Source organism: Bombus bifarius, unplaced genomic scaffold (genome assembly GCF_011952205.1).
Source record: "Bombus bifarius isolate JDL3187 unplaced genomic scaffold, Bbif_JDL3187 scf7180000008006, whole genome shotgun sequence".
Lineage (NCBI taxonomy): Eukaryota > Metazoa > Arthropoda > Insecta > Hymenoptera > Apidae > Bombus > Bombus bifarius.
The window spans coordinates 1,522,880-1,580,442 of NW_022884384.1; the positions used below are offsets into that span (position 1 = coordinate 1,522,880).

Consider the following 57,563-nt stretch of genomic DNA (forward strand, 5'->3'; position numbering starts at 1 on the left):
TGTTATAAGACTGATGCAAGTTTCTGCTGAGAAGTAGAAATAAATTCACCCTTTGACCTATTCATTTCTGGAAGCGTGGATATTAAATAATTAACGAAATACGAGTTATTATGCATAAATTTAAAAAAAAATCAAAAAGAAATAAAAAAAAACATGAAATCTTCTGATCAAATATATATTTAATTACACATACGGAATAATACAATTATCAATATTAATGTTATAAATAATAATACTAAGAGATACTAAACGCTAATTCTGAATATATACGTTCAAAATACGTATATAAAATAAAACTTACATACATTGTCAAGCTACACGCGTAGCGTAACAGTTTCGCTAATTATTTCTTATTTTCGTTCTCTCAACGTCTTAATCAACGATCAAGCTATTATTGATAAATTGCTATTTTCATGAAACGACATTAGCAATACACTTAGGTAGGTTTTAATACAAGGTCTCGATGTGAAAGTAGATCTGTAACGCAGTACCATAGGCTATAACCATCCAAGCAGTTAGGTATGCTTCTATACTGTCGAAGAATTTCTCAATGTTATTGATATTATCGTAGGATGACTCAGACTCTATCACGTATGCTTGGTAGTTATTATGTAAACTGCAGTATATCGAAGTAAGTAACAATAAATGAAGATGAAGTATATAATAAATAGATATTTTTAAAGGCGCTCCGAAATTATTACATAAAGTGCAACGAATCGTAATGGTTAAAATAAAATAATATATAAAATATAACAATACAATAAAATAATACGAAAGTAATAAATTAGAAACCATTGTGTAATAAATTGGAGGAAAATTTAAATTTCTTAGATTTTCATTCATCGTCAATTTTCAATGAAATTTTCGGACCATAAAACATACGGGTTGATAACGGAATACCTTTTCCTCGATTCAACAGAAATCTAAACACAAATATTGTAAAACCTCCGGAATATCCCAGATATCGAGTCAAGAACGTAATTCACAACACATACGTACGTGCATCAGGATGTTGGAGTGGCGCGAGCGCTTTATCTCGGATTTTCCGTTTCCATCTGAATGAGTCAATGCTGTTTCGTGTGAAATTCCAGAGGACATTTTTGCGCGATACGTGGAAGGGAAAAGCAGTGGAAGTAGAAGTGGAAGTGAACGAGACACGATTCCGTATATGCCATTGACGTAGTTTTAAAATTAACCAGCTACCTCTGTTTCATTAACGTCCTGGTTTGATGAAAGATACTAGTAATTATCCTAATTCGGGGAAACAGTTCGTTGACAAGCAGCTACTCGATCCAATGTACATTCTGAAGCTACAGGTTTTCTCCTATTCGGACAACTTGTTGATCGTCGACACATTTTACGTCTTACACAATCTGGGTCAAGAGTAGCTCTAAAATAATTTTGTCTTAGGTTGATCGTGAATTCGTTATGAATTGATTTAATTCTGTAATTAATTTTAAAGAAATATGCGAAGAAAATCATGACTGGATTAAAATAGGAAAATTTAAGTAATTTTTATATTTGATTTGGTCGCAAAAGTTTTTCTGGCATAAATTTCATTGCGAGAGAAGGAGGAATTCAAGAAATTTTTGTATATATGTAACACTTAAAAATCGTATCTTTATGCACCTATATATATATATATCATTAGCTTACAATTAATATTTTGATAATTATTATTTTTGGACGCTTTGATATTTGACATTACATAATTAGCTGTTAGATTTATTACGGCTGTGTTCAAATATCAATTTGCAGATTTTTCATTAATAATCTTGCTTTTTTACTTGAGTGTCAAATCATGTGTTCATTATACCGCAGCTTCCACATTTTATATTACATATTCATCTATTAAATCATCGTTTTAATTAATTCCTTTTAGGCGTGGCTTTTCGCAATCTAATTGAACAGTTTTAATAGATAATATAAAATATAATTTCACGTAGGATACAGGTATCGTAAAAGTTGAAACTGCTACGAATAAATAACTGTCGCATATCGAGGAAAACTAAAAATCACGTTGCGACACAATTTTACAAGATATCCGTTTCAACGAAACAGCGCCGACTTTGAAAGTATTAATTCAATTTTCCTGTCTGAATGGCGCCTTGATTTCGAACTTGAAATCAAGTTATAATTCGCCTCGGTACAGCTACCTTTGAGTTTCAAAACGTTATTATGCTATTAGGTCGTACTAAGATACCTTGTCGTTCTATGTATTTCGTTCAGCTTTAGTTCTGATCTTTGATCGTCTTTTCGAAAACTCGCGTGTAAAGGGAAGTACATGAACTATAAATACTTAAAAAATTTGATGATTCAATTTTATAGAGTTTGGTATTTAAAGTGAGAATCTCTAAGTATGTGTTCTGTTTTTGAACGAACTGAAAGTAAGATATTTTTAATAAGCTATTTTTAATAAATATATTCGTGAAAATTAGACAAATAAGAATTTTAAACGGTCCATGAAAGGATAGGCAAATTACAAGGAAACTTAGTATATCCGTATCAGTGTGATAAAAACGAACGAAGATCTTTGAGGAAAGAAAATTTAAAAATGTCATAATGTACTACGAGTCAGTGCCATATTACCAAAATTATCTTTTTATGTGGTTCGGTATTACACACGTAACTTTTCCAAAACACCAAACTACGATTTAGCGACAAACGTATGTCGAGACAATAAGAAAATTAATGAGAGCCATCGCGTCGATTAATGGAACATAAAAACCAATAATAAAATATTCCACCTAACGAATCTTCGCTTTCTAAAATTAACCTTGCACTAAACCAATAAACGTGTACGGCAACGATGATCACTTCACGTACAAAACTCATTGTCAGTCCGATAAAACTCATCGCAGAAAATCCCACTCTCCGTCGACGAAATCCCCGGCGAATGCTTAATAAAATAATTTCAATCTTCGAAAAGTATGATTATACGATTACGAACGAGATGTTCGATTAAATTGTAACAAACTACTGCAACATCCTGAAGCAATCCAACCGGCAATCATCAGTTACAATGGCCCGGTCAGAAATCACTCGACTGGCATCGAACAATTAACGAAGTTGTTAATCCTGACTTCGCGTATCGCCGCACCAACTCTAATCAAACTAGGTAGACTTGACTTATCGATCCCCGGCTTGGTGTCCGGATCGATCGAATCGCCAATTCAGGGACGAAGTACGCGGATCTACCTGCGCAGCTGGTAATCGCGATCAGTCGAAAGGAACCGACAAGCGGCGCGAGTACTTGGTGGGGTGGTACATAAAGCAACACGACGTAGTCGGCAGACGGCAATTTCATCCGAACATTCGTGGACCGTGCAGCTGCTCGAACGAGCTCGCGGATTTCCCCTGACTCGACGCGAACCGAATCCACGTGGATAGTCAACTGTCAAGTGCCCGTACCGCAATCACGTCTCAGCCTGGTATATTGCCCTTTGATTTTTATTAGTATTCGTAGACTGTGAATGTTGGAAATTTATGTTCGTATGCATAGAACCGAAGAGTACATGAAGATACGTTTCAGTTTTTTCATTAGCGTTATCCATATTGTAATATAATTTGTTATTAATTTTGCTATGAGTAATTTATCCGGATTATTATCGATTGTCGTTATAACTTGCAATAATGTTGCAACGAGTGGATATTCTTTGTGTTTCTGTACATTTGAAGGATACAATTGCTACATAAATGGATAAACATTCGCAGTCGCGTTATTTGTTTCGAGGGGAGGAGAGGTGTTTTAGATTCGAAGCGAAAGGAAGAAAGATGGATTAGAAGATTTTTACGCGATAATTTTCAATGCTGTAATTATTTTTACGTTCCATAGAACAATTAAATCTCTGGTGAAAAGTAAGAGCAGCAATTTAAATCGATATATTGGAAATATCATTTGATACTTTCTTGTAAACAGGATGAAAGCAGAAATTCAAGTCAACACGTTCAACTTTATTACGACTAGCCAACTAATTATAATATTCAGTGTAAAATATGCAACATTGAATCGTTTACTTTGATATTTATAGAGAGATAGATAAGAAATCATTTTGATGTAAATAGTATATATATGTAAATTGATTGTGCTTAGAAAAAATTATTATGCAGTGCAACAGAATTCTTACTGAAGCAAATATTATTAATACACGATTGATTACAATTATTAGCATGTACGTAAACAGTGCAATTAAAATAGTCTCGTTCGCCATTAAATGTCAAGAATGCCACGTACAATGTTAAAGTATGTCTTAATTTGCCGTGAGCAATTTGAAGAATCGTCGGTTGTTACTGAGATAACACGATTTTCTTCGCGAGGCAACTTTTTAACAGACGCTAATCGTCCCGAAATAAGAAATATTACGAAATAGAATCACGTTGCTAAAACTCGTAAAAGTTGTTCTATATCTACCGTCAACTTCGTGAGAGATTGACGATCATATTTTCGAAATCTTGTAAAAATCGTTTAGAATGGACTAACATGTTATTTTGCAGCCAACATTTAAAAAATATTCGAACAATGATTTTTTTTTAAACACGTATTTATTATGATCGATATAAACGATAATTTAAAAAAACTTTCATTTAAAAGGTTCGATTTTGGTTTTCATGCCAGTGTACACTATAGATTTATTCAAGTAGTCAAAACTAGATGTGTCAAAAATTGAAAATGTTGAAAATAATAGAGAACATTTTTTAAATTTAAATAAAAATGAAAATAGTGACAGAAGTGGAAATCACGTGAAATCAATTACTACATCATTTGCAAGCTACTATATTCTTGGATAATTTATCATCAAACGCGCGTTACCGCATCTGTTTACGTACACGACAAGTTATTGAACTTGCCATTATCTCTTTATTCTGAATGGCTCATATTTTTTTCAAATTTGTTATGTTTCAACTTTGACAATGTAGTTGTTCGTTTCGTAACATTGTTTATTTCAAGCCTATTATAGTACTGGTTCGTATCTTTTAAGAAATTTCACAACATTATCATTTGCAGCATTCAAGAAGAAACCATTTCAATAGGAATTTTGCTGTACATATTTTCTAATATCTATGATCTAACAAACTATTGATTCTTTTAACGAACTTTTTTGAACGTTTGTAAGATATTTTTTCCTGACTGCACTATATCACAGTCAGTTCGTTAAAATTCATAAGATTCTATTCTTCTACAAGAAAATATAAAACAATACAGTGGAGCATTGCACCATAGAATGTAAAAGAATTTACGCTATTTGAGATCGTTGCGTAAAGATTGACAACATCAGTGGATTTCTCCTTGTGAACATGGTAGAACGAAAAAGATCCACAATAAAACATTTTCTGCAATTCTTTACGTTTGTAATTAATTTAACGAGTCAATTAAGTGACAGATACCAAACTCTTGTATGCTTCTTGACATCCTGAGATACAAGCCGTGAAGTGTAATTTTAATTATTCGTCGTTAACTAGATTACGAATGGCAATAATTGAATTTTTTAAACTTTCTTAAAATCGCTTTAAAGTCAATGACGCTTTAAGTTTACTCCGAAAAATATACGTGCTAAATATCGAAGAATTTCTTGTTTTAAATGGCATCTGCATTGAAAACATGCGAATTTCAATTCCATTTTCAGTTTTTCGACTTGTGTGGAGTGTGCATATTAATAAAAATTTATGAATTTAAATCTATCCAAAACGTCCCGTCGTTACCAAACCGTTGACTTTCACCTGAACAGTGTAAATTGAGATTGGAATTAAAATTAGAGATTGGAAGGTGGAAGAGTTGGGTAATTCTCGTTAGGCAACTTGTAAGAAGAAGTAAAAGCTTGTTTTCTGTACAAGAATATAATAACAACGACCTTGTCCGACCGCGGGAATTGAAGAAACCATAATCGGTCATGGTTGATCTAAACCAAATATTATAAAGGTACGAAATGTTTCAGAGTGTCAGCTGATTTATAAATCTAGGCAATAATTAAATAAAACCGATCTGTCTTTTTCATTTTCTCTCGTGATCAAACTTTAAATTTAAAAAGAAAATTATCACGTATATAAGGTTATAATTGTAAAGTACAATCGAACAAGGATACAATTTCTCGGTTTAACATGCAAAAGACGATGCGTGAACCTCTTGACGTCACAGCCGAACAGGGAAATACCCAGGGGATTCCTGGTTCCTTATCCTTCAAGAATTCCCAATAAAATCTCGATCAGTTCCATCATTCGTATGCCGTGGATTATTAATTTCAATTACGATTCGTCGAAATCTAGACGTTAAGGAAAATTGTTGATTGCGCGTTACACTAATTTGGAAACAAGCATTAGAATAGAACGAACATTATGACATATATATAGGTAAAATTTGCGTTATGATTATTATTGCCTGCTATTCGATTATTATTATTATTATAGCATCATATTAAAATTGGAAAATACAGTCAGGAATGATCATTCTGAAAGTTTGAAGCAAAAATACTTCCTATTCGTTGATTAAAACATTTTTTCAAATTATATGTCTATCGCAAGATTTTTACAACTACCTTGTAGCGAAAGTATGAGTAATAACATTCCAGAAATATACTGATATTTCTTATTTATATCGTTAAGTAATCATTCCATTGCATTATACCTTTTATATATATATCATCTTCGAGTCTTTATAACTTGTCTCGAAGTAGACATTCGATAAATTGATTTAACGATAATATATGACAGTAGCACGTAGACAATTATCTCACTGGAGACAGATAATTGCATAAACGTAATAGCATTATGTGTCTTTTATGGAAATCGTGAAGAATTTATAGATAACCAGGAAAAATACGGAGTAGAAATAGTCTTGCAGGTTGATCAAATGAGTCAAGTCTCTGGGCTGTAGTATTGCGACGATGATCACGTTTTATCGTTACTACTTAGCCTTTTTTATTTCCTCGGAGATCGGTATCGCGTTTAAATCTGCGATTTTCATTATGTCGAACGTATCATGGAGCATGAAAGATCATCCTAAGTATTATTGACATTGCATTGTAAGTAGTTTACACCTTCTACATATGTATATTTTATAGCAACATAAATTACGAGATAGCAAAGACAGAATCTTGTAATTTCGATATTGCACTGTCTCGAAAAATACTATATTACGAAAACAGCTAGTGAAAAACATATTGTAGGATCGGGCCCTGTGATACAAAACAGTGTACAGTGAGTTGCAAAGGGGAAAGGAATCGAACGGAACTTGCCTCACGAAAATGACTCATGGTCATTATTCCTTTGCGAGTCAAGTTGTCCCCGTTCACGTTGATTATTATGAACAGATCAAATCTCTTCCTCTCTTTCTTACCATCCTGCGACGAAACACGTGTCACTGTCTTCCATTGTCTCGATTCTAAAGACCCACATTGAGAAGGCTAGTCATGCCAATTGCCACTTATCGTATCGCATGTACAGAGCTGTCAACCGTTGCAACCTGGCAACTCAGAGATCCGCACCGATTTTAAAAAGTAGTTCCTGATGCAACATAAAGGTTTGTTTATACTAACTAGCAAAATGTTGAAACATTACAGGGTACAGGAAATGGATCCCGACGCGTTCAAGGAGTTCGCCAAGGAAATGGCAGAATATATCACTAATTACCTGGAAAATATCAGGGACAGGTGATTTCTTTGCTCATTTTCGTATCCTGCTTCGTCGTCCTTATTTCTTTTTTAAACCATACTTGCCTTGATTTCGCTGATTAGTAACGTAAGATAATCTTTTGTAATAACGTTGCTTTTTTTAGCTGCAAATTAATCAGAATCGATTATTCCTTCTGTAATTTTATACTCTGCGTACAATTTTTTTCTGAATTTAAATTTCTTCGATTCTAATTTATGATAATCTGGTTTATCCGAGGGATATATAAAAGAAAGATATCGATTATATATTTTTTAACTGCAGTTATTTTAAACAAAACAAAATACAAATACTATTTATTTCAGTTCAACTAATCACGGTGTATTATAGTTTTCATTAGAGATAATGACGCTTAATCGAGATCTATTTAAGCTTAGAAGCTTCTCCTTTGCGCTTGTAAATAAAGTAAAATTTATAGGCGAGTGCTTCCGACGGTAGAACCAGGTTACATGAAACCCCTTTTGCCTTCCGAGGCGCCGCAAAGGCCAGAAAGTTGGAAAGACGTTATGGCAGATATCGAAAAAGTGATAATGCCAGGAGTAAGTACAAACTGTAATATGATAAACGATATTTTTTACATATAATCATATAATGTATCATTGTTCGCTTTGCAAATGATACAAAACTATAGCGTAGAATATCGCAATAATATTAATTCCCAAATACTAGATAATTTTGGTATAAATTTTTATTGACGCAGAAAATTTGTTCGTCCAGGTTACACACTGGCATAGCCCGAAATTTCACGCGTATTTTCCTACAGCCCAATCGTATCCAGCGATCGTTGCTGACATGCTTAGCGGTGCTATCGCATGCATCGGGTTCACTTGGGTAAGGGTCGACGTTTAATTGAAAAATGTTTCAATTCTTATTTACCTTTCTGATCGTTTTTATTTCCACGTTTCATTTAATCGAAATTCGAATGGAAAAAAGAAAATTTCTGGTGTTTATTCAAATGCAACAAACCTCTCTGTCGCAGATTGCAAGTCCTGCTTGTACCGAGTTGGAGGTAATAATGTTGGATTGGCTAGGAAAAATGTTAGATCTGCCCAAAGAATTTTTAGCCTGCAGCGGTGGAAAGGGTGGTGGTGTCATTCAGGTAAATTTATCCAAAAAACTCGTTTAGTGAAATAACTGGCATTCCTAAGATAAGGATGTTTATACAAATTTATATTTCTATGAACAGAGATGAGAAAGTGAGAGCTAAACAGAAATTTATTTCACACGCTAGATATCGTAATCAGTAGCATATTTTAGATATTTCGTACGTTTGAAACTTTCACCTTCGAACGCATAAATATCTATTGATAATTTAGTGATTTAAATCGCGAAATTAATGTGTTTATCATCGTATTATGAAACTCTATAAGTACTTTTAATCTTTCAAGATTCTTTTCAAAATCTAGATAATAAATTTGGTGAGTCAGGAGACTTGGATGTCTTTATTTTGTATATGACACAATTTTGCGGAATATTACGCCTAAAGAATTATCAATTAACGTAAATGCCCTGTGTTAAATTCACCTGTTGCTCATCCGTTGGGCTGCTTATCAAGAATCTTAAGCTTCGTCGCGTCGTCTCGACGAAATCGATCGACACTTCACGAGTAGCTCAGGCATAATTGACAGCTCGTAAATAGTAGTTAATGATCAACTTCGCATTATAGGGAACCGCGAGCGAAGCTACTTTAGTCGCACTTCTCGGCGCCAAGGCTAGAAAAATAAGGCAGGTCAAGGAACAACATCCTGACTGGACGGATAACCAAATTGTAGAAAAACTAGTCGCTTATAGTTCCTGTAAGTAATCGTTTCAAACTATTTGATGCTGGCAGAAGTATCGGTTAAGACATTAATCTAACACGTACCAATCTTATTTATGAAATAATTAAACTTTACACCCGTACCGGAGTAAAATATATTTAAAAAAAAATCCTTTATTTATCTTGCTACAAAGATTGCTTAAATTGCTGAAAATATCAATTTCGATGACAGAATCGTATTCTTTTAATCTTAATATTCTTAATGTCTCGTCTGGCAAAGGTACGAACTTTCGAAGCCATTCTTTAACAACTTCGATCAATTTCACGTAAATAAATTTTCTACCTTTCCGAAAGGTGAAGTCAATATTCCACGCTTTTGTCAAATATTCGAAAAATATAGATGGATAATATCGAAGGAATTAGATCATCGATTAGCCGGATAAAAATTCGAGGTCGCGCACTATCGTGATTTCCTGTAAACAAGATTAACGATGACGTTGGCCGGTGCTCTTTAATATTTGACAAAGGCACGAGAGCCGGGGATGGGATGACAAGCCGAGTACGGGGTTGCGGCACTTCATCAGCCAGCACTTTGTCACCATAGCAACGCGTAATAACCACTCGAGTTACTTCAACCCTGTGCCACCCTTTGCCACCCACGTCTAACCGCCTTCGCTGTTCTGTGCTCCTGTTACTGCGTCTCTTTGTTAGCACGTCGAATCACGTAGAAAGCACGTAGAAAGTTTCGTAAAAGGCGTTCGCTAATTGTTCTCCGTTCTAAGTTATTCTACGCATCGATGACGTGAACAGAGAAGAAAAAGAAATATCACGAATATCCCATGGGATTGCCATTCTTTTGTAGTAATGCTTTTTCTTTTTACATTGATATTCGCTTCGATCAAAGTAGTCGTTATTGGTTATTGTACCGTCGAGATTAAAAATTGCAAAGGGCTTTTGTTTTGGAAAGTTTAAAGCATATTTTGTTCGGCTAATGGATTAACGTTTGAGTGGCAATCACGCTTGGATTGTTTGTATTCAGATGGAATAATTAAAAAAAAATGATGGATGCATTGATTCGGTGTTGAAACAATAGAAAGAGAGAGAAACGTCTCGCAGTTTAACAATAAACTTGGAAATAATAAGTAGAGAATAATTCGAGTGGGAATTGTACAGAATTTAGCATTCCATTCGACGATTTATCAAATTCCTTGTTTCTTTCTTTATATTTGCTTCCTTCGATGAATTAGTTATAAAACTAGATACGAAGTAAATAACTAGATTTATTGCAGATGAAGATAGTGTATTCTATCGCAGTTATTAATTTGTTGCTCAGGTCAAGCTCACAGCTCTGTAGAACGAGCCGGTCTTCTCGGAGGCGTAAAGTTCCGATTGCTAGAAGCCGATTCGAAATATAAACTTCGCGGTGAGACACTGGCAGAGGCCATTCGCAAGGATAAAGAACAAGGACTGATTCCATTCTACGTAAGTTCATTGTATTCGTATGCGAATTCGCACGCATACGATACTAGCGCAGCTTTTCCAGACACATATTATGTACATTCTCCCTAGCAATAACGAAACGATTCCTGTAATCATAAGATAAAATATTTTATTCCAGTTCAAACATTTGTGACAAATTATTGAATGTTTAACACTTTGAAACTTCAACTAAAGGTCTCATTAACGAATATAAAATTTATACTGATCGAATAAAATCGACTTTCGTTTCATTTTTATTTTACAGGCTGTCGCCACTTTGGGAACCACTTGCTCTTGTGCATTCGATCGTGTCGATGAAATGGGTGTGGTCGCAAATCGTGAGAATGTTTGGCTACATGTTGATGCAGCTTATGCTGGTATTTTAAACAATTACACATATAATATATCTAATAAATATTACGAGGCTAGAATTTATTACCTGAACTATTTTCTTCGTTAGGTTCAGCGTTTATTTGCCCGGAATTCCGATATTTAATGAAAGGCACCGAATTGGCAGATTCCTTCAATTTCAATCCACACAAATGGATGTTGGTAAATTTTGATTGTTCGACAATGTGGTTAAAGGATCCGACATACGTTATCAATGCTTTCAATGTGGATCCTCTGTATCTAAAGCACGATATGCAAGGTTCTGCTCCTGACTATAGGGTAAGATAGTTCGTTAATGATAACTACAACTTTTTTCGTTCGTATAAGAGATCATTATCTATCGAATATTACGGAGGCAAGTAAGAAGTTTTGTTGTTATTTCTATACTCAGAGGTAGGATCACGATAATTATTATTTTATTGAATGGATAAATCTATCACACCGTTGTGAGCCGAAATAACCTTAGAAAAACTAGGGATAAAAACAAAAAAGCATCTTAAGCCTATCGATTAAATCTATCGATTGTAACTAGGATTATCTTCTAGTTACTATTTCTTATAACTAACGCATCCGCATATAGATGGCGAGCACGAACTCACGTTGTCATTTTCAGCAAGTTTCTTCACACATACGTAGGAAAAAATACTATTATAAAATTGTCATATAACAACAGTAGAAGACTTGACATTGTATCTCGTTTCTATATTTATCAAATTTGAGAATCGTCGTTCATTTTTGTAAGAAGAATGAATTTATTAATATTTGAAGATTAATATTTTACCTTTTATACAGCATTGGCAGATTCCATTGGGACGAAGATTCAGAGCGTTGAAACTCTGGTTCGTGCTGAGGATTTATGGCGTCGAAAATCTTCAACGATATATCAGAAACCACGTTGCCCAGGCTCATGAATTCGAAGCGCTGGTTCTTTCGGATCCACGATTCGAAATTGTCGCCGAAGTGATATTAGGACTTGTCTGTTTCCGATTAAAGGTAAGAGCAGTCTTTCCATCGTACTATTTTTATCGAATGTCACATTTAATCCTGATACACCTATCATAGGCAGATAATTATTACGGTTCACGATTATACGACGTTGTTTCTATCTACATGATACACATCAGATTCATCGTTGTTCTTTTAATTAGAGTAGTAAACGAATAATATGCAACAAAAATGCAATTTAAACTCCTTAAATATAGGAAAACGCCATTATTCCAAAAGGACATCGTAAAAATGAAAATCAGGGATACGTATCTGGGTTTATTTTAAATATTATTAGTATCACGATTAAATTGTCTAATGTCGTAAAATAATTTTATCTCTATTTTATCAACACACAATATCGTCTTAGAAATCATTTCGAAACACAATTTTCTGATTAACGACAAAAGCCAGTAACAATCCCCAGATTTTCATTGCGAAGCAAAAGAACCAAACGAAAGAATCTCGATTAAATATTCAAAAGTAAAATATACCATTGTAACGACATGTGATATCATTCGCAGGGATCGAATGACATAAACGAGACCTTATTGAAAAAGATCAACGGCGCCGGAAACATTCATTTAGTGCCATCCAAGATAAACGACATGTACTTCCTACGGTTCGCAGTTTGCTCGCGGTACAGCGAAAGCAAAGATATTCAAAACTCTTGGAAAGAGATAAAGCTGAGAGCAGACGAGGTTCTCGAGGAACAATCGGTTTCTAAGTGATGGCGGGCTCAGATAGCTCGTGGTTGTCGGTCCTTGACACCTGCAACCTGCAATCAATCCTAGCTTTTAATCGTTTTTCGTGTTAGCGATCTTGGAAGAACGAATGCATAATCGAGAAACAGGGATTTGTTTAACGTATTTCGCGACTCCACGTATAATTGCTAAACTTTTACAAATGACGAATCAGATAGAAATTGAAGTAAGATCATTAGCATAATATATTCGTATGATAATGATGGAAATATTTCCTTCATATCTTTAATCAATTAACACGATCGGTTACACAGCTCAGTATTCGCTTACGTTTTTATCGCTGAACGACTGTTAAACCTTCCGCGCACGGTTTTTCTCCTTTCGGCGATTCGATTCTTACTTCTCGATTCTCTATTTTGCCGATCCATCTGTTTGTCGCAGATCGGCACAATGACGCGACGTAACGATAGTTACACGCTACAGTGAAACTTCCTCGTCGAGATTTAGACTCGGAGCAGACATTTTACCACGCGACACAGTTGCGGGACTGTTCGAACGACTGAGAAATGGAATTCTTCGGTTTTACGAAAGAAGAATACATACGTATGTTGTTGGAGACGGAATTTCTTAAGCAACGGAATACGTGTTCAATGGTTTCATAAAGTTATCGGTGCTAGGAAAGTCGGAATTTCTTGGGCTTATAGAAATATAAATATACAAAGGTAAATGTGTAAAGATATAAAAGCGCAAAAATACAGACGAATAAAAAGATAGGAGCATAAATCTGGAATATAAGATGAGCGTAAGAAGAAATTCTGAATTGATGTATACAATTTTCTAAACTTCGATTTCCCGCAAATCGGTCGTCTGCACCGAGCCTAAGTCGACTCAGATATTTTTTTCTCTTGCTCTCTTGCCACGGTAAAGACTTGCCGACGGCCAAAGCCGTTACACGCACATGCACTCACACACACAGGCCCCCTTCAATAATATTAATAACCTCGAAATATATTAGACAAGTCCCATATAAGAAACACGCCAAAGATCGTTATTCGACTGTCGTTTCACGTCAGTGAACGCATAATTTGCTGTAAGCGCAATATTAAATGTCGCCTTGTACCAGTTTTCGAACGCATACCTTAGCAATAGCGTTGTGTAGGCCCATTAGATCGCTTTCTTCAAGCAGCAAGACACTGTATACATACGTATGTACCTTTAGCAACGCGTTACGCAATTGCTGGCACCGGAGCGTCTTGCAAATATATCTGTTACATTCAGAACTTCTGCCAAGTATTTAAAAAAAGCCTAGTAAATATCTTAACGTAATTTAAAACATTCTAGTTCGCAAAACTTATTTCTTGTTGGTTTTCATCGGCGATTGTATTAAGTTGTATGAAGTTAAAGTTATTGTATCAAGTTAAAGTGTGTGTGGAGGATCATTAGTCGTTTGGTTTAGATGACGAGGGTACGAGATATTGAAACAGTCAAGGCTAGTAACTGGTAATTGATATTGATTCGTACGACTGACTCACTTGTTTGGCGCGACATTGACTGGCGACATTGTTTTGCGCGGAGTTTATTTATTATTACATTATGTGTGTCCTAACGATGTTGATACTCCGAGGCAAAACAATAACATGGTTGAAATTGTCCTGTAACTCATGTGCCGCTACAAAGTTACATCAAGTTAAAGTTACTGTATTAAGTTAAAGCGTGTAATTACTTAGGAATTATAACATTTGATAGTAAACGATCAACAGAATTTGATCGTTGACACCGAGTGCAATATAAAATAGGAATTATTCCGCACGTTGTTGAATTTAAGTCGTGCTCACCTTATCGACGTTGATTGATTCCTTAAAGGAAATAATATTATCACGATCACCTTTACCTCGTTGATAAAGAAAACAGTTCAATGTTCTACGATTCAATGTTCTTCGATTTATCTGCATCTGAAGAATGTTTTGTGAATATTATGAATGTGGAAAGTAAGATCTTCCTTTATGATATTAATATTTTTCAAGTAATTCAAATATTTTAACAAATTTTGTCATTATTTCCTGTTCGAAACGCCTACGTTGCGTGTATTAAATGTTTGGTAAATATCCTGAGCAAATAAGTCATGGAAAATTGAGTTAGATGTTTCAAGTGTATAAAATATGCAACTACGTAGACATGCTTTAATTTATTTACAAACATAATTTCATGTCCCAGCATGTACGTGACAGATAATGTCACGTAAAGTAATTATCGTAGATCTGTATATTAGACATCAGGCAAGAATATTTATGTATCGGAATATATTGATTTTAGTTGTATAAAATATACAAAGAATTTTATATTTTATTAAATTATTTAAAGATTATGCTATTGAAACGAACGTGTAAATTATACGTTTGTGTTCTATCCTGTCGATCTGATATATATTACTCTTGCATATGATCTACTAATTATTAAATTATATGTACTATATTTACGTTGTAAATAATTTATCAATACGATAGTTATAAGTATACAGTACGTATCTATGTAACATATCTTTGTCTCTTCTACGCAAATCACCTCTATTCCCCGATAATTACTTGCCATAATCGTACTCGAACTACTTTATAATTATACTCGAATTATTTAATAGAACGTTCAATAAGTTTATATATATTATTCTTTACAACTGCAAAACTAGTTACAGAATTTCTAGCATAAATGCAAGAAGCATATCTCAAGAAGTATTACATCTATATTATTCAACAATTATGCATAATATTTATGAAACATATACAATAGGAGCAAAATGTATTTTTATCAGGTTGCACCTATTGTATTAATTGTATTAATGTATTAATTTTTGCACTCATACGAGGATAGTATTAAATGATATGAAATTTGATATACTTCGACTCGAATTGATTTAATGTATTAATTAATTAGTGTGTAAATACTGTAATAGATATAATGGCGTACCAATTTGTTTCACGACACTTATCTCTTGAAGATAATTACGGATTAATTATTAAGCGATTACGATCATTATTTATTTATGTTTAACAATTAAGCGTTGTAGTTTATTTCAGGTATGCTATACTTTAATTGTTCGTCGTTAGATTGCGGATATTTGTATGTTCGTTCTAACATCGAGTATAATTATGGCATTCTGAACATAATGTAGTGCTGCAACTGGGACAATAAATAGATCTAGAATTACTTTACACTGTTTGGTCTATCGAGCGAGCAAACGTTCTTAAAAATAATGGAAAGAAGTTTTGAACACTTCCATATGCACTGGTTGATACAACGCACGTAATAAGATTTACTTTTATACACGTTTAACCACAAGCGATAGATCGATGTTGTAAAAGTAATAACGGCAATCAAAAACTGCCTAATTTTTGTTCACAGATTTATATTTCAAAATACATAGTAAAATCTGCAAAATGTTTGTATTTGAGGAATAAATGTGATTAAAAGGATAAATCGTAATTTTGAAAGACGAATATATGTAAGTAAATATTACTGTTATCACTCATGAAGTATAAGAACGTTTTCTCGATGCGATAACACGAATTACTGTTAAACGGGACCAACGGAAAGTAATAAAAGAAAATATATGTACGTACGTACCTGTTACGTCGATATGTAAAAGGTTTGTTTCAAACATTTATTTCCGTTCTTGAGACGCGCAACTCACTGTAATAAATATATAAATGTACTATACTATACATAAATGTTGAAAGTATTTATCGAGATATCATCGTTATAACAATGCCGATTCAATAAACTATACATGTATGTAATTACTAAAATCAAACTCGCCTTCTTCAATTTCTCCAAGTTCTTCGACTTCTTCAATTTATTTCAAGAAACGACTTTCTCAATAGTTGTCTCGCATGCTTGTTTTATATGTTGTCATCGATTTATATGACAATTAATTCTATCTACATGTACATAGATGAATCTTCTGCGTTTACTCTTACGATATGTTCGATATGTTCGAGACACTCGAATATTATTTGCCACCGGAATAATAAACTGACAAGTATTGCCAGTAAAATAAAATCATTGACAAAGATAAAGGGCTATTAGAAATAATTAGAAATAATTAATGACAAGGATCATTTGCTAATATAAGAATTGTAATATTTATTAGAGTGCACTGTATTGCAAAACATTTGATTCCACTGATCTAGCAGGGTAGCAGAAGTTACAAGAATTCAGTATTCCTGTGCTTGTGACAGAAAAATTGAAATCTTACTATAAGAAAGTGAATGAAACGTTAATTTTAATAATATGCTAAAACGTATATTCTGTATTAAGATTAACAGTTTGCGGTATAAGGGTACAGCAGAAATATGCGTTACAACAACCAAAGATATAATTATCAAATGAAAAATGTTTAAACGTATCTTTCAAAAAATTTAACACAACTCTCCGTTTCGTGCTTTGCATAAATAATATAAAATCATCGATGTCTTAGCTTCGTCAAATTTCAAATATAAAAGATTTTATTTGAATGAAATGCGTTGATCGGTGTCATCCTGGACAGAAGACGGGCACGTTTACTATGACGAATACCATTTATGGTAACTTCTTACTTGCACGAAATTATATACGAACTCAGCTGTTATCGGATGTTTTCGTTGGCGGACCACCGAACCGTTTCGTTAATTGAATTATTCTTTCCGCTTCGCGAATTCCGCTCAATCTGGCGCCGTGTACTGTACTGTAATGTCCTGGAATCGTAGCTTCTCCAGCGAATAAAAGAATCGGTGGTATAGGCTCGCAGGTACCTAGAAAACGGTAAAGTAAGTGTTGGAAAAATACATCGTGCGTGCAAAATAAGAACAGACTTCATAGTGGTCAGAACCGCTATAATTAAATTAATTTCAACGTAATGAGAATAATTTCGGAATCTTTAGACGTTTCTCGAACGAATTAACTTTAAAAAATATTCACGACTAGAAATTACGTGTTCGCGTACCTGGCAATGGACTAGCTAAATCACATTGATAACCAACGGTACTGTTCATCCCCATATAACTACATGAACCAGCAAAGTATTGATCCATGCACCATTTGCTTCGGAGAAGATTTGCTGGATAGGGAAGTGTAGGATCACCGGTAAATTGTCGAAGAACTCTTGTTATCGACTCCACGACCTCTTCGTCGGAGCACAATTCCATATCTGCCGCCTCTCGGCCACAAACCCACGCACACAAAACGTGTTGCGAAGTCGATAATTCTTCCACTATTGAGATCCCTAAGATATATCAAAGCATCGATCGGTTATTTAGAAAGAAATTTAAAATAATAATAATAATAAATCTGTAGTTTATCCAATGGCTTAGAAATAATCAAGTGCCAATTTGAATTGAAATTGAAGAAAAAGTAAGAATGGAATTTTATAGGTTATATAGAAAAGATACTTGAAAAGCAAGATACCGATGAAGGTACAAACAGATTTGACTAAAATTAGTAAATTCTAAATTACTATGGTGATATTATTTCGATGGGAAATATTTCTCTCCTACTTTTATACCGATAAATAATATTACTTTCTTGGCTGGATTGGCCAAAGTACGACGAATTCGGCAAATACGCCGAATGTTTTTTAAAGCATACGGCGATTTTATAAATTTATGAAAAGTAATTGAAACTACAAAGGATAATTTGCATCTTTATTCAAGTTCATTCGAAAGATAATAGTCGAAAACGTAAAACTTACTAATCGTATATTTTTTTGCTGTTTCAAGTTTCGCTTTCGATTCACCATAATTTCACAATGAACGAATAACATTCTCGTCAAGTTTCCAAACAACTTGGCAGTGGCACGTTGAAAAACAAGCTTAGCGTACCTTTCACCCAGTCGCATCTGTCAGCGAGTTCATCAGCTGACCAAGCCAGTTTAATGCCTCCCTCCTTCCAAACCCAGAACGGCCTTGCATATTCCAGGAATATTTTATTTACGTATCCGTATCCTAATTTGCAAATAGCTTCGACTTTTTCCGCGGGTAATGCTGGACAGAAAAGTTTATCGTGTTGATGCTTCAAGACACCAAGGGACACTGTGACGATCACGTAATCGGCTGGAAATTCTTCGCCATCGCAACACTTCACCACCGCTCGAGGACACGAATCGCTTATGGCGCCCCATCTAATGCAACTCACTGGCTTGCAGTATCTGATATAAAAATAAATTTCATACAAACGTAAGTTCGGTACCCGAAACGTATCACTCTTGCACAGTAGTTTACCGATTAATAATGCTATTAGTAAATTGATAAATTGCAAGTTATTCTTGCAAGTATTTTTTGACAATAATATTAATAATATTAGTTAGTACTTTGGAAGATGGTTTCGATTTTTGAAAAATGTACAGCGTTTACGTTTATTGCGTGATATTTGTGAATGCCTATTAATATAGTAAAATTTTTGCAAGTATGAACAACATATTAATCTTGAAGAATGTATAGCTTTTTAACAGCGAAGCAACCGATCATATCGTTGCTAATAAATCGACTTTAAAAGTTCATTCGTGTATCTTAAAACTATAAAATAGGTTTTATACGACTAGTTTAATGCATTCAACGTATTCTGATAAGAGCAGTAAATTGATATTGATCAACGAATACTTGTAAGTTTGGGTGAATAATGAACTATAAAGAAACTAATCTGTGTACTGGAAACGTTATGAATAGATTTTGTCACAGAGATGTTTACGATGAGAGTTTACGAATTTCACTCTTGCGGAAGATTCGCGAAGAAAATCGAGTTTCACAGTTAATAAGATGAATTTTGAAATAGACGTCTCTCGCTAATAATAATGACTAATAAATTAACAATTAAAATGAGCTCGAAATTCAGTGCATTTCGAGCTCTGTCAATCACATTTTCGGCAACCTGTCTTAACGCGTTTTGATATCAAATTTAGGAACGATCGATCGATAAATATTTCCAAAAATAATGTCACATTTTTTAATATGAAAATACACCAAGACGCGGAATCGTGTGATAAAAATAACGAGAATCAGATAAATAAAGTATTTTTACAAGGATTTTATCTTCAGAAATAAATAATCCAAGATAGTATTTCCCCCGAAATTTTTACGACGGAGTAATTTTCACAGCGAAGAAATAAACTTCTCCTGCGAAAATGACATTTATGACAATGTTTGTTTCAACCAACTTGAGAGCGCAACTCGGCAAATCTCGTAACAGAGGTGCAAGCACTCCGACGTATCCAAGGGGCACTCTCACGTTACCACCAGGTATCTCGATATAACTTCCAAACTGATCTGCAGAAACCAGCGACAGATCATCTCCGCAGCGACATCTCACGCAGTTTGTCATCCCGTACATCACCCTGGCCGCGTCATATCTGAAATCGCGAGATCACCGATGGTACCGAAGCAGAACGATCGACGATATCGTGTCGTTAAAAACGCAGTGATGTAACGTAACGTTGATTAATTGGAGAATCTTGCGCGCCACGTTTGTATAAATACGAACGTAAATGAACGTGAAATAATCGGCCAAGTGAGTACGTGAGTCGAAAGAATTGCTCGCAATTAAAAGGTCGATGCTTGCAATTAATTCGACATATTCTAATGAAATGGCGTGCCGAACGTTACTTTCATTTCTTAACGAATATTTACTATCGCAAATAACGTTTAATAATTACTGAAAGACCACAACTACTTTTACATCGCTGCTGATAAAGTTTGCAGTTGACCTGGACAACTGTACCGTTGCTCCTCCGGAAAATTGTGCAGCTCCTGCTGAATTCGAACGCCCATAAAATTCAGCAACGTTCCGTGGGTGCGGCCACAACCTAGAGAGAAAAGAGTTGCCGCCTGTTGCTCGATCTGCCGAAACGTATGATAAGCCGTAATGCTGACAGGAAGATCGATAGCGCGGCCATCGCTTGTACAAAAAAGACCACGACTCGGATCAGGCCTGAAGAGCGGTGGCTTCAGAAGACCTTCTTGAGCAGCTAGCGTGAATACAGGATTCGCCACGCACCCTCCTTCGATCCAGGTTGCACCCATCTCGGCCACCACATCACCCAACCAACACGAATGAATTCGACCTCCTGGTCTACAAACAAGATTCGTTATAGGTACCAAGTAATTCGTTTTTAAACGTTTCTTTCAAATTTTGATCTTTTGTTTCTTTCAATGACGAATAAAAGTATCGATGAAAATCAAGTATCCAGAGGTATTTAGAAGTCAGTGACTCGAGATTTATCTCAAAATGTTAATTAATCATTTGAACGAAGCTTCTATCAAAAACATCTCGAAGGCGTAAAAGTATCTTTTGCTACAGAGTTTGACTGCTAAATAAAAAAAAGTGAAATTAATAAAGGGTTTGCGAGAAACTATGGAAATACGTCAACTCGTATGTCTTTATTCGACAAAATTGTATTTTAGATAACAATTATAGGTGTTTGATAATACTCTCGCGCAATTATATTAATTTAATATATTTTAAATACCTATCCGTCGCCTCTAATATCGTGAAATTTTGAAGGCCACATTGCGCCAACCGATGCGCCGCTGAAAGTCCAGCCATTCCTGCACCAATGATAACAACCGTTGGTTCTGGTTTGCATGGATCCAGCATACAGGGGTCCAACTGACACGTTTCGAATCTGGCTAGTTTTGGACATGGTGGTATATCTTTTTCTTTTCCTCCTTTGCTCGATGCAAAGTTTCTACATATGCATAGATCGTACGAATTAATTGATTTTACGTTGGTACATTTCACTGTTTTCTAGAAGTCTGTTACTTAAATTCTTTTCCTAACAATTATCCCTAAGTACGTAAGATATACGTCAGTCATGATTTCATAAACAAATTGTTAGAACACCGTCGTATCTTTCGATCTACCGACCATTTTTCTGCAGTGTAAAATTAATAACTGTCGTTCAATTTAATTAACGATTAAAAAGCATCGATAAAAATACAGAGAAAGAAAGACATTCTAAGTTAAATATCAGATCCCCTGTCTAATCTGACACAGACAGTAGATGGAGCTGTTAAACGTGAATTCCAACCTCGCAGAAACTTTTCTACAAAATCATACGTATCTTTACGACAAATGAAATAAACAGACTTTTTATCAATTACTCGTTGTTTTTGTTAGAAATTATACGCGGAACATGATTAAGAAATCGAAGACACGAGTTTCACACGGTTAAGTGAAGTGACATACGTAGGAATGTCTTTATCTACCTTACTAGAATTGTTCGGAATATTCGAAACGATAATTTAGCCCTCTTAAGTAGCATCTCATTGGACATAAATCGGCGAAATCACTGGATTTGTTCATGAAGACGATGAAAATTAATCTTGATAAAAATTTAGATATAATTAAGGTGAGTTCCTTATTGGCGAACGTTGCTATGAAGAGAGCATATCACACGCGCAAACAAACGATCCTTACCGTCATGATGTTTTACTGTCGAGAATATTCATCAAAGCCAACTATGATAAAGATTTTACTTAGTCATTGAATTACTTTAACTAACGGATCACTGAAATCGTAAGTCATAAATTACATAGCGCATACATCTGATTGGATAAATGGGATAAATCGTTGAAATGAAAAGAGGATGTAGCAGGTATTTAAATTTTCATATGCAAACTTTCTATATTTTTATGCCTAGCATTGTTTATTCGTTTTTGCATTTTAATTATTTTAAGCTATTCAACTTGTTGTAGCTAGGTACGTACGTAATGTTAGCGCAAATATAAATCTATTTATTTATTCATATAGTTGCTTTAATATTGTATCTTATCAGTTGATAAAAAATTCTTGTTATTCGCGTAAATATAAATACAGGGTGGTTGGTAACTGGTGGTACAAGCGGAATGGGGGTGATTCTACGCGAAAAAAGAAGTCGAAAATATAGAACAAACATTTTTTTTTTATTTTTTTTTTTTTTTTTATTTTTCCACCGAGTCAACGATCTACAGTGAGATCCGTTATAACGAGACGCGATAAAGTGCACGCGTACCGAGCGAAAATTCAAAGTCAATTTTCTCGAAAACAAAGCCTCGAACGAAAAATGTTTATTCCATATTTTCGACCTCTTTTTTCTGCTTTATTAATACTGGTCGAGGGAATACCGGAAAATTCAAATTCGTCTTCGTTTGACGGTTGCACGTGGCGGTGAGATTCTTTTGCCCGGAGTTTATTTATTATTACATTATGAATGTCCTAACGATGTTGATACTCCGAGGCAAAACAGCAACATGTTTTGGCTTGTCCTCTAGCTCGTGTGCCGCTATATATTTCTACATAAATGTACATGGCACGCGAGAAGGTTAGAGTCATGCACGGATTTCGAAATACGATACGAAGATTCTAATTTTTGGAATTTAATTTTTTTACCGAAGTTGATCGTTTCGTTATCGCAAAAATATAAATGTTAAGGATCAAAGATAGTTCGTATGGACTTAAAATATTTATTGTCGACGAAGATACATTCTTACGATATAATTCGAGCTTAAATTAAATTACAAATTATATCCTATATTTTTTTTGTATAGTCTATTACCGTAGAATATCTCTGTTGTTGTGGTATATTTATATGATCTAACACTCAAATAATAATTATTTAAAGCTGCGATATATAATTTTCAAAAATCTTGTACTATTCTCTCATTAATTTATTTGAACAAGAATATTTTTTGTTCGGCAGCCTAAATCTGTAAATACATATACTACCATGTAATTTTACTAAAAATCAAGTTTCGTACAAAATGATTCTTTTATTCTTCCTTGACGTTGTCTCTGGTCAAAGAATCTTTTTGCAACACATTGAAGTAACATTATGCAGCACAGCTCTACGATATCTTTTGCGTTTTTGATTCAATGTTCAAACTTTGTATCCTCGACACGATATCGCCTGCCGAATTTTTGAAAGATTCATGTACCTCTCTCTCTACAGCAGGAGTCAATGATTGCAAAATTTCTGTCGCTTGACTCGTAATTTCCTTCCATGCAAACGTGATATCTTCTTCGCGAGAAATACGGGAACCTACCACAAATCGGACGATTAATCTTCCACGGTGCGTCGCAGCAATTACATAAAGCTTCCTCCGTTCTGTTAGGCGATCGATAAGTTCCTTTGTCAACCGATCATCACCCTGAAATAAGAAATATTTTTTAAGTTCGTCATAAAGTATTTTTTTTCAAACTTTTCAATTGAAAATGCATTTTTTTATTTTTTTTTCTTTTTTTTTTTTTATTTTTCCATCGAGACAGCGATCTACAGCGAGATTCGTTATAACGTACCGCACGCGTACCGAGCGAAAATTCAAAATCGATTTTCTCGAAAACAAAGCCCCGAACGAAAAATTGTTATTCTATATTTTCGACTTCTTTTTTCACGTAGAATCACCCCCTTTCCGCTTGTACCACCAGTTACCAAATTGTAAGAAAGTCAATGTGCGATACAAGCGTCTTCATTTTGTCGTACATACCCTCAATCTGAAACAGACTAAAGACATAGACCTCTCTGTCGCTAGTTCAAATCTATCGTCAGATTTAACATAATTTTCAAACATCTCTGCCATTTGTATCATATTTCGTATATATTGCTCGATTCCTTCGCTTCCGTATATACGAAGTACAAACCAGATTTTTAAGGAGCGGAAACGGCGACCCAAAGAAATTTGCCAGTGCTGAAAAATAATTATTAGCGTATTAAATTTTTGTTCAAATCTAAAATAACTTTGAAGCATAAGACATTTTACGATATAACGGAATAAAGTAAATCGATATTTTTAAGAAAAAGCACGTACTCTGTAATCTGGAACTGGTCCTTGTTTATTATGTTCTAAGTAAATTCTTTCTACGTTAAACGTCTCGATAAGTTTCCTAGAATCTTTAACCCTGAAATCATTTTCGATTCTTTTCTGTTATCCAATTATCGTTCGATCTTAATATCGTGAAATAAAAGTATATACGTACCAAAAAAGAGAACAGTCGAAATTAACTAACATCCACTTGTGCGCGTTCACAACAAAGGAATCACTATATTCAACGCCGGACATTAAATATCGATACTCGGGACAAATGAAGGCAGCACCTGTAAAAGAAAAGAAAACAATATATTCGTTCGCAATTAGTCGTAATTCGACGTGTTTGTCAATTTAAATTTTAAATTAAAAAATTTCAATATCCCTATAGTATCCTCATTTTAACAAAAATATACGAACACAGCTACTACAAAGATAATATCTTATAAGAATAGATTTACCTGCGTAAGCTGCGTCGACGTGCAACCACATATTGTATTCCTTACAAATAGGTCCCAATTCGTCGAGTTTATCGAAAGCACATGTACCAGTGGTTCCCAAAGTTGATATCACGCAACACGGTATTAAACCTTTCTCTAAATCCTCTTTGACCGCTTTCAGCAACGTTTCACCACGTAAGACACATTTGTCATCGGTAGGTAAAAGTCTCACAGGAATCGATGCCAATATTCCCCCCTTCTCTATAGACGAGTTCGATTGATCTGTAGAGCAAATTTCAAAAAACGTATAAAAACAATGAAACTTGAATTTACGAATGTGAGTAGATCTTAGAGAGTAGAATTTTCTTATTTAAATGATACCTTCGTACGGTAACTTTCGTATGTCGATTTATTTAACCATTTTATACATGTAATTAGCTTTTTGGCTTCTGGTCAAATAATGATATTATCGACAATACATAGTTTAGACGACAGATAACATTTTAACCTATAAAAACAGGATGTAGAAAAGCAATCGAAGGCTAAATATATTGAGAATATTGATATATTAGAAATTAAATAATTTATATATTTAATATGCACAGATGTAATTATTATAAATCATGGTCGTAATTATAAATCACCTTAAATTATAATTTATAATACTGATTAAAACAAGGAGATTTAGAAAAATAATTAAGAGATTAAAATGGACAACAAGTTTTGCATTATACGATACATACCAGATCCATATGCAACTAATTTGTTCTTGATGATAGCTTCATCCAAATCTGGGTGCAGATGTTTCATACGACGTGTTGTTTGTTCCTTTGCTGTTAACAAAGCTATTAACGTGGTCTCGCTGGCTGATCCCTAATTATTCCACACAAATAAAAATTACTGTATTAACAATAGCCCAAATTACCAACGACATTTTGCACGCAGAATTTCTAATTTTTTATTTACTCGAATGCAATTAAAAAATATACGTGCTTATAATTTCAAGTTACTACTGCATATGAAAATCATGATTTATTTGAAAGATTTTAACTTATTTACTTAGAATAAATTGTATTGCATATATTGTGATTTAAATTTAAATAAATTAATTTAATAACAAATAAATTTGACACGGTTGTAGTACGAATGAATAATAACCTTGAGGTAGAACTAAAACGGTATACTCGTAAAGTAATGTATGAAAATGAAGTTACAATAATTTCTAAAACTTATTTCATTTTGTCAATACTGTTGTACAATTGTTAATTTTCTTAATAATCAATCAGCAGTAGTACACATCGGCTCGTTGGTCTAGGGGTATGATTCTCGCTTAGGGTGCGAGAGGTCCCGGGTTCAAATCCCGGACGAGCCCAATTTTTTTTTAATTAATGCTACGACTATTACAAATTGCTGAAATATATAACAAGATACTGAACAATTTTGTCATCTACAAAATTTTACTCGACCCATCACTTCATCTTCATATAACATCTCCTGTTAAATAAATACTAAGAATAACTCCTTTCACAAAAACTTGAGAAGTGAATTGCAGGTATTTCATACCTAATGATAATATTTTGAACGTTCGAACATACATATTCCTGCATTTTACAACGCATTTTCAAAGACGATCTGCAAGAAAATTTTTAGCAACGGTCTATCCGTTAAGAGAATATCTTTGGCATTTACCATCGTTCAATTTCCTGCAAAAATTGTTATGTTTTTCAATTATAAATGACCCAACATACGTTGGGTACGACAAAAAATTAGTTTACAGACTCATCAATTGTTCCCCTCCACGGAAATCTTTAGTAAAAGGCGAAAGATTTATGCGTGATTTGAAGGGAAACCAGAGTACCGAACCACTCGTTCTGCTGGCAGTTATATTATACCAGTAGCTACTTCACTAGCGAGAAGCCTCTCCCTCTGGCGTCAAGTTCGTGTACTAATTCGCGTTCATTCGTCGAAACGCTATATGCGTTATTGAATAGCATATACCGTTGGTTGACTTATTATTTTAAAATATTTTATATATTTATCTTTTTATATATTCTTATATATTTATTTTTATATTATATGTATATAAAATTTTATACATATATTCTAAATTTAAGTAAATCATCCGATTCGATAATTCGTTCATAATACAGCGTTCAGTCGTATACATAATAATAAATACTACTTCACAAATTAAAATATTATTTACAAATGTTTTATACGAAATAGAAATATTATTGGAACAAGAACGAAAACATGTTTAATGTTTTCCTGTATGAAGAATATTTTTAATATTCTTCTACAGTACCCTTACTTTTTTAGAATTATTTACCTGTATAACACCTCCTCCAAACCCTTCGTTACTGTGCAGAAAGTGTTTTGGTAATCCTAATAATTTTGCCATCCAATTCAATGTTATTACTTCCAGTTCAGTGCACGCAGGAGAAGCTATCCACGATAATCCTATAGAACCAATGGCAGCGCTTAGAATATCAGCTACAATCGAGGGATACGAGTTTCCCGTTGGATAGAATGCGTGGAAGTGTGGTGAATTCCAATGGGTCACCTGTAAAACAAACGATTCATTCAATAAAAAAGTTGTATTAAATATTTATATGATCGGATAACAATTATCGAAGAGAAAACGATAATTCCACAAGTAATGTCAAAGTTTCTTCTGCTTATTATTTATTATTTATTTTTTAATATCAATTCGCGATAAGTAAAATTTGCCAATTTCTCCAGAAATTTGGTAGACTGTATTTTATCTGTTGAAACAGTTTTATGTATGTGTTTCTTAAGATGCGTCACCACCAACTAATGAACCCGTTGACGAACACTGCTCACGAACATGTTACAGCTGTTGGTGGATTCTTCGCGAATATGCTTCTAACGAGTTGAATAGTTTTCGAACGCGAAAAAATAAAATCGTGTCCCTCCGGATAACTCCAAGTACTTAGATTTACTGCACAAGGACCAACGGTAAAAAGTAGACAGTGCAAGCGAGACAAAATAGACTAAGTGAAATAAAACAGTACAGAGTAGAGACATTAAGAATTACAGTAAGAACTCCTACAATTAGTACGAAGGTTAATAGAAATATTCCTCGTACGAACGTCTATAATCCAACTTTATTCCATTCTTTGATCCCAATTAATCTCGATAGGCCAACAGGCCATTTTGTAATGACGTAATAAGAAATATATTTTTCTTATGCCGGTAATTGAATAGCGAGTGAAATTACAAAATTACGAAATCCTTTTCTTTAAGGGAGAGAAAAATTGCAGGTAATAAAATGTCTTACCCCTGGTAAAATATAACGCTCGACGTCTATAAGCACTTGTTGCCAATCTTCCGGTTTCTGTGGAGCTTCTTCCGGTAGCAGTTTAGAAAGATATCCTGGCTCCACATCCGCAAGGACATTTCTATCTCTTATGTTGTCCGTATAATTAGCCACGAAATCGATCATTGCCTTGCCAAAATCGAGGAACTCCTTGCTGTCCATTGTTGGCAAGAATTTACGAAAATTAGGACGTTCGGCTGATTATTTCTGTGTCTGTAAATAAAATAGGTAAATAAATAAGATGTTAAAAGGGATAAAAAGAGCAACGAAAAAAAGTTATTTGATAATGGAAATAGTATGGATAAAAATATTCAAAACATATTCTAAAAATAATTATATAATAAAAAATGATTGTAGACAAATTTAAATTATTTTTCTCGAAGCATATAAAAGATTTGAATCGCATGTGCTGATTTGTCTTACGGCTAAACATTGATATATTTTACTTTCATCTGAACGAATAATCCTTTCTAGCAGAAACTATTTGCACTAACGGATCCGATACGTTCGATGCATTCGCCACATTACCAATGAAACGTAACGCGTACGTTTTCATTTATCAGCACGTCACACACAAAACATTATTTTCTCTCCAAACGAGAAGAGCTAATTTACATTTCAACACATTAACGGTATATTTTTTTATTCCAAGTTAACAGGTACATGTGATTCACAAACTGAAATTCATTAAGGAAATATTCTCCATAACATTTTTATAATAATAAACAGGACACGTCATTACTTAAAACGATAATTAAAACAAAACACAATTATCCGCGATTCTTCACAAAGAACATCAAACTGAAATACATAAAATCCTGAAACTTGTTTGCTTTTGACATTCACAGATTCGAAATGATAATTTGTGAATAAGAAAGCACGAAACAAATACTCACATAACATTAGCACCGAATAACATACGAATCTCAAATTTCAAATCGAGATCGATCTTGATGATCGAATGGAATAACACGTGACTGAAAACTATGACACAGATATCGAATCGAGAATGGTCCACGAGTAACTGACTTTTCTTCAACCGCGCTGGATAACTTTAAATATCCACATATAGAAAACTTTCTCCTGCTTTCTCCATAATTATTCAAAAAAAAAAAAAAAAAAACTTAATCAGCGTGTAACACCAAGGAAACGGAAAAGATTCTATTTCAAGAAGCGTTTCGAAGAAATTCATGAAAGTATCGTAAATGGTTAAACAGATTGTCTAACGAGGTTCTAATGTCACAAATTATAGAATTCCTCGATGTTAACAGGTGACCTGTTAACGACACTTGTTACGCTAAACGCGGAAATCTGATACCATTATGAGCCATTATGCGTAAACAGTTGCATAATTGAAGCACGATTATGTTACAAATTAGATTTATGCAAATTATTTAAAGAAGAAGCTCAATAGTTGAAAAACTATTGATTGTTTATTATATGAAAGAAATGATTCTTTTTCTATTTATTACTTAACACTGTATAGTAACGCATACGCGTATTTGTTAGTTTTTACTGTATCTTCTGTTCTTTTACGTTATCAAGCTATCAATTTACACACAATTTCAGCTTATTACTTTAATTAAATGATCCCTATTATACAACAGTACAGGGAGAAAGTAGAGGCAAAACGATTACAAATGGCGCTGCCTAAGATGGTAATATATGCTCTTCCAGCTCTAATATTTCCACATACACTTTCTAAGATTTACTGCCACATAGTACTTATACAGTTATTGTGTTATACACGTGCGCGGTATTAATTTTCTGATCGCGTAATACGCGCCACGAACATCACATTATACGAACGTCTACTGTATAAAAATGATATAAAAGCATAAATTTAACATAAAAATATCATTACGAAATCATAGTAACATCGTGTTGTTATTTCTATACTCAGAGGTAGGATCACAATAGTTATTATTTTATTGAATGGATAAATCTATCACACCGTTGTGAGCCGAAATAACCTTTATTGCACGCGCTTAGAAAAACTAGGGATAAAAACAAGAAAGCATCTTAAGCCTATCGATTAAATCTATCGATTGTAACTAGGATTATCTTCTAGTTACTATTTCTTATAACTAACGCATCTGCGTATGGGTGGCGAGCACGAACTCACGTTGTCATTTTCAACACGTTGTATGTATGTGAATAAATAATTAGATAGATAAATTCCTAAAATTTATGTAATAATATTGAAAATATGACGCTTTCGATAAAAATTATTTCATTAGTAGAGGCTGCTTAAATTTCTAATTAAAATAATTAATACGATGTACGATAATTCAGAATACACATTACGGGTAGCTCTGTAGAAACGATTTTGGTAGAAAAACAAATTTTAATATGGAAAAGGAGTATTTAACATTTAAAAACAACTGACGTTCTAATTTTGTTCACTGATGAAATATAAGAAATCGTCTCTAAATACTCTTACCTCCTTTTCATAAACAAAAAGAAGCTGTAAAAATTTTAAACATAGAAAGAATGTCCTTGGAATAATCCAGAACACACGGAAGAATATAAAATCAAAGCATCCAAGCATAACGGCCTTCGTTTCATCAAAGAAAATTATATCGGTGGAGAAAGGTGTTAAATAAAAAACGAATAAATAATAATCATTCAGATTGCTGTTATCACATTTTCGAATTTTATATTAGCTGTCTAAACAGTACTTATCTTGTAAATTTGGAAAATATGTTGTATTTCGTATAATTGCTGGTATAATGTTGACGTCATTTTACGTTAAAAAATGATATAATTTGAAACATACGAAACGAGTTACGAAATAATAACAGATGTAACAGATGTAACAGTAACAAAATAATAAAAGAATAACAGATATTCGGCGAAGTAACTAAAACTAATTATTTTCTCACTTTTACGTATCTTCGTAAATTTTAATTCGTTGGCAATTGTAATTTATTAATTTACCATAAAAGATAAGTTCGCATCTCGTTATATTTCTATTTGTACGATTCAATTAATCTTTCCAAGTAGACTTTTATCGCATTCCCTACTTAAAAAATAAGGTATTTAACTATCAACTATTTTTAAATGTTAAAAATTAATCAAAGCGCGCAATTTATGCAATCAATTGACTTACATTTAAGATTCGCTACAGATCGATCACTCCACTATGGTAATGTTTATGATTTACGATAGAATTGAAATAACATCGTATCAACCATCATTTTCTTAATGAATTAATACACAGAACGATCGATAAATCGTACGACTGACCAGTAACGTTCAATAAATCCGTGAATTCATGAACATGAAATTAAGGGTAACAAGATACAAATTGAGTCATTAAATAAAAGTAAGTTTACTTACTTAAAAGCGAAGTTAATTTGCAATTTGGGCGAAGAGAAAGCAGACTTGAAATTTTTAAGACAAGTTTTACCTACGACGAGTATATAGCCCACTGACTGTAATAATAGAGCCATCCCCTTTATATAGCTTCGGCTACCTAAGACCATTTCCCATTTACCGATTATAACGGTGTTTAAATGGCCGGCGTTTCTGTGTATACTATCAACTAAATCGATTTTGAATGCTGCGGCCAACCTTGGTAGATTACGACAATACATAAAAGGCAAAGGCGATTTTTCCATTCATTTCCTGCATATCTTAGATTCTATTTGCATCGCCTTACGTATATAATCGTATGTAATTTTTATGCGAAACAATACCACTCATGATACAACAATAATTAAAATTCAGGATATTTCCATGAGTTTTAACGACATACAGTATGATTTCTGTGGATTTTGTGATGGAGGCACCTGTATATTAACATATAAATTATACATAATTTAATAATAAAATAGCCAAAATAACTTTTGGTTACTTTAGGCAATAATTGAGGATAACATTAAAAGAGACGTGTAAGGTTCGTAATAAATTTGTATTCGTTGCAATATTTCTTTCTTTACATATGCATGATCTTTGCATCATTATAACTGGGCTATAGAAATGAGGGACTTATTTGAACTAGCCTTGTAAGCTATCTTACACGTGTGCAGATAATGGCTAAAAACTTCTAACTGTTACATTTCTAACTAGAACAATTTACAACGTATCTTCGATTACTTCAGGCTGCTGTCGTATTACGTGTTGCTCTTTTTCGTCAACATTTCGTGAATATTACAGACCTGACCAAATGGAATGGAATAAAAAATATCGATAAATTAATAATTTCATATCAACGCTTCAAACTTGGTTATATTTTATAATCCATAACGATATTTACACGTGGATAATATAACACAACGTGTGAATAATGCAATGAATGAAATCAATCTGTTAATCCTGTTTCACAAATAGTCCATTGAGATTTAGCTGCCAACTGACTGGTGCTTCTTTGTCTACATGTATAATCCAGCCAAGGGAAAAGTAAAATTGCTTAAAGTTACTAATGTAACCACAATTAGTACATTTATAATTTAACTTCATATTTTGTTGTGCATTCCACATGAGTTGAACTCTCCATTCATTGACTAAAAAGAATAACGGTTAAGTGGAATATTATACCATTAAATCTGTAATTATCAACCCTATGAGTAATTAAGAAAAGAACAAAAAAAGATTTACCTTGGGCTCGTCCGGGATTTGAACCCGGGACCTCTCGCACCCGAAGCGAGAATCATACCCCTAGACCAACGAGCCGACTTGAAAAATTTTTTTATGTTAATCATTACCAAGCTCTTGATTAAATAAATAAAGTGTAATTATTAACACGTTATTAAAAACAAGAAACATCAAGTCATCGTATTTTCAGAAAGTTTCACTTGTTTGGAAACAACGAAAAGTGAGAATCTTGTGAATGTTTTTGCCTCGTATCTTATATCCCAACCATTTAGCTCGTCGCGTTTGTTTTTCTAGCACCTGGAAGTGTTATCACAGCGAACAACGGAGAATGGTAATTTCTTATTCTTTCATATTCGCCGTTAACTTTTCTGTACATCAGCCGTTCAAATAGCTTAGACTTGTGCATGTTCCGGAAAATTCAAGGAAACCAATGGAACAAGAGCACACAGAGATAGAAATCGACGAGCCGATATCGGCTCGCGTCATTGTTAATCACAGTTGATCGGCGAAAAATTCAGAAGAGTCAGCATAGTCGACTCTGTTCGGGATTTGGAGTGGCCGTCCGTTTATGATTCGGACAGCACCTTTGCCTTTGTTGTTCAAAAGTCCAAACCTTTCCAAGTGATTTCCTATCTCCCAAGTGATACTTAACCTCGTTAAGAGGTTATGATCACCCCAAGTGTCCGATGGGTCAAGTCAAAGGAAATAGTTATAAGGAAAGTTAGTATATAAAGACTAGACTAAGTCTCTGGAAGCAATATCAACAAAATCTTACAATAGTCTTCATCAAAACGTCAAACTCTTCGTGTATACTAAAAGGTGCAAATAAATAACCATACTACCCGGTATATTTAATTTACCTCCACCTTGAGCGTTAATTTCGTTCAAGGTTCGCGATATCAACCGATCGGTTGCAACCTGACTGATCGGCACTTAGTTGAGAATTCGCAACAGACTTCACTTTTTAATAATCGGCAGCATGAGTCGCGCTCGAGTCATCGCTGCTTTTCGTTTCATGTTCCGTGCTCGATTTATGCGCGATCCTGTCGCGATCTCGCTTCACGATTTAATCCGCGTGTAAGTAGGTAGTACTTTGAGTTTTTTATTTTACTGAGAATTACTAATATTCTGCTTAAACTGCGATATTTCATAATTTATTTCATAATATGCACGTATATTATTATTAACGCGTACTTGTTTATCGTTAAAACATAATGTTAACAAGGTTTGTCAAAACAGAAGGTTAAAGCTATTTTCCACCCAATGTTATCATTGTATATATATTTCTATGATATACAGTATTAAGTTAAACTATGAAAATTACGTTTGAATTATGCTTTAACAGTAACCGAATGCAAGTTGACCTATAATTTAGACAACGTAAATGTGGCTTTTCGTTTCATGGAATCCATACTAAGTACGTACATTATTTACTAAGAATTTACTTGCATAACGCCGATAGTTAAGAAACAATGATATGACCATGAATATGTGTGGTGATTGTCACGGCCAACATGTTTAATTGTATCACTACCATGAACCAGAACTGTTTTATGTTTCTTATACAAATTCTAACTTGAACATGTTTTAACAAAAGAAAAAGTTAGCATTCCTTTATCTAGAAACATACAAAAATTAAATTTGATGTGAAATGTAACATTTTTACAGTCCATAATAAACATTTTAATACTATTGCAATAATATTGATTTAGATCGTTCAATATATGCATTTCATGCATTATTATGCGTTTTGTAATGTGAAATAAGTAAAAACTTCATATCATATAAAAATAAACGAATATAAAAATATAAGATAAAAATGTCGTAAAATACCGGGGGCGTAGCTCAGATGGTAGAGCGCTCGCTTAGCATGCGAGAGGTACCGGGATCGATACCCGGCGCCTCCAAATCGGAACATATTTTTTTAAATAAATTTTATAATTTTACATAATAAAATTTAAAATTTTATTTCATCCTTAAATGGTACTATCATTAATTAAATACGAAATAGACGTGAGATTATATGAAATTTCGCATCTCGCATCCTGAAATACCGACCTCGAAAAGGATCAGAGCTTTTATTACGTCCACTACAGTTTACAACGTTACGTTTATTGTAATTAGTTCGTTTGAACGTGCTCCGTTTATCCAAACAAAATCTTAGTTATTGCCATGTTAATGCTCAATTAAACAAACTTCTGGTCATTATGTTCGTTTATCTGAACGTGAACTATTATTATGGTACATTTACACTAGGCGAACGGATGCTCGTTTATAAAAAAATAAAAAATGAAAGTGGAAACGTATATCTGTTCGTGTCTCCACGATATACACGTAAGAAAGTGAGAACGAATGCTTCAAAAGCGCTTCTGTTGTTTCCATTGCAAAGAGTGAGCGAATGATTTCATGGCCTGTTGTAAATGTTTCGTTAATTTTAAACGACAAAAGGAAATCGATGGACGAGGGATCTCGTCCGTGGTTCTATTTGTACTACATGTGAAGATAACTTTTTCTTAACATACGGGCATAATTAAACTTTTTAAGCTTTTTGAACTTAACAACTACAGTTTTCAAATTTTGATTTTTAAACAATAGGAGTACATACACATATACATGTACTCGACAACATGTTATAAATCATAAAGAGCGTAATAAGACCTTTAAATGATCGGTATTACAGGAGATGTGTCACGGTGTTCCGTAAACCACAAATGACTCGAGTTATCGAGTTATCTGTGGAGCTATCGAGACGTGGAATCTTTTCGATAGTGTGTTGAGTGGTTTAACGAAACGTCATAGAGGGCAGAGTAGACGAGAATTGGCGTCTTCTCCCCTTTTATCTTAAAATATTGATAAAATACATAAACGTTATATATTCAAGGTTGGTAATTTTTTAATTTCAGTAGTTATTATTTATCCTTAATTAATAAAATTAGATTACTAAATCGCGTTAGTTTTGGTACAAAATACATAATACATATTGTTTAAAAAATTATTAATCGATAGGTTGACAAATTTATAACCTCATAAAAATAGTATAATTGCTTAAAATTCCAATTTCTTTTAATAATAATATTAATTTATGACTTTTTCAAATGTAATTCATTTTTTGTGGCAAAGACTGTATTCCCTTTATTTCTTTCGTTTGTTGCTATACCCTCGTACATGTTATCGTCCTTCTTAGTTAGTTACTACTTTATATATCGCTATTTCGTGTTGTTCCGCAAAACAACGCGTATAAATAGGCGAAACAAACTTTCCCGCGCAATATGTTTCGCGCCACAGAGTACCGAACTAACAAAGTCGAAAATTTTTTGCGTATATGTAAATCAATATCCATTCTTTCCATATAAAATAGTACGTATTTCTTCTGTAGGGAATTTTAGACTTTAATTTCAACAAATATGTTCTACAAAGGAAATTTATACGAAGATATTTCGATGTAATAGGATTGAATTAAACAGCAAGTTGTTTACGTCATGGTCAACTTTAAATAAATAGAGATTCGAAACCTATCAATCGAATATCATTGACATGGTTGCTTCTGAATAACTTTTTCATCAAAATTTTCAAATACCTAATATAATACCTAGATAATCGAATTACTTTATCTTCTACATTCATCTTGTTTATATCTTATAATTAAATCTTACTACTTCAGGTACATTCGACCTAAACCAAATAGTATTGTACTTTCAATACTATACATATTAATTTCAATGTTTCGTATTCGAAAAATTACAAAATGTCTCATAGGATAATTAGTATTAAGTACAATAGCGTATAGGGATATGGTATCACGGTATGATATTTCCCATGATATATAATCCCTTTTATTACACAAAGATACAGTTGTAACAAATTTTCAGCTTATTATCCGTAGCTGAAATAAGCAGATAGCATAACTAAGAAATTCAATTTGGAATTTGGATTACAAGATTCTCAATGAAATTCGAATGAATTGATAATCGGAAGATTGTACGTGGAAGGTAATTGTTTTGTGGATTACATAAAACTGCTTAACTCATAACCACACGAGAAGAATTTCTATAGCCAATCGGAATACTACAATGAACATTTACCGCACAAGGACTGAACAGTGAAAGCATGCAAAATAACGTAGAATTATTTTAATGAGAATCAGTGTCAGGAAACTGTTTATTAGCGAAAAAGAATCTTAAAAGAATCATAGTTGAGAATTTGTACGAAGAAATTAATACAAACTGAATTATAGAAGATGGAAAGAAAATTTTGTTTTATGATAAATACAAATATGATTTAGGTATTATATATTACATAATATAGGTTAAGAGAATAACGAACACCGTATAACAATATCACTATATATATAAAATTTCAATAGTTAAAAATATCGAAACAAGTTTCCCGGAAATGATTTTCGGCATTCTCATCACTATTCATTATGAAGATATATGTATGTAAATATAGATATAAGGAAGAAGGCGTTGTTGTAGATTGCAGAAAATATATTGCTTTTCAACTTGATAATAAATCATTGTAGCATACACAGGTATCTAACGCAATAGTGATAAGACACAAGAAACGTACAAGCGTTATCGCATCCAGTTTAATCAGCTGTTTTAAGTGGCGAATTCATGGTGAATTGAAGCGATGAAACTGATGAAACCCCTTATGAGCTAATGAGTATCGTATATCTTTCGTATTCGAAAATTATATATAAATAATTCCGCATCCAACAATTGTTATGAAGCACGTTTTGTAGGTTCCTAACCTATAACGAGGATTTTCTTCGGAAGAGATATTGATTTATAATGGCAAAGGAAATAACGATAAATTTTGAAGCCCACGAAGCCTTCGGCGGACCGACAGGCTTCGTGATACCTCTTATAAATCGTTGATTACAAATGATCTGTTCGAACCATTTCTTGCTCGGAGTAGCGAAGACATCGCTTTCCCATAAAATCCGAATTGAAATTAAGTATCGGACGAAGAACAATTTGACGAACTTTCACGAGTGTTACTTAGAATATCGAGTAGTCTGCTAACCAGATATTCATTTCCGAATATCAAATTCTCCAGCTTAGTTCGGGATAAGAAGAACCAAATGGTCTGAAAAATTCTTCCATCTCTGTCGAAAATATTTTATTGTCAAATAAAAAGATCGGTCGCCAAATGTACATTGGTCCATCTAATTTTTCATTTTGTTCTAGTACGTTGGGCTTCTTCTACGAATCTGTCGGAAAAGAGAATAAAGACTACCTTTAGACACCTACAATGTTTTTCATTTCTCTGAAATCTGATCTCGAGCGATATCTTCTTTTCCCATAGCCCGGTTCGATTTGTTAAAGCCCATCGATAGCTCGCGGAGCCATCGTTGTCCAACGGACGTCCGGGATTAATGTTCGGCGGACCGACAGGCTCGCGTGTCGCGTGTCGCGTGTTTGAACGAGCGCGTGAAGAAGCGTGACGAACGATGTATACGTGCGCGGCGTGGCTGCATCATGCGGCCGCGTCTTGCAACAGGCAACAGGCCACGCATGCAGATGAACTCGCGGGCCACGTCGATACTCTAGCAGCAGGGGTTCCGTCGATTGAAAAAGGGACAGCCGATAACAGCGCGAAGGGTAGATGAAATGGGGGTTCGTTTACCCCTGGAAGAGTCACCCTGTCCTCATCGATCCTCATCCTCCGCCTTCTCCACAGGCGTCTCCTCTTTTACTCCCTGCTACACTCCCTCTCTCGCACCATCGCTGCTACACCATCCTCGCGCGTAGCGCCTCATTCTATTTCTACTTCCATCCCTGTTCTCTCCCTACCGTACACTCGACGGTATCGTCTCTGTCTCGCTGCTTCCTCGCCACCGTGCGATACTCTCTCTCGTCCCACCGTTTCTCCGCGTGTCTCTCTGTTGCGCTTGGCCCGGCACTCCCGTTAGCGTCGCGAAGAAATTCACTTTCGCGAAAAAAAAGCCCGCGAAAAATCGATGCTAGCCGCCTATTGGCCGCGTGGCCGGTGGATCGTAGCTGCATTGGCGCTCGCGGCCTCGCAGGCGTGGCTTAAAGATGAGCTCTCGCTATGTCATCGTTTATATTGATCCTATAGTCGGGCAAGCCGGTGTGGAGAACACGAACGGTGCGTGGTGTGTGGCGTGGGTGCGCACACCGACGTCAATCCGCACCAGCACACGCTCATCCCACGCGAGCTGGCCCGTACACGCGCGGCCAAGCACACGTCCAACAGACGCGCGTTCCATTTCCGTTTCCACGCTCACCTGTCCGCGGAACGTCGCGCCACCAACTTATGCCGCGTTTCTACGCACCGAGAAAACAGTTTGACATAGAGGGGGCCGCGCAAGAATGCTCGGCCGTGCCTGTACTCGAAGATCTTTCTTTGAAAGGAACTGCAGGTGTTGCATCACCGACGAACGCGATTTTCGTTTAGAGAAGGCTGCGCGCTTTGAGTTTAAAACGCACTCTCGCGTATACGAACTGGCACGGCTATACGAGACGGTTCGAGTGTTTGTACGCTTAAGAAATATTGTTTTTAAATAGAGCGACGTGCGAAGATAGACTATGAAAGATTGTGTTTATGTTATGCAAGTTTGTTGCATGTACGCGCATAAATATTCATCAATTTCTCCTGTAGTCTACTTTTTGGCGAAGGAAATTCTTTTTACAGAAAGCGTATAATTTATTTTCTTCGCGCTACTAATTTCCAGCACGTTGACGTTCGTTATATTTCAGTCTAAATACGAAAATCGAAGTTTGTGTTTCGTAGTGTTTCATAGATTAATTTGCTTATAGAAGTTGAAAATTTAATACAGATATGGAAAAAGAAACGTTCCAAATTATAGAACCCTTCTTGGAAAATCTGTCACGAGTTCGCCTAATTACCAATCAAATTATTATATATATATATCGAAGTTATTACAAATTCTAGTTTTATTGAAGCATCGTATGCATATGCTTTTATGTGCATATATGTACGTACGTAGATAGCGTGGAAGTAAACCTCGGATAATACTTTCTGTCGATACCTGAATCTTTCATTCACTGGTAAATTATCGAATCGGGGAATTCCGAGGTCTATAGTTGCGAAGAATGCATTGGGGAGTTTGTGATTAATTTATCTACTGGGAACTCTCTTCATTATGAATGGCATATATGTATGTATATTTGGGTTAATGGTGCCAGCTGGTTTGAAGCCAGAATAGTCTTCGAGGTGGGTAGGTGGTAAGAAGTAAAGCTCGAATCTTCATATACATAAGTTCTTCTTCATTTTATATGACAGACAGCTTGCCTTCTCGGTTCTACTGAAACATTTGAATATTAGAAAAACGTAAAAAGTTGGAAAATTCTCTTTCGGCGATATTCAATGAATTTATCTTTCCATCCTTTAATTCGGAATTTTTATCATTTAGATATTATAACAAAGAAGATCATAATGTTTTCCTTTTGTTAGGGAAATAAGGAAATTGGAATACTTTTCTGCAATTAAAACATCGTCTTTCCAATATTTTGATTTGGTCACTTTTAAAGTATGAACTGACAAATATTGTATCATTTTAAATATGTCCATAAACGACACGGTTTACTAGCAAACTAATGGACGTTATAGGTCGTAAAGTTAAAATATAGAGTGCGAAATCTATGTATATCGTTTAAATAAGCGAGGTAACGATATGGTAATGATATTAATAATATATCGTTCGTACAGCATACAGTTATGATGTACCACTATAATCCATACCATTCACATAACTGAATTGCATTAGTAATTTCACTATCAATATTCAAATAATCCTGATGTCAACATAATATGAATAAACTGATCACTAAAACAATCATTTTCTAAATACGAAATGATACAAGAGATAAAAAAAATATGTATATAAGTAGGTACACATAAAGATGAAAGAAAGCAAAACATTAAAGAAATACTAATGTTTACTTAGATGGTTCACATAAACTATCGTTGTTCGTTCAAGATGTAAAATTCAGAGAGGCGTTTTAAACTTCGCAAAGAAATCTGCGCGAGTCAATCAATGACATTATAAGAACGACGTAGCATAACGACACTATTCACGGAAGCAGTACGATCATGATATCTCAAATGAAAATGAGCTAACGTTGTACATCTAATGCCAAGTTGATAGCTGGGTAAGTCGTAATTTTTGTCTTTGACACAAAACTAAAAAAAGATAGAAGCAGTCGATAATGTACAGCTGGTACACGTATCAAACTTGAGATGTGTTGAGTTATACCACTATAATACAAAACAGCGATATACAAAACGTACATCCGGGAAGTGAACTTTGAGATAAATTTTTCAAATTTCTCACTAACGCGAACAAATCGAACGTTTAACCCTTTGCACTTGGCTGTCCCTTCCGAGGGGACATCGTAAATCTGACGAAACGAATCAGATGTGCCAAAGAGGACACAAAGATGTTACCGGTGATTGCATAATACGAAATTACGCAAGCCTAAAATTTTGTTAAAATATACGTTTCCTTGTCGTTTTCCCTTCGCATCGCAAGAAGAGGCAAATAAAGAAATGAAAAATATGCTCAGATATACGTAAGAGAATATTAGCTGGCGGATACGTAAGCCCTCACTGTGGTGTCGTCTCGACGCTTCTTTGTAACAGACGATAGCTATAAAGAGCGGTTCTCTTCCCGAAAATTGGCCATAACTTTTATGCTGTATGCTGTGACGTAATACTTGGTTATCCGAAATGCACAAGCTGGTTACTGTAGCATTATAAAAAGAATAGATTCCGAAGATGATGACAGACAGTGTTGAAAAATCGAACGAAACACATCGGATACAATTTTCTTACTTTCTACTTAAAAAAGAAAAAAAAAAGGAGCGAATATAATTTGGTTTTTCACAAATTTCGTACGAAGTGCGTTCGAGTTGCTGATAGACGATCAAAGAAAAGTCACCGAGTGTCAGAGGAATAAATACAGTGCATAATTAATTTCGAAACTCTAAAAGATAAAGAGACGGGATGGCAAAAGCTGGGTGTGAGTTATATCGTGACCATTTTGATGGATTAATTCGCGAACCGAATGGAAAGCTGCGAAGACTAACATCGACGTGTTGCGTTCGTTTCATATTTTTTTTTTTTTTTTTAAGGGTCAGAGGGCGAGTCGGCGAAAACCTATTACAAAACGACTTACCCAACTGTCTATTGATCTCATGTCTTTGATTATTGTTTCTTAATAATGGCAGTGTTAACGTCGTCTCTTTACTGTAGTCGAATAGCAGGATACCGTATCATTTGCACTCACTGTTTGAGAGTATTCCGAAAACGCATAAATGCTCACAATCCGTCTTAATTAATAGTTTTCGAATGTGTACGAACTTTATTCACTTTTTGAGTTTTAATTAAAAAAAAGGGGGGAACTTAAAATAATAACATTCGGATAGGAATGATCATTCAAAAAATTGTTTGTCTGTTTCTATGATTTTCGATTAATTTTCAAATTATCTATCGATATCGGCTCGATATAGGAAAATCTGGACTAATTCTCGTTTTTGTAGTTTAGTATCGTTTGTTATGGGTCCGATGTATCGACAAAATTATTATAGAATGATGTTTACGAAGCAAAATTTAAATTCCGAAGGAAAGCGTCATAAAATAAATATTTATATATCCGTAATTATCAAACGCATATCTCGTACTATAAAATAAAAATATAAAGAAAAATATAAAAATACAGACATGTAAACATAAACAATATGAGTTAGAATTTAGAATGTAAAACATAATTTACATACAATTAAGAGTTATAAGACATAAATATAAATGTCGTATATTATTTTATATATGACTTGATGAAAAACGTGAATCTATGATTATGATGTACATACGTTACTCTAAAGATGAAGAAAATAGGGAAAAAATTAATTTTCTTATTTTCTTAACGAAAGAAAAGGGATTACAATTTTCTATTAGATATCAGATTCATTTGACAAACGTTAAATCGAGCAAGGAATTGCGAAAGAACGTAAACAAGTTATCCCTGTCAAGTTGCTGCCTTTGAAATGCGTTGGCGTCGCAAGAAGTCCCTTTTGAGGGATCCCGTGCCCTTATGGGGCCCCATACACATCGATTCCCGGCCATGTGTGCCTTAGTCACGGTGGCATATGGCTAAGTCATGAAGCCACTAGGTGGTCCTCAGTATATTACTCTACCTGTCGACATCCCTGCCTTACGGGGGGTTGAGCTCATGGCTATTTGTATGACAACAAGAGCTGGTTTTCGACTGCCCTATGTCAGTCATCGATGACCTACGATTATCGTAAAGCCTATTCTTCCTATTACCTGCGATCTCATTCATTTCCGTTTAATAATCACTCTAAACAAATTATAAACTTATTTTGTCATTGGACATTTAAAGAAACTACAAAGCAATTCTTTGGATAATTAAATCATTTTAAATTTAGAGAGTTAATAGAAATTAGAGGTCAAAAGTGAGAAAGACACGTGTATTTTTTGAAATGTAAATGATCGATTATATCTCTCGATTGAATTTTAAGTTTAACTCTTTTAATTCCAAAGTACGTACAATTATACGCAAAAATAAAAATATTTACAATGTGATTAAATAATCATAATATAGCGATACCAAATGTAGTGTTTCTTTTTTAATTTTGTAATGGAACTTAATGTCGATGTGTACGTTTGTTATATTTATTTATATGTACGTATCAATTACAATTTTCTGTAGTATTATATTTATTATTAAATTTACTTGTTAAATTATATTATATATTATAGTAGAGGAAAAGAAATATCATTAAAGCACTTCTCAACTGGGGGTATAGCTCAGTGGTAGAGCATTCGACTGCAGATCGAGAGGTCCCCGGTTCAAACCCGGGTGCCCCCTTCCTTTATTTTTTTCCTTACATACATTTTAATTTTTCGCAATTAATAATTTTAACTTGATTAGAGTCTTTATTACAATGTTTACTCTGTGTCTTATAAATATTAATCGCGCGCAAATATTATTAGCCAAATGAGTATAATAAAAACGATTGAATGAAAAATAATTTATATATAATGTATTATGTATTATATACGAAATATATAAATAATAATAATAACTAGAAATAAGGTAATCTTTACAGCTTACAACATAATTATATATATATATGTATTCATAAGAGGCGAAAATATAAAGCATGTCTTTGAAACAGCACCAGAGAGTAAACGCGAGGCAATGTATTTTAATGGGATGCGTAACCATAACCACGAGAGAAGGGTCGTCGATCAATCTAGGAGACTTTTAGCCGCACTAGACGAATGTTTGGGGTGAGAACCACCTGCTCCAACGCTAAACGTTAAATCCATAAGATGCTGAAAATATTCGACGAAATCCGTGAAATGCCCGCAGTGCTCCGGATGATCAGGCCAATTGGCCAGTTGCCAAATGAAATGTATATCCGACATAAGTCTGCCCATTTGACCCGTTTGTCGTATTTACGTTCGTACGTTCTCCTATATTGCTTTACATGCTTTTCACTATTACCAGTACTATACATACGTACATATGTATCGATATTCATATAATTCTACGGTATATACATGGTATATAGGTATATAGTACAGTAATATATTATGACGCGTATCTTTAAAATATAGAATAATAATAGAAAAAAAATCTATACACGAGAGATGATAATATACAGTATACAGTCGGCTTATATTGTATTAATTTAACTTTGAAACAGTAATAAATAGTTGGAAAATGTTTCTGTATCTACGATAAATTTAAGTATATCAAAATATACAAACCGCGCATAATGTATAAAAATATATAATGTATTTATTCCATTGAAAATAATACTTGATTCTGTAACATTTTACTTTGCCTTTTGATATTCCTTTCCATTTCTAATCATCTTGCGCGTACGACATTCTGCACGCAGTAGATATCTATAGTACAGAATTTAATATAAAATGTTATCGATATTCCACTCTCAATTCAATAGCAATAATCCAAAAATCAGATTGAACACGATCGAAAATGATTTTAAAGAAGTGTGTTAAATCGTAGGAAGGTTAAAATCGCAGATAAAGACACATCGTTGGTATAGTATATATTTACGTAATTACATTTCCTGGACACTTAAAACTTAAAACGTAGATATATAAACTTCGACATTTTTAACACAGGAAACTTACGTTATATGGTATTTTGTTGCGTACACGATTAGAGATACAAGCAACCAGTGCATAATTTTTCTCTTCCATATTACCTATTCTTATGTGTCTGTTAATTAAAATCCAATATACGTGGTATAATTTTATTTGTTAGGGAATGGATCGCATAAATATGGATTTACGCAAAAATATTTCTTAATACGCTATTTTTTATTCAATGTTGGTTATACAATACGAGTTGTACAGATATCGCGAGTTTCTTAATATTACAACACAACTCGTACAATTCGATAAGTTAAATAATCAGCATGAATGGCTTCGATGAGTGGCGTTAATCTTAGATAAGTAACGTAAATCATTATCACGAACAGTTATCTTACGATCAAAATACTATCGAAACAAATACTTTTAATATAAGAAAAATTTGTTGAACACGTAGAAGATGCAAAATTTCAAGCAGCGTGTTAAACCGAAATCTAAAACTTGTATTTAATTGCACGTGCATATCTTCGCTTCGCTTCGTTTCACTCATCTTCGGAATTTCCGATTGTCAATATCGAGTAAAAGTTTATTCGCAGATCGTTAAATAACAAACGTGTTTTTTCCCAATTTTTCTGATAACGTATGATAAAAAAATATATATTACTTGAAAGCTAGGAATACTCAGAAATAATAATATCTTATCGAGATGCGAAATTTTCGCGATATTTTCAAACTCTATTAACTTACGACTCGTTTGAAGGTGAGCTACTTTATTTCTTCTTTTCGTCGATGTATCTCGGCTATCGTTGCTACGTGTACGCGATTCTGCGTAAGTCAAATGACAGATGGGACCGTGCTAATCCGCCATTATCGTCGTCAATAATCGGCCCTGTGTTGAATACAATTCTATCGATTCACCAGACTTAGGGATCCACCCTGTAACAGAGTTGGTTCACTCGTTCGTGAGCAGTCGCGTGAATCACTGTAGGTCGATCTAGCTGTTCTATATAATCTAACCAGCTATGCGTTGAAAAAGAAGCATCGATTCGTGTAATTTCATGATCAGATATCGCTGGTTGTTTTTAATCGAGTTGCTTGTCGTTCTCATTTCGCTTTAGGCTCTGAACAGCTATGGGACAAGGTAAAATAAATATTTTTCGACGATATTATTCGTGGGCAATGCTTGGAAATTCTAAATCAAGAAGATTATTAAATACAAAGAACAATTATTAATATTTTCGCCTGTATTTATTTGCAAATTCGCAACCCTTATACGGTCGGATAGCAACGTGAAAGACGAATGCAAACAGTGGCTTACCACGTGCGATAGGTTCAAAGAGCAGGATCCTTGCTTCAATCACTGGAAAGGCGGTAACAAAGGGTCTTCGTCCCTAAGGGGTTTCTGCGTTTTGTCCTCGGAGGATTGTCAGTCTCACCCCAGCCAATATTCAAGGTCTAAGCGTTTAAATTATTCATAAACAGTCGAGTGATTTGTAGAATATAACTTACTATTACGTGTTGTAACGTCACCGCTATATTCGATCTCGTTTCGACCACTTAAGATCCAACGTTTCGCCGTGCACTCTAAAAAATAGTTGGAAATGTATCATACTTCTAACGAATCGATTCGAACAATCTTTCCAATCTTATTTCATTTTTTAACCATTTTCTATGCAAAGTAAATTTGATTCTTCGGTTTGTCGATCAGCTTTCTCTAATAGGAGAATGAATGAATAAAAACGTTTATTTCGTGGTAATTTAAAAATTAATAACGCGAGGAAATTTATAATTGCAAAATCAAAAACTACCGTTCAAATCTCCAAAAATGCATCTTGAGAAATCTATCGAATTTCTATGAAAAATTACGTACCGATCATTCCGATTGCTTCGATAGTACTATCGAAGAGAAATTGATCGTGTCGATGAAACCGTTTCTATTCTAACGACGTTACTAACGATCAAAGCTATAATCTCGAACTCTATTCCAAAGAAATATAAAATTGGAAAAGTTTATCTGTAGTGAGATTATTAAAATCAGTAATGATCGACTTCTTAACCTCTCGATATAAGAGAAAATTAGGTTTGTGTCGAGAGAATTATAGACGACGCTAATTTAATTTTCCCTCGTTTCCTTACGGTTCGCGAAAGTCTCTTTGTACAGAGGGAATCCAAGATGGGAACCAATTCAGGATTCTGCTGACCAGAGGTAACGAAAGAGAAAAGTTTCTCGAAAGCAAAAGGAATAAAACGACGTAAAAGTTTGTGGATCGACGTTTCTGAATTGCTGAATGTCAGCGTTGCACAAATACCAATCGTCGTTAAATTTTTACGTAATTTCTATTATACAAACGATCTTCTAATTTCATCGACGTCGAAATTATTTTTCTTAAAAACCTCTTAAAATATACTTTCCATTCCATAAAAAATGTTTAACGACGTTATTAATTAAAATGTCCCTTGGTTCGGCGTGAATCGATACATTGCTCTTTTCTGCTAACCCATTTTTCGCAAGGAGAACCTATATACAGGCTATATATGTGACATTCTATCAGTTAAGCCACCCCACGTTGTCTGCTGATCTAATTTAATTGACACCCTAATAGCGAGCCTGCACGACTGCTAAAGTTCCGGGTACAGTGCTCGAGCGTTCGAGGAGAAGGATGAAAATATAAGGGTGGTTAGCTGGGAGACGCATGGGGCGAAGACAATTGAATTTCATGGGGGTTTGGCCGCTTAACCAGCTAATTGGTTTGTTCATGTTACTGCAAGTACATAACTCATCCTCTATCGGATCGTATTCGAGGTCTGACTACATTCTATATCCTTTATTTATTTTTTTTTTATAATTTCTTTTCTTCGTAATGGAATTAGAAGATATAAAACTCTGATTTTACAGCGGATAGATGCAGTAGAATAATATCTGCAAGAGAATATCCTTCGGCCTACGTTGTAAAGCGTCTTAGCCAAGTTTAAAATTGCACGTACGAAGTAAATTTTTATTGCCAATCTTGAACAACTTTCTGTCCTTTTCTTTCCTAAGGAAATTTTCCATACTCTTAGTAGATTGTTCTTCTACATTTTACAGATCAGACTATCCTACGAAACTTAACATTTATACAGAGACGAAATTCCATATTGTATTCGTAGCGTGATACGTAATGTTTAAATAACTCTTTTTATTTTTGGTAAGTAGACAGATAGTTTAATAGAATATTCTATATATAATCGCATATTACATATATATTCTGGAAATTTCTACATCTTGAAATTTTCCATACATTCACAGTTTAGTAGATAATAAATAAAGCATAGTAATAGAACTTGACATTGTGTTTCGTGATAAATTATCCGAATGTGATCGTATTTCTCGCGGCTAATATTTGTAAGATTTAAGCATAAGTTATAAATACGAAGAGCGAAATATAAATAGAAATTGTAAATTACGCGAATCGGGCTTTACTATGTTTTCGCAGAGAGAAGTACATAAATGAATTGCTCGCCGCTATTCCAGCCAGGCAAGCCACTAAGAAGAGAAAACTGTGCCCCTTTACGGCACTTTCATGAAGTGAATATTTAACTTTACGTCTTGCGGGTTAAAAATGCTGACCCGCCGGCAGAGGTTTAAAAAGTTGGCGAAGTACCGAGATAAAAGATAACGGCTGATAAAACTTGCTCAAAGTTCCGCGACAGACTTTGTGGCACTCGCGTTAGGCACGTCGAAATTACATCGTATTCTTTCAATTAAAAAGTTCTCGTCGCCTTTTTATAAGCAATCATCGACGGTTCCCCCTAAAATTTCCTGTGGCAAATACGCTTTTACAGAAAAGTTGTCGTTTTCATCTACGAACGAAAGAAATTTATCGCTTAAATATAAAATTTAATAAATACATGGTTACTATACAATTACACAGTGAACGGTGTTCTACCAATTAATCGATTTTCGTCGTTTTTTTTTACAACTAACAGTCGGTGGTTTCTTCTCAAATTTCTTACGATTACGTATTTTCATAAAATCATTTTCACCGTCGTATAAAATAATTTCAATTGTTACATGTAAAATATTACATATGCAGATTCTAGTTATATTGCCAATTAATGAAACGTCGATTAATCTTGTTTGAAAATAAATATTTTAGTCGCTTATTACAAAATATTTATATTACGATGTTTGTCATTAATATTTATATACGTGCAAAATTAACCTTCAGAAATATTAATACTTTATGGATTTTCATAGATGGTATTTAATACAACATTGACTCAATTATTTATAGAAAACATTGCGATAATGTATCGTAGATAGATAATACAACAGAGTAGAGTTCGTATCTCGTACACAACGAAATACGACTATTACGAATCATAATTAAAATTAGCATTTAATCGTTATGCATACATAGAAATACGTAATATCTTAAAATGTCTGTTCTTATTAGTCATTTAATAAAATACATTTCCCCCAAAAGATTAGATAGTAAACATATTTGAAATATTTATTTTATATATTACTAAGTACAAAGAAATCTTTGTATTATCGTGTTCTATACCTTTTTAATAGAATAAAAGAATACAAAAAACAAAGTTCCTAACATTGGTTGTTATAGGAACAAGGCCCCGGAGGGATTCGAACCCTCGATCTCCTGTTTACTAGACAGGCGCTTTACCAACTAAGCCACGGCGCCATTGAAACGTGTTGGTATTTTTATAAATTTTATCTCAACGATGAACGATTTGCGAATAAATTTCAATATTTATATTAATTTAGAAATATTACTTGCAAATCGTTAGAAAAGTTCTCGGATAGTAAACACGATTTAAATGCAACTTTCTACCGTTTATTTTCCTTGCAAATTTACGAAAGTGATCAAAGTTGAAGATTTATAGCGTTCAAGTGCCTAACAAAGTATATATCAAAATTATGAAACAAACACATTTGCTCATGCTGAAAATCTTGCAACACGTCACGCTATATCATTTTTTATTTCAACATCGACTACTCGATCGTTAATTAGGATTTACTTAGATAAAACTGAAATACCGTTGGAAGTACCTATATACGTGATTCATTTTGCTTCTGAAACGAATTTTCTACGTTTCTTATTGTTAGCTTGTTTGCGTAGTTTCTTCTTCTTGGAATCTTGCGCAGGAGATATCGATGTATCGAAACTAGAACGTCTGTCACCTTCCTCTTTTTCCTTTATCGTCTGCTTCTCTTGCTGATGCCTCGTACATGTGCCTCCACTTTGCAAAAGAAGAAAAACATTATTGAATAAAATGATAGGAATTTGAAAGTTTATCAGACAATATACGCAAACTCTAACTCGCGTTTACTTGGACTAGCTACGCTTATGCGTTACGCTGGTTAATTGGAAATCTCTTCGTTTCAAGGTCTCTTCGCTCTTTACTTGCAAGAATTAGAATATTTACATATGTAGACGTATGTATAACTTGCAGGGGCTCAATTTACGAACTATCGTTATGAATCGTCATAATTATGCCATATTCTATTTACCATAATATACTATAATATAATATGCAGAAAATTATAAGAAATGTACACGTAAATTGCACAGAAAGCGATATGTACGGTACATAAACACAGCTTTCTATATAATAACTTTCACACTTTTTATATTTTACAATTAACTTTCCAATTATATTTTCACTTACATCTGTCATCCGTTTATTACGTATTAACTTATTTAATTAACCCGCTTCTCATCAAATCCGAGTCTCTTCAAAGTTAAAATCATAATTCACTTTCATCCTTTGATATATCTGTGTATCTACATCGAATCATCCAATAAAGTAATATATAAGTACCAGCAATCTGGTTGTACTTTCTGTTTCTTCAATTTGATTGCCTCTTTTGTGAATAACTAACACGAAGTTGTAATCAAGGTTTCTCGTATCAAAAGATTTCCTCGTGATTGGGTCGAAGGAACAGATTAAACACCTAGCTCGGGGCGAAAGAATATTTTCTCTTCGACGAGAGTTATCTCGCTTACTTCGTTAATTGCTAATATACAATCCGTGAAACTGGATTGGTCGAATTGCGATCCATTAATTTCGCATTAATTCGGTCGTTCATATTGAAAACATCGCGCAAGTATCTGCCTCGAGCTTTTTAATACGTTAAATATTAAGTCGGATTCCCCCCGGAACTCGTTTCATTTGATCCGTGCACCTTAAATCACGTACTTGTTTTGTTCTCGAATTAAAGTTCGACTTCATAGCACGACGACTGTTTCTTTAGTTTCTAACGTTTAATAAACATCTGCAGGATTTTTGCCAGGCTTTGATAATTTCTACTTATATTTCTATAATGTATTATGAATATTAACCTTATTATTAGATACACAGGAAGCCTCGGTTTTAAACCACTTCACCGGTTTATTCTGTGAGCGGAAACAAGCAAAAAATGTTATATAATCATAAGTCCGCAAATGCTCTATAAAAGGGCTATAACAAAAATATGAAACCTAAAGGCAATAGACGAATATTATCGTGAAAGATGGATCGGTCAGGGAAGACACATTGTTTGGCCCGCGAGATCGCCAGATCTTACACTGTTGGATCTTTATCTATGGGGAACGATAAAGGCGACAGTGTCTCGCACAAGAATTGATTCGAGACAAGAACCGACATAAAGGATTCATGGTGCATTCGGTGATCTGAAGCAAAATAACCATGAAACTCGGAGAGTGACAAAATCAATCTGCCAAAGATATGAAACGTGTATTCGAAACGAGGGATGGCATTTTGAAACGTAAAGACCTAACTCGAATTGATTAGTTTTCCTATCGCGTAACTTTTTTATAAAGCCTTTGCAAACCTACGTTTATATAATTTCTTTTTCCTCTTTCTGCTCGTAACACAAAGTTAAGGTGAAGTTCGATCGTTTAAAGCCGAGACATCCTGTATGTTTAATTCAATGTTTTTACTATATATTTACTTTATGCATATAAAGAAACGCGTGGGAAACATAAATAGAGATTTGCCTTTTCCTACGGATCTGGGTTTTTAGATTTTACCATTCTAAATTTTTACAACAAGTACTTTATTCTGGATATTTTATACATTTCTGCATAGACTCGTCCCTGTATGCAGCGTGAAAAGAGAAGCTCGTAGGAGCCAAGAGATTCGAGAAATATAGCAAGGAGATAGATGTATGGATAAAGAGTAGACGAGGGAGGCAAGAAGACAGAGAGAAAGAGAGTATCGGGGGTTCCTCGTAAATTCTCGCGAATAGCTTCAAGTAAAATATAGAGGTGGCTACGTTCCGCATATGTCATTCCTGCTCTTTCTCGCTCGCTTTGCGAATACTCGCGGACGATCACGTACAGACGGATAGGTGTGCAGATGTGTTTTAATCCAGTGCTTCTCAAATTGTTTTACGACTGAAATCGCCATTGTTGTTCCGTGCGATAGTCAACGATCATTATACTATACCACTACATAAAAGACAAAGAAACGCAGTAAAAAAATAGACGTGGAAGGAATAAAAATACGTGTGAATATTTTACGTGCCGATGCAATGCAAAAATACAGATATAAACTTGCGAATTTTTGAAATTTTCATCGTTATTTAGAAACTGAAGAAAGTACCGAGAAAACAGTTTCTACGGTTTGAACAATTTTGATATTCTTGCGTCGAGAATTTCGTAAATTAATATTTGGAAAATTTGATTTTTTAATACCGAGTATTTAATACCGAGTGTTAGCGAGTAACGCTCAGCGATGGGATTTCATCACCACGCAATATATCGAGGTATTAATCGAAACAATTAATAACAAGTTTACTTGCGTCTTCTCGTAATTAGAAACCACAGAACACACAAAATCCCGAACAATAAATTTCACGCGATCTTACGAAGCTTAATTGCAGGCATTCGTCTTCCTATTCTCTCTCAAGATTTACGAAACTTCATCCAAAGATAATACGCGTTTCTATCGATACCACGACAGAGATGATCTCGATTTGAGGCTGTTTGAGAAACGCTGTTCTAACTTACGTAAACGACGATGCCGTTTGGAGCAACGCGCATAGGTCTGTGGAGAAGGAAAGAAAGAGAAAGGGCGAAAGAGCGAAGAGCAAATCGTGGGGACATTTCACACGCGAGAGAACACATGCTCGAGCCAGAAACTACGAAGTACATTGGAAAGGACAGAACAAGATGTGTGCCCGATGAAAGTACATTTTCCGCTTGTGTACCAGCGCCGGCGATACGTAGGATTCGCCAAATGCGCACTGTTCTTTCCTATTTTACTTTTCAAGACGGCTCGACGTCGTCGAGTTTGATATTTTCATTCCAGCATTTGTTCTGTTAATAATTATACATTACGATTATCGTACACGTATATATTTTTATTTTCCAAAGCAGAATAAGTCTTACTATGTCATCGCGTTATTTGATTAATTCTATTAGACCATTTTTCGTTTATTGAAAAATCGTTTCTTGAACGATAAACATAAGTTCGATACTTCATACGTACGCAGATCTACATATGCATCATAAATATTGTACTTAATATAATTGACGATATCGATCAAATCTACCTATTCTACTTACTCGCACCAACACATCCTCCATTATGCGAAACCTCAAGTGTTATTCTTCAGACGAAAATGCTCTTTTTCGCGTATACCTATGTGTCTACTGTATATACGAACCACGTATACAGGTACAATGTTTCCACACTATCACCTATGCAATTTCAATGAGATCGGAGACGTTCGTTGCAATTGGAGGTTCCAAGAATAAAATGCTAACAACGTAGACGTAGAAAACCAATGGAGATTCCTGAACGTCAAATTATCGTACAGCGAATTTCTTATATCGAAGTAGACCGCGGATATTTATGCGATTTTACATTTTTATGAACACAACTGCAAACATTTGTTTCGCCTACTAAATATTGTAATTGGACATTTTATATACCACTATTGCGCGTATTTTGTACACCTCTGTTCCTTTCAGTTTCCCATTAATCCCTCTGCCTAAAACCCTAAAACATTTGATACTGTGTCAAATGAAATACAAAGGTTAATTAAAAAACGCTTCGTTGGAAACTGAGTGTACGTACACGTGTACTTGCGTACAAATGCTTTCCGTAGCTGTATGAACAACTCTGTTCTTCAAGTGGAAAGTATGATATTTTTAACGCGTTGGCGGTCACGCTGACCATCGATAGTCAGCGTCTTTTATTAAAATTTTTGGCGCGATCGAAACATCCACTGAAAAAGTTTCAACAACGTGGACGACTTGGATAATATCGGCGGACGATACGAGGACAAAATATCGTGAATATATTTCGATCTATCGTAACTTGTGGAAATATTATGTATAAAATTCCAGTCAAACTGACAGTCTAACTAAAATGACTGAAATGACAGTCAAACGCGTTGATACCAGTAGCTTTATAATCAGTGGGGTGTCAAGTCCGATCGTCATTTAGAAAACGATCAGTTGAATGGACAGGGAGGAGAAGCGGCGTTTGAAACTCGGAGATGATCCAGTATCGGAGGTAGCGGAAAGAGAAACGGCGCCATGGCAAAATAAAACTTGAAAATAGAAACTGGCCGGGGCTGCAATATCAGTTTCCGCGAAACCAAATAATTTTTCCCTTCGGTTTGAGGAAAATAACGGGAAATATCGTTCTTTGAAGGCGAGGCCGATCCTCTGACGCGACGCGGCGATCCTGCGGTGCCGATACGCGCGGGGAGTGAAAACGGCGATAGAGAGAGAGAGACAGAAAGAGAGAGAGAAAGAGAGAGAGAGAGAGAAAGAGCAACCATAGTAAGCTCGAAAAGCTCGAACAGCTCGAAAAGCTCGAAAAGCCCGAAAGAGAGTGTCACGTTTCCATGGAAACCTGGTGGGGCAACTCCGCCTCTGGACTTGCCGGTTCGATATCCTCTCGTCTGCTCCCTTGCTCCAACGTCAACGTGCTCCACATTTTTCCGAGCCGGCCTCGCCAAGCATTTTCCCTGTTAGTTCACCGAAGAAAAAAAGAGAAGTCATCGATGGCGGAGTGGCGATCTGAAAAACCTCTTTTTTCCAACGAGACGCTCCGATACTTTCGAGTCGTTCGAGGATCCTCGCCACCTAGCACTTTCGTGCTCATAACCCAATTTCCCATTCCGCGCTACTCTCAATCGCATTAGCTAGGGAATCAAGTAAAAGGACGTAACCGATTCGTTCGACGTGGGTGTTTGAAAGTATATATCGGAAGGGCTGATCGGTGATCCAGAGATCGTTAATCGCGAATGGTATAACGGAGCAAGAATTTCTCGCCGTTTCTCTTGTTTGGGATTTTTAATAAAGAAGAATTTCGTTTATTTGCATCGGAACGATCGAGATGACATTTTTCGACGTTGGAATGCGCGAAGACACGCGAGAAGCGCATCTTTTCCAAAAACAAGGTACAGAGATACAGGATTTTTTACTAAATTTCCAAAAGCTTCATACGTGATAACAAGTTTTGACGTTTAATTTCCTATTAATGCTTTGCTTTATCAACGATTCTCCCATATTAAGGATATTCTTCCTCCTGCCACTTTCCCTCGGAGACGTTCAACCTTTCATACGTATAATTTCTAATACACGAAACGTATCTGTCTAATTAGAACCTAATTTCAAATCTTTCTTTTCAAACAAACGGTCCCAAATGAGAAAGGTACTTTAAGCATCGTCCAGGTAAAGGTGGAAGTTAATTTAAAATAGGGTCGACTGCGGATTAGCGCGAAGATACGTATAAAAGTAGGTGCTCTGTTAAGATTCGTGGCCGCGAAATTTCGCGGAAATAAGTTTGAAGTGGCGCGCGCAAAACGTGGTAAAAGCTAACGTTGCCGATATCTCGGCTGGACGTGACTGCGACGTCCGCCCGAGGTCGAGGAACGTAGGTTTAATTTCGTTGAGTGCATCCAACGGGTGATCCGACGGGTCGACGCTACCCTCTGGATATGTGTCTATTCAGGAACATGTGCATGTAAGTCGCTATGCGCGCGCGCATCAGCGCCAACGCTAGCGATGGGCATTCAATGCACCCTCCGCTTGCTTTTCAAGCAAATCCACCGACTTAACGTTCTCGGTGTCGTTTCGACATTGTCTACACGTAACGCGTAAAACGAGTTTACGACGATTACGATACACACGAACACACGCTCGACTTTTTACATGGTTGAGTCGCCTGTTGGGTATAGCGGCGTTTTTCTTTTTGGCTAAATTCGTTGGTTCGATGTCAACGACGAATCTTATCTCGAATCCGTGGACTTCTCATCCGACTAGAGAGAACGAGACAAGAAAAATCTTAACCAACGACCACGCGAAACGATTTATCGCTTCTTACAACAGAATCGAGCGCTTGCTTCCATCGCTAGTGGCGATGGTAGTGTGCACTGTGTACGATACTTGACCGAATAACGCATAGACAGAAGGTCCGTGATTCACCCAGGTACGATAAAAATATGTCTCGCTCTCGAGTCACGACTAGAATCAAGCTCTGGCGAAGTTGCGGCTTAAACCACCCCGTACATGCCGTACAACACCCGAAGGAGGATAGGTTGGACTTGAATCAGACCAACCCGTGGCCGCCATTATTGACCATCGGTCTTGATTAGCACGCTACTGTTCCGTCTTGCTTCTTTCGAATCTTCTGACATTCGTGAAATGTCGCGAAGCTTTCCTTTCCACGTTTTCGTTGCTCCTTTTCGTCTGCCATTTGTTTCTTTCGCTTTCCAGCGATAGACGTTTGGAGATTTTCTGCTCGACAGAGCGGAAGGACATCTTTTGTTCATGAAAGAACCGAACTCGTCACTTATTCAAGACCATTATCGTAGTTTACTTCATTGATGAAAATTCCTGCTCGTAAATGAGAAATAAGAAGGCTCCGTGCGAGAAGCTACGCTTCTTGAATATCATTCATGAAACTACTGCATCTTGGAAGGGGATAAAAATAACGAATAGACATTTTCATATTTGCGATGAAACTTGATTCGATTTTTCGATTTATTTTAGCTTATGAACGGAAAATTCCATTTTTGCCATTGGGTTAAGATATCCATAGACCTGGATGATCCGTCTATCGATATAGTAAAGACGAATACTCGCGAATGTAGGAACAGTGTGAAATTGAATGTATTTTGAAAACTCGTCGAAATTTTGCATGACAGCGTTCCTTCAAATTGGATTATACTCTTATTTAAAGGAGATACTATTTCTAAATTAAATTACGTGTTTTTAGAAATCGGAACTTCTGCCCGGATCG

At 34.8% G+C, this 57,563-nt stretch overlaps 3 protein-coding genes and 6 non-coding genes across 9 annotated transcripts; 4 read left to right on the forward strand and 5 right to left on the reverse strand.

The window, feature by feature from the left end:
• Positions 1–3,295: 3,295 nt before the first annotated feature.
• On the forward strand, positions 3,296–16,701 carry LOC117206336 (aromatic-L-amino-acid decarboxylase). Its single transcript, XM_033445581.1, has 11 exons — positions 3,296–3,431; positions 7,554–7,643; positions 8,081–8,201; positions 8,380–8,493; positions 8,642–8,761; positions 9,329–9,458; positions 10,755–10,903; positions 11,166–11,277; positions 11,361–11,569; positions 12,083–12,283; positions 12,799–16,701. The coding sequence occupies exons 2-11, from the start codon at positions 7,564–7,566 to the stop codon at positions 13,003–13,005; spliced, it is 1,443 nt and encodes a 480-aa protein (XP_033301472.1). The 5' UTR covers positions 3,296–3,431; positions 7,554–7,563; the 3' UTR covers positions 13,006–16,701.
• Positions 16,702–17,258: 557 nt separating this feature from the next.
• LOC117206422 (peroxisomal N(1)-acetyl-spermine/spermidine oxidase-like) lies at positions 17,259–22,568 on the reverse strand. Its single transcript, XM_033445753.1, has 7 exons — positions 22,206–22,568; positions 21,467–21,685; positions 20,719–21,069; positions 20,159–20,350; positions 18,828–19,153; positions 17,954–18,232; positions 17,259–17,762 (listed from the first exon to the last, which is right to left on the reverse strand). Exons 1-7 carry the CDS (start codon positions 22,271–22,273, stop codon positions 17,590–17,592), a joined length of 1,608 nt encoding a protein of 535 aa, XP_033301644.1. The 5' UTR covers positions 22,274–22,568; the 3' UTR covers positions 17,259–17,589.
• Positions 22,569–23,427: 859 nt separating this feature from the next.
• Positions 23,428–31,991, reverse strand: LOC117206393 (3,4-dihydroxyphenylacetaldehyde synthase 2-like). The gene is made up of 9 exons (XM_033445677.1): positions 31,902–31,991; positions 28,521–28,772; positions 27,549–27,782; positions 25,963–26,092; positions 25,241–25,501; positions 24,952–25,069; positions 24,783–24,873; positions 24,462–24,662; positions 23,428–24,125 (listed from the first exon to the last, which is right to left on the reverse strand). The coding sequence occupies exons 2-9, from the start codon at positions 28,719–28,721 to the stop codon at positions 23,823–23,825; spliced, it is 1,539 nt and encodes a 512-aa protein (XP_033301568.1). The 5' UTR covers positions 28,722–28,772; positions 31,902–31,991; the 3' UTR covers positions 23,428–23,822.
• Trnap-agg lies at positions 26,520–26,591 on the forward strand. Its single transcript has one exon. It is a non-coding gene; the product is annotated as a tRNA-Pro (tRNA).
• Positions 26,956–27,077, reverse strand: LOC117206450. The gene has a single exon (XR_004487398.1). It is a non-coding gene; the product is annotated as a U5 spliceosomal RNA (small nuclear RNA).
• Positions 31,992–33,164: 1,173 nt separating the features above from the next.
• Trnap-cgg lies at positions 33,165–33,236 on the reverse strand. The gene has a single exon. It is a non-coding gene; the product is annotated as a tRNA-Pro (tRNA).
• Positions 33,237–34,992: 1,756 nt separating this feature from the next.
• Trnaa-agc lies at positions 34,993–35,065 on the forward strand. Its single transcript has one exon. It is a non-coding gene; the product is annotated as a tRNA-Ala (tRNA).
• Positions 35,066–43,965: 8,900 nt separating this feature from the next.
• Positions 43,966–44,037, forward strand: Trnac-gca. The gene has a single exon. It is a non-coding gene; the product is annotated as a tRNA-Cys (tRNA).
• Positions 44,038–49,905: 5,868 nt separating this feature from the next.
• Positions 49,906–49,978, reverse strand: Trnat-agu. Its single transcript has one exon. It is a non-coding gene; the product is annotated as a tRNA-Thr (tRNA).
• Positions 49,979–57,563: the final 7,585 nt, after the last annotated feature.

What these genes read in the sequence shown, in the direction of transcription:
- LOC117206336 (XM_033445581.1), top strand. Translation starts at nt 7,564, where the DNA reads ATGGATCCCGACGCGTTCAAGGAGTTCGCCAAGGAAATGGCAGAATAT. An exon ending in AAGGACTGATTCCATTCTAC is followed by an intron (nt 10,904 to 11,165) that starts GTAAGTTCATTG and finishes TTTATTTTACAG; the next exon opens with GCTGTCGCCACTTTGGGAAC. An exon ending in GTTCTGCTCCTGACTATAGG is followed by an intron (nt 11,570 to 12,082) that starts GTAAGATAGTTC and finishes CCTTTTATACAG; the next exon opens with CATTGGCAGATTCCATTGGG.
- LOC117206422 (XM_033445753.1), bottom strand. Translation starts at nt 22,273, where the DNA reads ATGTCCAATGAGATGCTACTTAAGAGGGCTAAATTATCGTTTCGAATA. An exon ending in ATATTAGAGGCGACGGATAG is followed by an intron (nt 21,070 to 21,466) that starts GTATTTAAAATA and finishes TCTTGTTTGTAG; the next exon opens with ACCAGGAGGTCGAATTCATT. An exon ending in TTGCCGAGTTGCGCTCTCAA is followed by an intron (nt 19,154 to 20,158) that starts GTTGGTTGAAAC and finishes TTTTTATATCAG; the next exon opens with ATACTGCAAGCCAGTGAGTT.
- LOC117206393 (XM_033445677.1), bottom strand. Translation starts at nt 28,721, where the DNA reads ATGGACAGCAAGGAGTTCCTCGATTTTGGCAAGGCAATGATCGATTTC. An exon ending in GACCAGTTCCAGATTACAGA is followed by an intron (nt 24,663 to 24,782) that starts GTACGTGCTTTT and finishes ATTATTTTTCAG; the next exon opens with CACTGGCAAATTTCTTTGGG. An exon ending in TAGTCTGTTTCAGATTGAGG is followed by an intron (nt 24,126 to 24,461) that starts GTATGTACGACA and finishes TTCTTATTTCAG; the next exon opens with GGTGATGATCGGTTGACAAA.